We start from the raw sequence: 72,089 nt of genomic DNA, 5'->3' as shown, positions 1-72,089 counted from the left end.
TAATTAAGTCATCTAAACTGGAAAATAAACTTTATTAATTGAATATTAATAGACCAAAGGCTTGGACAATTTTTGGTATGGTCAGCTTTTTCTAAGCAGGACAAGTCAAAGTTAAATAATCAGATCAATCACAAATGTTAACTTTCTTTAATGCATTTGTATTTGAAACACTTTAACTTTGACCTCAGTTGTTTGCTGCTTTCAAATCAGCAGTCAGGAGTGGCAGAAAATTACTGACTTTTGACGTGAAGCTTTGCATTGCTGCACGAGGACCTTAACTTAAATCTGCTTTTAAAAGATGAATTGCATTTAAAACTGCTTAAAAACGCATCTTAAATTGGCTGCCTTATCTGTCTTAGCCAGAAGTATATTTTACATTTCTCCACAGACGAAGGGTAGTACCCAGGTCTGCTGCAGCTCGGCACACGTCAGAGTGTCTGTGATTCAACGCTCATGGTGACTGTCACAGTAGCCTGCGAGGACTAAAATATATTTCCTGTACCGTGAGTCAGACCTAGGTATTAATAATGAACCGCATTTAAGTGGGAAGAAATAATTTTTTTTTATTCCATTTATCAGTTCTGATTTACCAGCTGCTTTAAAAAAAACTAACCCTGAAAATCACCTGCAACAAAAGAGAGGTTCAGCCTTATGTTCTGTCAAGGAAATGGGCCGAGACAATATGCTGCTACATTTAAATTTTCTTAAGCGTATTTCTCCCTGACCAGGTGTTGCTCCAGGCACTCAGTTAATGTCACTTCTCTTTGTGTCACCCTCTTTCTCTCCTTAGACTGTTAACACTCTTTTTCTCTTTTATAGCATTTGATAGGGAACCTACCCCAAACTTCAAAGCTTTTTGAAGGGGCGTTGGCTGTCCCCAGGCCAAATCACACAGAAAAATATCTGCTGCCCTATGGCAGCACAACCAAATGTGCAAAAAAAAGAGCCCTTCCTCCTCAAGTGTACCTGAGGGTCTACAGGTATATTTCTGCTTTAAAATGTAGTTAAGGTACCTCAGATTGATGTTTCTCATTTCTTCACCAGCTGGATAGCTATTATCCAAGCGAGGCTGGCTTACAGGCAATGCATTTACCCAGCCCGCTGCCTTCCCTCTTCATCATCACGTGGTTGCTGACAAAGCAAGCATTTTTTTATCTGGAAAACGTGTATTTCTTTTTTACCTCTTTTAATGTTACTTAGACGTAAGAAGGGTCAATCGTGTGATTTTGCCAGCCACACAGGTTTGTACCTGTGCTGGGTTGACCCTGACTGGACACCAGGTGCCCACCAAAGCCGCTCTATCACTCCGCCTCCTTGGCTGGACGGGGGAGAGAAAATATAGCGAAAGGCTCGTGGATCGAGATAAGAACAGGGAGATCACTCGGCAATTAGTGTCATGGGCAAAACAGACTCGACTTGGGGAAAATTAATTCAATTTATTACCAATCTAATCAGAGTAGGATAATGAGAAATAAAACCTAAATCTTAAAACACCTTCCCCTCACCCCTCCCTTCTTCCCAGACTCAACTTCACTCCCAATTTTTCTACCTCCTCCCCAGCCAGCAGCACAGGGGGACGGGGAATGGGGACTGTGGTCAGTTCATCACACATTGTCTCTGCCGCTCCTTCATCCTCGGGGTAGGACCCCTCACACTCTTCCCCTGCTCCAGCGTGGGGTTCCTCCCATGGGAGACCGTCCTCCACGAACTTCCCCAATGTGAGTCCTTCTGTGGAGTGTGGCCCTTCAGGAACAGACTGCTCCATCATGGGTCCCTCATGGGGTCACAGGTCCTGCCAGCAAACCTGCTCCAGTGTGGGCTCCTCTCTCCACAGATCCACAGGTCTTGCCATGAGGCTGCTCCTGTGCGGGCTCTCCATGGGGTCACAGCCTCCTTCGGGCATCCACCTGCTCCAACGTGGGGTCCTCCACGGGCTGCGGATAGATATCTGCTGCACTGTTGACCTCCATGGGCTGCAGGGGGACAGCCTGCCTCACCATGGTCTTCACCATCAGCTGCAGGGGAATCTGCTCCGGCGCCTGGGGCACCTCTTTGCCCTCCTTCTTCACTGACCTTGGTGTCTGCAGAGTTGTTGCTCTCACTCCTTTCTCCTGGTTGCCGCTGCAGTTTTTCCCCCGGCTTTTTAAATATGTTATCTCAGAGCCACTACCATCATCGCTGATGGGCTCAGCCTTGGCCACCTGCAGGTCTGTCTTGGAGCTGGCTGGCATTGGCTCTATTGGACACGGGGGAAGCTTCTGGCAGCTTCTCACGGAATCCACCCCTGTAGCCCCCACCCCTACCAAAATCTTGCCATGTAATAAGTTATTCTAAAGCCATGTTCTTTAAACTTGAAGTACCTTCTCTACATACAATGCAATAGGGTGGGTTTTTCCCTGGTACTATGACCCCCTAACTGTGCCTCTCCTTTGAGAGCTCAGCTCAAACATCTGCCTGTCAAACTTGCCGTGTACTGACTATTCCCATTGACTGATCTACGCAAGGCAAAGCTAAAACAGATAGAAAAATTGTCATTTGGAAATATAAGAAATGAATGAATCGATGGATTTTTTTTAAAAAAAGTGGTCGTAGAGGATTTTACCATAGATCTTGGGTGAATGGGGATTTGTCTGCTATATCAAGCAGTAATTAGGGACCTGTGTTTGTCCCTTTTCACTCTGGTGGGAAGTGGCTTATAAGGTGAACACTGAGTTGTGATGGTTGCCAGAGGCAGCAAAGAATCAGCTCCTTGTTGTACTGGATCAAGATAAGGTGGCTGCCTTACTGTCTTAGCAAGATTTTGGTTTAGTGTCCCTGTGGGAATTACAAATTTCAGGCAGTCGGCATTGGACAGGTACACAGATAACTTTGATTAACACAGATTTCTAGCAGCTCTTTGTAATTCAGTGTGAAGACTGTGGTGGGGGCTGGCAAAGGTCCTCTGAGCTTTAATACAACACAGAGCCCGTCTCTTACGAAGAGCTGTGCTGGCCATGGAAACCTTGTGAGCAAAACCCCACTGGAGCTCACAGAGAGGTATAAAAATTATTCTAAGAAACCATTATGTCTTGTGATTTTCAGAAAGCACACGGGGTTTTTTTTTCTTGTTTAAACTCAAAGGGGGGATATTTCATTGAAAGATAGCCAGCAAATATCGAAGATGAAATGAGACTAAACGTGAACCGGGGTTTTATCCTCAAGTGGCCACTGAGCCACTGGCAGGTCTGAGGGACAGCAACAGGTATCAGCCCTTTACCTGCCCTTTTCTACCATCTTAGTCCTCCTCCCGTGCACTTCGGTTGGGCCACCGGAGCTCAGGTAGCACCAGCGTCTACATTCATGTGGATTTATGAAAATCATGAGAATAGAAGAACATCACCAGTCAATTATTCGTTTCGTCTTCCTTCCTCAGCAAGGATATTTCTAGCTGCATGTGAAGGAAACTATGAAATATGCACCTAGATGCTCAGGTAGGAGATACTTGTAAGAAGACCTGGCCTCCTGCTTGCTACAATACCTTCATTTTTAATTCTACATAGTCAATGGGGAAAGAGGGAAAAGAGAGCTGATTCATGATTTTTGGGTGTTCAGCTAGAAGACAAATGTTTCTATTCTGCCTTCTTCCCCTCCCCTGTGTAGGCTTTTGGTAAGTTGTAAAGAAAGGGCCACAGAAATTTTTCTGTATCAAATCTGTGCTAGCACACGAGAGGAAGCTGTACACAGCTCTCACGTCACCAAAACAGCTCAGCTGGCCAAGATCAGACTTTCGGTGTCCAAACTGGGACCACTGCTGAATCCCTATGGTTTGTCAGTAGTGGTAATACCAACTCCTGTTCTCACAGCTTGGGTTCCTGGATTTTTTGGATGATGCTTGCCTGCAGCGTGGAATTAAATGTCACCAGAAAAACGGTACTGAAAAGCAAAAAAGCAGAAGCCACAGCACCCCAGGCAATCAGCACCTGTGCTCTGAAAAAAGCGTTTCTTTCTGCTGCGGATCTCACGTGGCTGGTTTTTATGCTAAGAGAATAGTATGTGAAATAATGTGGGGTTTGCTTTTTTTGTGGTGTTACTGTTTGCTTAGTAAAATAGTTTTGTACAATAAAACAAAGAATAAAACCCCAGTGAGATCATTCAGTGAATCAGCTAGGGGAAAACATATTGGCACACCTCAGGGTTTTTATGCCTCTTTCTTAGTGCGTCTAGCATAGCCTGCTATTACAGACATAGCACTAAATTCAGCTGACCATTTGTAAGTCTTTTTGTGGCAATTCCTATCTCTGTCTAGGTAAGCAGTTTCATTAATACTGTGTATGCTCTGTGTACAAGGCCCTGCTTTCTTCCCATCTCTGCTCTAATAAGTGCTGGTTTGAAAAGCACAGCTCAGGAGAAGAATATAAAGCATAAATCTGACCTCTCACCGGGCTGTAACATAAATGGCATTGGGAACATTTCCATGATGAAGAGACGCTTCCAGAAAAACAGGTGTAATGGTGTATGAAAGCCACTTTATGATAATTTTACATGCCCTCAAATATTCAGCATTCTGCTAGACCCTAATGGATATGAAAATGCACCACATGCAGTGGAGATCTCCTTTGCAACCTAAAGGTTTCAACAACAGGATACCTGAGACTTGTATTTAAAAAAATACAACCTCCCCTGACATGTAGTGGATTTAGGTTTTCTTGGGAAGAACCTCTTATGACTCCCAGTCTTAGGAATTATGGACTTGAGTTTCACTTACACATCAATGCGTTCTCCTTTAACATTTTTACCAGGGATGGTCCAACGCCTACTCCTTTTCTGCTTTGACCAGAGGCTAGACCTACTCTGCTCAGTGCCCTAAAACTGCTCCGTGCTCAGAGGATGCAACAGCTCCGCTGCCCTGCGGGGCCATGAGTGTTAAGGGCACAAGTGGGCAGAGAAGGGTGTGTGTGGAGAGGGGTGGAAATTCTGGTTTCACCCCTCAGTCCCAGTTGGCTTGTCCCCTCAGGCACTGCAGAGGAGGGGGATTTTGGAGGAGCAGGGTGAAACATGGAGGTGATGGGGCATTTTCTGGGGTGGGAATTGTTTGAAGAGAGACAACAAACCTGTGGCTCATTTGCTTGTCAAAGCCGATACGGCTCCCACTCCATCAGTGAAGTGGTGAAAGGCAGCCTAGAAGGGAGCCAAAAGTAAACTTTACACAACTTCAGGATGGGTATAATAGATGCAACCCATCACTGCCAGTTCAGCTGGCATAGCACCACCAGTCTGTGCTGTACTGGGCAGCATCAGGTGATCCTCAGGCAGAACACCCTTCCTTTTTGGGTATAGTATGGTGTGTCTACTGTCACCGAGATCATAAAATCATAGAATTGTCTCAGTTGGAAGGGACCTTTAAGATCATCGAGTCTAACCATTAACCTAACACTGGCAAAACCACCACTAAATCACGTCCCTAAGCACCATGTCTACCTGTCTTTTAAATACCTCTAGGGATGGATCACCTTAGCATCTAGGGATGGAATCATCCACCACTTCCCTGGGCAGCTTATTCTGGTGCTTGATAACCCTTTCGGTGAAGAAATTTTTCCTAATATCCATCTTAAATGTCCCTTGGCACAACTTAAGGCCATTTCCTCTTGTCCTGTCACTTATTACTTGGGTATAGACTAACACCTCACTACAACCTCCTTTCAGGTAGTTGTAAAGAATGATAAGGTCTCCCCTCAGCCTCCTCTTCTCCAGGCTAATCAACCCCAGTTCCCTCAGATGCTCCTCATAAGACTGGTGCTCCAGACCCCTCACCAGCTTCATTGGCCTTCTCTGCACATGCTCCAGAACCTCAATGTCTTCCTTGTAGTGAGGGGCCCAAAACTAAGCACAGTATTTGAGGTGGCGCCTCACAAGTGCCAAGTACAGGGGGACAATCACTTCCCTAGTCCCACTGGTCACAGTATTCCTAAAACAAGCCAGGATGCTTCTTGGCCACCTGAGCACACTGCTGGCTTATATTCAGCCGGCTGTCAACCAAGACCCCCAGGTTCTTTTCTGCCAGGCAGCTCTCCAGCCACTCTTCCCCAAACCTGTTGCACTGCATGGGGGTGTTGTGAACCAAGTGCAGGACCTGATAATTGGCCCTGTTGAATCTCAATTGGCCTCGGCCTGTCAATCCAGCCTGTCCAGATCCCTCTGGGAAGATCAACTCCCCCACCCAACTTGTTGTGGTCTGCAAACTTACTGAGGAGGAGCTCAATCCCCTCATCCAGACCATTGATAAAGACGTTAAAGAAAACCGGCCACAATACTGAGCCTGGGGAACACCACTTGTGACTGGCCACCAACTAGATTTAACTCCTTTCACCACAATATAATTAGATAAATAAAATTAGATATATAGAGATAGAAATTTTTTATATCTATATATGACATATATAGATAATTAGGTCTACTTGTCTTTATGGTTGCAGTAAGTAGGACTTTTGCAAATTCCCCATTGTCAGCTGCCTGACTGGAAAAAAAAATACAGCCAGTTCACAAACCTGAACATTTTTGGCGGTGACTTTACTCTAAGTGATGTTAAAAGGATCTGGATGTTACACCTCACTGGTCAGTGGATGGCATAGTTTGGCAGATTTACTCACTTGGTTTACATCCCTAAATGAAGGGAATGTGATCAGACGTTTCTTCTGTATTGTTTAGAGAAAAGCTAGAAGGGAAATACTTGAGGAGTGCAATGACCTATTAAGTTGCCTGATTTGTGGCCGTAGCTGTTTCCTTTGTGCGAGCCCAGGCAGGAGTGGTGATTCATACACGGGAAAAGATCATTTCTGCTTTTGATTTGCTGTGAGCGGCTCTTTTGTACCCTCCCGCACTCACCGTGGCACCAGCAGGTTTGGGGCACTCAGCCAGAGCATCTCAGTGCTGCAGGAGGAACCACGGCCACACTCAGGCCTTGGAAGAGCTCTTTTGAGGCTGCAAAGGACTCATCAGTGCTGCCAAAAAAAGCAGCGAGATGCAGGTTTCTACTAATCAAGCTAAGCCAGGAGGCCAGAAACATGCCTGTTTAAGGAGTATTAAGCACATTCCTGTATTTTTAAATACGGATCTGGAAATTTACTTCCAGAAAGGCATGGTGGGTCCCAGCCCGTGCAGTCTGAACATCACTGCCTATGCACAGCTCCCACGGCAATGAAAGCAGGGTGGGGGTGGGAGGCGTTGATGAACCTGGGTCAGAATTTGTCTCTGAGGTTTGCAGGGTACCAAACTGGTATTTACCCGCCTCTGATACACTTTTTGTGCAAAACAAGGAACATCATGTACTAAGGCACTGCCATTGCTGGAAATGCTGTGTAAATCATGGGGCTGTACGCTCCCGTACTGAATGGCAGAGGATGTAGGTGACTTACAAGGACATCGCTAGAATGGCAATCTTTAGATAATTTCTGGAACAAAACCGAAAACCTGCTAAAGTACTTCAGGCAAATTATAACACCCACCTTACATTTTAATGCCACCTTAAACTATTCTGCATCAGTCAGCTGTGGGAGGAGATGACATAAACAGACAATTAATGTTTCTTTTCACTTGCCAGTTAAGATTGAAAAATGTGGTCACTGAGCTGTCTTTTTCTGACATTTTCTTTACAGCTTTACACTTTGCAGAGAAGTTGCCATCAGTCCCCGTGCTATCGCTGTGCCGCAAGCGATGGAGGGAGCCTCTCTGCATTACTGGGTGGACCATCAGCATTCATGAGGACCACCTGTGTTTCCACTGACCATGAAACTCCCTGCTTGATGTCGGGGGCCATGTGTTTTGCCAGGTGTGGTGGGATCGGGATTTCTGAGGGCTGGAGAAGGGTTTGCTCTCCCCTGGTTGGCCCCAAGCAGGGCTCTTTCGGGACAGTCCTGCACCCAGGGCCACGCAGAGCTGGACCAGGTCAGGAGAACGCCCCTTTAGCACCAGGAAGCTGTGATGGCTACCAGTTGCATCATTTTGACATACCCTTTGGGTCTATTTAAGCTATGTTTGTACTTGAAGTATTCTGTAAGTACAAATGACAGTCTGTGATTGAATATTTGAGTGCGCAATGTTCTCTGGAGCACACCCCACCTTTCCTCTGGTGCCCATCACAGCACATGCTCAGCTGTCTGGAAATGTTGGGCTGTCTCCCGTTCACCACTGTGTGTCAGGCACCTGGCAGTGAGTTACACCAGCGATTTCAGTTTTTTGAGAACTCTTTGAAACAGTTTTGGGTTCCCCAGCTGTAATATGCACTGTCAGCAGTGACTCTGTGGGTACTGACAAGGTGAGCTCAAGATATGTCGCCTTACAGGAGGTGGGTGGTGGGGAAAAAAGATCTGTCTTTTATAAATATATTTGGATAATTGCATTTACCCAAATCACCTTTGTGTCCTTTCCCACTGCCTTCTGAAGACGAGAGTGTTAACAAAAGGAAGTCTGATATTTTATTGCTACTGGGATAACCATATTCCTGACTTTTCAATCATAATTTAGATTTTTTTTAAAAAAATGTCACACATTGAGTGTGATTGAGTTTCTGCCAGAATTTTCTCAGATAATTGGCACAGTACTTCTCCCATCAGTGAGACACTGAGGAGAGAATTCAGCAAAGAAACAAAAAAATAAGAAGATGGAAGAAACAAATACGAAGAAAAGAAAACTGAAGTAGCAATCTAAAAGGCAAATATTTTTTTAATAAAAGAAGTGTGAATCACAGCCCAGCATCAGCTTTACTGCTCAGTTTCACTCAGTTAAGCTACGGTCCAGATTGAAAAAACAAGCCTCCAAGTGTCATTGGGACCTGATTTAGTTACCCTGCTGCAGTGTCCTCTATAGACAGTCTTCTTTTTATTTAAAGTATTCTTATTCCTGATCACGAACGTCTGACCTGAGCTTAAATCAGCATGCTTTCAATCAAATCTGTCCACAAATCCCTGATCACATCTACTGAAATCTGGGTGTGCGCTGGTAGCACAGTCAAGCAACCCTGTCCCTCTGTAAAATGGGTTCTCCAGTTTCCTTGATAGAACTGGGGCAAGCTGCTTCCCACAGTTTATGCTATTTAAGCTAATCTAGTGTAATGGAGGGAGGGACGAACACGCTGCAGTGAGGTAAAGCAGGGTGTGGACTTGCAGGTTGTCAGCCCTCCTGCGGCAATAGCACGGGGTGCACGTTTCTGTCCGTAGCACACGGAAAATGCTCGGCATATCTTTAACATTGCTGTAAACAGGTATGAAAACCCAATGGTGAAGAAGGGATTATATGCATGTATGCATGTATCCTTCCACTAGAGCAAACAAACACAAGAGGAAACCAGGCCAGAGGGCTGCAAACACAGATGACCACATATTGACCAATTTAAATGCAACCTGGACAGGAACTGGTTTTAGAGCACAATAAAAAGAAAAAAAAGACTTATTTGTGCTGATGAAGCCATTAGTCATGTGACCAGAAAGGTATATCAGAAAGAGTGTTAGCAAAACCAGACATCTTCTTTTGGAGGAAACTGTATTTCTTAAAGAGTAGTAAGGAAAACCAGGAACCTTCTTATTGTGATCACCTAATTTGACCGCATATAGAGCTGTGTAGCTACCTATGACATCAGAACTGTGCATGCTGTACTGACCATTTAGCTGTGCTCTGTGTGTGTATACATACAGGTGTGCAAGTGTATTTTTATGTATACATATATCTGTATACACACATACACTTTCATGCATGTATGCAGGTAAGTATTATTTTATTGGCATTTAAGGGACATATAGTTTTGCTTCTGTTTGGTCTTGTAATCTCTTGCTGCTTCTCTTGCTTATTTTTGGGTTAGCAGTCAACAGCTCCCCTTCCCCTACTCCAGGCACAAGAGAGGAGGTTTTGTTTGGCAGCAGAAACCAATGGGAGGAGTGCTCAGCAGTTCTGGAGAAAAGCTAGAAAAGGTGGCCTGCGTTCACCATTTCCCAAACTTCTTTCCTTCCTTCCTTCCTTTCTTCCTTCCTCCCTTCCTTCCTCCCTTCCTTCGCCCTTAGGTGTGCTGCCTTCTATTTTTATTCTTTAGCTTTAAAAATTTGAGTGTCTGTTTTTGGGGGTGCAGGGCAGAGAAGATATTCATAATCAGTAGGAAAAAGTATTAATCACATCATTCTAGGAAGTCAGACCATAGATCTTAATATTTTCAAAGGTCACTTAATCATTTTGTTCCCTTCCCCCTGAAGGGAATCAGATTAGTAACCACTTTGCTGCAACCTAGGTCTGTACAGCTTTTTGTCAGTCTCTTTATGGTTAACCTCTTTGTCATAATATTGATTTTTAACAAAAATATCCTTTCTGCCTTACTTAACTTTGACATGCCACAGAGCCCTGTAACTATAGCTATCTTTAGATCATTGTCTAATCTTAGTATTTGAAATTGAGTTACTACCTCTAATCCATTCTTCCCAGAAGTGCCTTACTAAAGCCACACAATGGTTCATTAAGAAATCCTTCTGACTTCAGTTTTGCCTCCCGAGGGCTCCCCTTAAACCCCAAAATTACCAACGGCATTTTTGAAAGAGACTAACCATGACAGCCTCCCTTCCTGCTGTTCTCCTCCCTGTCCTTCTCTGAAGGCCCAGGCAGCGCCTGAGGTGTTGCACAGCCTGTGCAACCAGGGGGTGGCTGTGTGCAGTGTCTACTGGGAGCAACGAGGGCTGATGAGCTCCAGGACCCCAGAAGAGGAAGAGGTGGCCTACGCTGTTGGTGTGGTGGCCGTCAGGGACAGTCATCTCCACCCTACAGACTACTACACCCTACAGGCACCAAATTGCTGTGATCCTGCTTGGATGCAAACATACCAACAGGGTCTGGTCTTAGGGACGTGTGTCTGTGGTAGCCATGCTCCCCGAGATGTGGCTGAACCCATACACCCTCTGAGCAGTTCAGCACAGGCCATAGGAGCATGTCCCGTGGGCCGGGTGCCTGCTCTGATCTCAGCTGCCACCAACTGCTGTGGCTTGTCCCCTCTGCTCTCTTCTGCCCCTCTGAGAAGATCACACCCACCGGTTGTGATCCTGGCCCCTCATCCTCTGAGTGCCTGCACAACGGTGATGCACCATCAGGTCTGCTCTGTAACTGCCTAGCAAAGGCTCACATGCTCCAAAGAGCATAATTGCCATCTTTGGAGCATACCACATCCTCTGCAAGGGGCAGTTTGCCTCTTCCATGGCCTGAAGGATGAGGAGAAGGTGTCCTGTTGAGGGAAAGACTTGGAGGAGGGTCAGGAGCCCTTGGGAGATGGAGAGGATTTTGGAACAGAGGGAAACTCCCCCAGACCTGGTTCACAGGGCTCTCCAGGCGCTGAGTAATGTAGTTGCCTGATGCTCTGTACCTCTGTGGAGGCCTGGCAAAGGGAGATGATCACGATGCCCAGGTCCTGCCCTGAAACCAGCTCAGGCACGAAAGCGAGATCTTGGTTGAGGTCAATATGCTGACCGGGGCACCAGAAGCACTTCAGGACAGCCCTCTCCAACCGCTGTGACGTGGCTTTTCACTGAGCTGCGACATCTTCTCCCTCCTTTTCTCACCCTCGCGTGCACGCGCACACTTTGCTGTCAGGGACTGCTGACCTGGGTCATCATGAGGGTCACTTTTCTTCATCTGATGGTGGGCCATAAGTGCACAGGCTTGCAAAGAGTTTTGCTGGATGAGATCCATGCCCTTCACAGGCTGGAGCCCTTCAGGTGGCGTGTGCCCAGGGACGGTCATGAGTCCCTGGCCCAGTGGGAGGTATTTCCATGACACCTTGACCTGGCTGGCCCTGGTCATTCATGTCCTCTCAGTGATCACTGCTTCACCAATGGCAATCACTTCTGGCTCAGGTCCAGCCTTGGGTTTTTTTCCCCTGGGGACCTCCTAGGATAATGCTGCACCCATGACCTGCAGCTTCTGCAGCCCCGTGAGGTTTTTTGGTGCAGAAGTGATGTTCTGCAGTACATGTGGTCTGCACACACACACACACACACACACGTGTGTGTGCGCACACATTTCTCTCCCACTTAGCCCTCTGATGGAGCATTTGCCTCATGCATGCTGGTTGCAAAAGAGCAGAAAGTGGCACCATGCTCTGTCATTCTGGTTTTATAGAGGCAATTATGTCGATCCTTGTGAGTGCCTACTGTGTCATTACCATCCTAAGCTTTGTTTTGGTGTTCTTTTTCAAGGGGCATCTAATTAGGAGTAACAAACTTGCACACCAGACAAAGGTATTGCATCAGTTCATCAATTTGTAAACATTTCTGATCGGAGTATGTAGTGCTTTATGAAATGCTGGTAATTAAGTCCAGATAATAATCCCTCCAGCCCTTCAGAACAATCAAGCAAAATGTTAATTAAACAATCAGTGTCCTCCGTGTAGAAAAAAATAGTTCAGGACACGGCAATTAATTATATTATTTTCCATTCCCCAAGCAGTTTTTATGGCTGTGGTCTGTGAATATTAAAAATAATCTGGTGGTGAGAGACCAGATGGCTAAAGAGGTTGAAAATGGCATGTGTTGCTTTTCACTTGAGGATTATGCATTTCATTCAGATGTTGTTGCTTTTGATGGCTGTTGAATTGCCTAAATGAAATGAGTTGGTGAACCACAAAATTACCCCAAAAGAGGCCATAATTTGCACCAGTGAGGAAAAATTCCTGACAGGATTGGGAAGGATTTAAAGAGGTTTATAGTTGGTTATGTTTGGCTATAATTAATTGCTCTAGGTACCATCTTATTTAGGGATTATTAGATTTATTATATGTTTTAGGTATAGATTATCTTTGTAGTAATTATATTATTCCTAACTTTTCTAATCATCTCCAAATTATTCATAATTATTTTAGATTACTCATTTTAGTTATTCCAAATTCTTCCTAATTATTTTAGGAATAATAACACTTAGTCTTGACTTCCAAGTTCGACTAATTTGGTGGAAAGATTTCATTGACTTCTGAGACTTTTGGATTAAGCCTTTAAAAAGCAGTATGATTTACACAGCTTATTGCAATTACGGGTGTCTGTGTATTTCTTAATGCATAAAACTTATTAAATCCCTTGCGTTTTACAAGAGTTAGGTATATTTGTGGAGGTATTACACTGTTTGTGATCCCCCTGTCTTCTGGGAGCTTCAGTTTCTAATGCAGAGGTCTCAGTACTTCATAGAGAAAATGTATTTTAAAAAGATAGAATACAAAGCAGAAGAAACTACGCTCGTGCTGGGTTTTATAAAAGGGAGAAAGGGGCAGTGCAGCAACTTTATATGCAGACTTAACCCCTTCATCACTGAAGAGAATAAGGTGATCCTCATCTTACCTCCTTGTTGCACTCCTAGCTTTGTAAGCAACCCTGTGACTGAGACATTTTTTTGGTTTACTGCAAGTTCCTGGAAGGCTCTTTTGTGCTGCAAATTGACTTTAATGCTCCTTCCATCATTTTTTTTTGTTGTTGTTAGGCTTAAAGCCTATGCCCTGAATGGGGGTTTCGGAGGAACCTGGAGTTCCTGCTTCTGTACTCCCACTATAATTTTTCCTAATAAAAGAAAGGGGACTAAATTGCTCCAAGGCAATTCCTTGCCAACAGTGAAAAGCACTCTTCCAGAGGTCCTTTGCCACACAGTTTTCTGCACTAGTGAGTAGTCCATATCTTATCTAAAGGGATACTGAATTAGGCCCTTCCTCTGCTATTATAAGATCCCTTTTCAAAGACCTCTGTAAGGAAAAGCCTTTGAGAAGTATCACTCTTCCTTGTCCCTGCCAACCTGAATTGTTCTATGATTGTATGATATGCGTTTAAAATACTGATGATGGCATGTGCATGTTTCAGAGATGTTTGAAAAAAGGCTCGTTGGTCGTTCTAGGGGGTCCTGCTGTACTTGAAGAGATGCTCTCCCCGCCTCCGTTACAGAAGTAACAGTACCTAGTCTTAGCATATGTGGCTTCTTTGTATTAGAAGAAGCAGAAATGCATTGATTTTCTCTGCAGTTCTGAGAAGAGCAGATCTGAAGGCACTGGAGGCTGGTCCTAGTTCATTACTGCTTCCAAGCTAGCCCTCTGAAGAAGTTTAATTTAAAGCTGGCACCTAAAAACAAAACACCATTTCTGGACCCACATGTTTTCTCTGAGAAGTCGGTGGCAAACCCTTCATAGCAAATACTTTGTGAAAAAGTCAGAGACTAGTAACAGCAAATGTTTAAATCATTCTTCTACTCTTATGCGAGTAATTCCAACAGGTAGTCAGCACTGTAGTGACAGAGGAGAACCAAATGTCAAACATGTTTGTCAGATTTGTATTTGGCTGAGAAACATGACTGAAAAAATAATTGATGAAAACTAAAGAAAGCTGCTTTTTGTAGAAAGAAATAATCACAAATGAAGTATTAGAGATTGGGACTACTGAGTTCTCCTGTTTGTAGCACCACCATGTCCTATCATTTTAGGAAGCCTTTTATGTTGAGATTCACTAGGTGTAATTAAGAACAGAAAGAAGATGCTTAAATGAAGACCATCATCCCTGAAAACACTTTTTACTTAAAAGACCAGCTTGTGCTTTGGAGCTGCCTCTCTCTGTGCTGGTCATAGGATGCTCAAAAGCCTGATGGTCAGGAGGGTGATTCCTGGCCTCTGCCTCCAGGGACTTCAAGTGGCCCTGCTATAAAATGGAGATGAGGGTGTTTCTCTATATCACTGAGCTATTGTGAGAGTTGACATCTGTGAGGCATATCTGAGCGCCTCAGGTTATTCTGTATTGATCATATGATTCTGTACTTAAGCCATGACATTTATATATAAATTTATGGATGTAGTACTACTATTTTTCTCCCAGGGCTGATATTTAGTACGTTTAAAATAGCAATCCTTCGTACAAAATTAGTACATTTATAAATCCTATAATTTTGCTTTGACTGTTTTGTTTCTTTTTCCTTTACAGGCACAGGGCCAGCAATGCACAGTACTTTTGTGATTTTACTATGAGATTTTTTTACCTGCTGTTAGGTCACAGTAAGGTCGCACTTTCTTCTGTAAAAATGTCCGGTCAACACCAATGCTAATTTTCTTAACAGGACTGACAATGCACACGTCATTTTGCAACTTCACATACTATGTAAAGCCTGCCATTTCTCAAGCTGTGCTACTGCTGATGTTTGATTAACAGTGAGGACTTGTTCCCTCTTATGTGGAGCTCTGGCTAGTCAGCAATGACAGCTAATCAAACGGCTGTTATAAAAGACTCACCTCCGCTTGGGTAGACCAGCCTTCAGGATGAAAGAAATTTTGGGTGCCAATCTGCCAGAGACATTTCTGTCATCTGGCAGGTGTCCATTGCTCAAAGACCAGTCTTCTTTACTCCTTAAAAGTCAGGTGGTTCTGGTCACCCCAAAGAAGAGGGACAGTCCCTTGAGACCTACACACACAGTTACGGACTGAAGAGGGAGACTGATAGTTCAGTCCAAAGGCTGAAATCTGGCTACAGGAATCAATCCTGACAGCAAAGAGTTTGCAACTAATTCAAGGTCTGAAGTGTGTCTACATAAACTAACATTCACATATTTTTAACCAGGAAGAAATTTGGAGGCATCCAGTCTGTTCACTGACGATTTCCATGCAGAAAATTATCTCAGAAGAAAGGTATTTGCAGTATCATCTTATCCAGTTCCATTTGCAAGAGAGAAACCAGAGCTATATTCCTGTTGTGAAGGTGTATACACCTTCAATAACTATCACTGAAGACCAGATGATTTTTTTTTTATTCTCTCAGTATCCATAAATCTGGGTTCATACTTACTTCTCATACTCAGTTTGTGAGTACATAAAGCAGAATATGCCTGACACTGTCTGACATCAGGGGAGGTATGGGCCTCTCTAAAAGACTTCCATAGAAGAAGGTGAGTTTTTTTCTTTTTTCTTTTGCTCCACTTCTGAGTCTTTTGTAGGTAGGATGCTCTCAGAATTCTTGTGCTTTCAAGGACACATTTTCTTTTGCAATGTCCTTCCTGAAAGTAACTTCACAGCTCAGTCAGTTGTAGGAGTTAAATTCTTTCCAACCACTGGTGACAAGAAAACTTTTCAAGATCTCTTAAAATAGCCAAATCTCTCCAAAGAATTCATCATGGGACTACAGAAGTCAGGGGCTGTTAGATGTTTTCTAGCACATGCTATGGAAATGTTCATCTCTGAAGAAAGCCAGAGCTAGCTTCAATGCCAGGACAGAAACCGAGAGCTAGCCATGATCCTATAGTGCAGCCTGTTTTCTTCCCACAGCTATGAGAAACAATAGCAGATATGAAGTCTCTATGGAAGAGACCGTGTGTACGTTTAGTCACCTGTGGTCTGTGTTCTTAGCAGCTATAGCCATTAATCCTAGTATGACACCAGACATTTGGATGCTTCTGGGAAACGGATTTAAATCTTTGCCTTGATACAGCGCCACCTAATGAATTACCAGATTTGTGCTAGTGTGTCTGATCAACCATCAGGCCACTCGGATCAGTCTTGTTCCCACTGACACTAGCAAGGACACAGCAATGTGGAAGGTTGTGACTTACGGTAGGAGGTTCCCTTCCCTAAACTTCTGCCAGATTTCCCTGTAGGCTGTGTTTCTTTTCTTAGGACCTAGAGCACATTCATTGCTCTGCAGGGTCCTCTGTGGCTGGTTTCATGGCTGGCATTGGTGGGACATCCCTACTCAGGCTTAGAAGGATGGAAATTCACAAAACACCTGGGTCTGGGGGCATTGCTGGGCGTCTTTACATCTTCTTCCCAAACTCCAAGAGAAGTTCAGAATCATACGTGTGTGTAGCCAGCTCCTTGGTTTCACTATATCGTTAGTTCTGGCAAGAAGAACAGCACAAAACCCAGGAAAGATACCACCTAAGGAAGACTTCTATCTAATCATCCTCGTTTGCTGGCACCCTGAACAGACAAGCAGAAGCTATCAACTTTCTTCTTAATCCTCCTCTCCCTCTACATGCATCCCTCCTGAGAGAGGGTTGTTCACTTCCATTCAGAAAGACGCTCCATCATTTTAGAGAGCAAGATCTTAGACACAATCACCAGAGGCCAGTTGAGTTCCTCTGTCTTTCCTGCCCTGAAATCTATCTATCATCTGCTCTATTTATTCTCAGAAATTTCTCTCAGATGAACCTGGTTTGGCAGAAAGTGAACTCTGTGCAGACCTTGACTGCAATAAAACACAGTTTCTTGCGCCTCAGAGACAAAGAGTATAGTTTTATGGGGGTGATTCTATTTAATGCCAGACCAGAATGAAGGGTGACAATACCTAGTGGACTTAGAAACCTGTATCTTTTCGCTGGCTTAGATTCAGAATTGACTTTAACCTCAGATTCCCTGACCATTCAGGGAAATTTGTATCTCTTGGCCTCCAAAATGCCAACTACCATATACCTATCTAGGCATCTTGTTAGAAATGTCTTTATTTAAAAGTGGTCTAGCAATTTTCCCTCTTTTGGACTCTGCCCTGACTCTTCTCAGAAGAGCAGAGTGACAGAACAAGAGGACAGGGACACGTTGCAGGAAGAAACACTTCCACCAGATAACACGAAAAAAGTCTTTTATCATGGGGATAGTCAAACTCTGGAACAAGCTACCCAAAGAGGCTGTGAAATCTCTGCTCCTGGAGATATTCACAGTGGGACTGGACAAGGCTCTGAGCAGCCTGATCTGAATTGTTCTTGCTTCGAGTGCAGGATTGGACCAGATGACCTATGGAAGGCCCTTTCAACCTAAATTATTCTAGGTTTTTATGATTCATTTAGTTCTTATCCATCCCTGAGTTCTCTAGGAGAAGGTTGGTGCCTACCTTCCCTGAGCCAGGTATGCAGATCTTTGTTGCATAGTGGCCTCTTAGCCAGCTGCTAAACCAAAGTGCTTTCTGGGGCTGTGAAACACAGAACTGAGCACCCTGTATGAGACTCACTCCAGATGAAACCTTAAGCGTTGTCAACCCTCAGTTGTCTGGAAGACACTACCTTTACTTAACAGCCACCGTTGCTTTGACAGCAAACTATTTCCTCTGTTGATTGCAGTTGACTCTCAGTGTGGCCATTAGGTAGTAAGCAGCAAGCGTAAATGTGTGAGGTCTCTGCAGAGAAGCAGCAAGCAGTCATCTACTAAATCAACATCATCTTATCTACTAGCTCATTAATTGGTGTAAAAATTAAACAGCAATTTCCTAAATAAATAAAAATAAAATAATTTAAAAGTAAAAATAAATTAAAAAAAAATCCTGGAAATCATGTACATCTAAGGAGATGTACATTCACATTTTTGTCCACAAACATCTATACTGTCGACAGTCTGAAAAATGCCACCAGAAAGGCTATGAAGGCTTTACTGCTTAGGAATAACATTAGTAGCTGCAGTTACAAAAGGTTAGTGATACTTCCTCATCCACCTGAGGTGTTTCAAAGTGATAAATCTTTTCCCTCTTTGTCATTTCATCCCATATTTCAAGGAGCAATCACAAACCAATTGTGCTCTGTTATATTACTGTTTTCTTAAGCAAGTGGAGTATATCACTCCATTAACTGTAAGGTGAAAGTATTAATCTTTTCCAGTTACCCACCACCAAAACTACATGTACTGTAATTGTTCAATTTCTTTCCAAAAACTAGAATCACCACAGCCTTGAAAGCATATTAGGATTTTTCTTCATAACAGAAATATGCTCTGCACTGTACTTTCTTGTAAGTTCTTATTGGTACTTTCTTGGGAGATGGGATTTGTAACAAAATTAGATTGTGAGATATTGCAAGATTGTACAAAACCACTTTTGTGGAAAAAGAAGGATGATTTTTTAGTTTTCTCTGTGGACAGCTAGGAAACATAACAGCCTGCTTTTGCAGTTTTTATTGTGGTACTCTAATTTTTTCCTGGTGGATACATTGGAAGAAAAAAGCCACCATTTCTGAATCATTATTTCCAGGGTTGCATACTGCTAGCAATGAAGCAGTCAGAGCTACCCCTGCCAGTATCTTCTCACCAATAAATGCCAGTTTGAAATGATTGTGTGAGCTGGAGAGAACAGAATAGGTGCTTTGCTTCAGTTACCTTTCTCCCTGAATGTTGCTTTATGCATATAGATAAAATGCACTTGGCCTTTGCCTGATACGGTTCTTTCTCTACAGGGTGAAGCATGATCTTTCATCCCTTCCCAGGGTGCTAGATGGCACCAAGCAAAGTAAAATAAGAGCCCTACTTTATACTGTATCTTTTGGGGATCAGGGGGTATTGCCAAAAGAAGTTGTTGGCTTCAAAATTAATTAATGAGTTGTTATTTCAGCTCAACACCCAGGAAGCCCCAGTGCCCCAGTACTGTTGAAATGTTGCAGATTCTTAGTCTGGAATTTGGATAGTGACAAGGCAACAGGTAACAAAAGAAATAAGTTTCTGCTGAGTGAATATAAACTACATTTTAATGCCCTGAATCAAATTTTAAAGTATTTTGCTAAATCAGTCACATGTTATGAGGCAATACTGCATTGAGAAGAAGAGGAAAATCCATTGAGAAAGCACATAATGAGGTTAGCTTTCTGGTGATGTACATTGCTGAGGAACAGAAAATTGTTGAGATATAAAACATTCATGAGAAACACAAATGATAAGGTTCTTGTTGAAAACTGTAAAATCAGTGTTTCTATTCTGAACTCTATTTTTGGAAGTTGTTCCTTGTTCCTGAAAAAATTGCTTTGTGCTGGAATATAGCAATAAAGATGGTAGTCCTGGAGGAGGGTCATCTTATTCTTCTGGTTTTGGTTCCTGTTAGAGAAATGTAAGAATTTACTATTTGGAGATCCATACTAATGCTTTTGGCCAGATAATAAGTGTTCAATTTCTGATTATACTAGTACATTACCCAACCTTCTACCACCAGGAAATTGTGTTTAGGAAGAAATATGTATGGGAGCATCACCCAGCATTATATGAACGATCCTGTCAGTCTCCTCTGTGGCTCTAGCCTTAGAAGCCAGAGGCTGTTTGAGTCTCAGCAGCACCTGGGCTCCTATATGGCTCGATCCGCCCTGCAGATGGGGCTTGGACATCAACAGCACTTCATGGCCATCGGTAATTTGGAGGGTGTTGGTGGCACTCCGTGGCTGACCTCGGGGAAACCCAGGTGGAAGGAGATGCCTCTCTGCAGGTTGGTGGACAGTCTGCAGAGCCTCCATCTCTTCTGAAAATGAGGCAAAGCCACTCACGGTCATTTAGGACCAGATTTCTTTTTCTTAAAGCATTTAGGTGTCTTAATGTGGGAAATAAAGCTCCAAGACCCTCATGATAAGCTTGCCAGATGCCCGTCTGCAACATTAGTTTGTGAAGCACCTGTAAAATCAGACTCCTCGGCAGAACGGAACAAAGCCTAAGCAAGTTTCTGATTTGGGACATTTATGCTGTGACAGGAACCAGGTGTGTTTGGAGTGCGTGCTCCTCTTTGGGACAACACCTCCATTAGCATCAGAGAACATTTGGCCTTACTGAGAAGCATGTGGACTGACCCCTGAAATTTCCTTCTACTTTTTGAATCACAACAGAAATGTGTTGCTACCAAAAGGAAGCTTTGGACTGTGTGTGTCAGTGCCATCCTGATGGCAGGGAGTTGGCAGAGCAGCGGTGAGGGGTAAAGGTGTCTAACAGAGCCACTGCAGCTGAAAGTCTGAGGGTAAGTCTGCTGTAGATGCCATCTCTGAGCCTGTCCCAGTGGTGGCACCGAAGAAATCCGTGTACATTCTTTACCTTGGCAGGTCACATACATTTATTCTCATAAAAGTCTATTGTGCAGATATTAATATCTGCAGCTCCCTTTAATTTCTGTTGTAATGATGCACTTTTATTACATTAGAGTGACCTGAAACTGTGTCCTAGTCTCATAGATCCCATTTGCACAGCTTGCACCGTAGGTTTAATTTCACAGTTTTTAGTTTCCCGGCTTAAAAATATGGAGCAAAATTAACAGTTTATTAGAAATATCACTCACTGCAAAAGTCTTAAGGGTAATTCACAGCTCTATAAAAGGTCGTGATATAAATAATTGCTTGATGAATATGGACCATGTCTGTTTGTCATTAAACACCAGCAGAGAGCTAATGCACTTTAATAGTCCTGCTAACTGCTATCTGACAGGCATAGAAATCACAACCAAATACAACAATTAGGCTGAACAATTGCTTCTTACTTTTTTTTTCTTTACACAAAAGGTAAAATAATGACATATGTTGTTTTCTTCACACTTCAGTAGTGGTCACGACTTATACCCCTATAAAACATTGTAACCAATAGCTTAAATATTGCAATGATATTCCACTGTTTATCAAACAAAATGTCTCATTAATTCCACTCTTTTACACGTTGAAAGGCTGCACTCACAGTGTGCAAACTCACAGCGTGCAACAGTGAAAAATGTTATTCCCCTTCCTATATGTAGGGAACATATTCAAGGTCCCTGTGTTCATTGTCTGTGCATAGTGGTGCCCTGATCCAACTCTACACCACCAGGTTCTTGTGATCCACGCACATCTGTGTAGTTCTCCACACAGGATTAGAATATGTAGATTTAAATCTTATTCAAAGCAAAGAAGACTTCTAGTGAGGTTTCTCGAATAAATGCAATGATTTTTGTTTTCATTAAGGGTTTATTTTATTCAGTTGTGCCTGAACCTAATTACTGCACATGTAGCCCTGCCAGTGAGGATGAGGCCACAGTCTGTTGTGTTTGGGAATGGATGCAGAAGTGATAGAGGACACTGAGAGGGATGGATTCCCCCTTCCAAATTGTGTGGGTTTCTTCCAGATTAATTCCTGTTGTTTTTTTTTACTGCACTCCTTCACTCCCACTGACCTCATATCATCCATCCCAAACTCTAGGGATAATTAATCTGCCTCCTCCCAGCTGCCCTTGGAGAGGCTTTTCTACAAACCACACCCCGCTTTAGGTCTGCTCCAGGCACCCCTGAATCCCATCATCTCCTTCCCTAACCATCGTGAAAAGTGCTTGTAAAGTCCCTTTCAGTTGTCTCTGTGAGTACGTCCCTGGTAAAGCTGGGCCTATCATACGTCATTGAGTTGCGTTACGTGAAGAACTTCCCACAGATGAGCTGGATAATTCAGCTGACCTGTGTAACAAAATTAATTAGAAATTAATCTATTTGTGTAAGAAATTATTTAGGCCAAGAGAAAACATGTGGTGCTGCAGCTCAGCTGACAGGAAATAAGGGTTTAAGATATGGTAATTTCATCAGTCACAGTGAGTACCTCAGACTGCTTTTGTCACCTAAATCTGATGGTGAATTCAGCCCTAAGGTATGAAGAGGACAGCACTCATAGAAAACCTGTGAGAAAATTTACAATTCTTTATTCAGGTCGGGATTTGACACACGTGTGGGGCCACATACTGATTGAGACATAATAAAATTGCTTATTAATTGATGATTGTCCATGCAGGGTAGTAAGTCATCCAGGAGTACCATGGAAGAAATGGTATGTGACTTTGTAATTAAACACTGTATCATGTTGAGCATGCACAAGAGCATGTGAAAATGAAGTAACATGGGTATGTCCTTGCTTTTGGAGTTTATTGGACTTCATAACTTTGGCAGAGTTTGCCCAATGCAGTTGCTTGGTTACTGTGTGGCAGATGTCTTAAGTGAATGTTTTAAAGTAAATCAGTTTAATAAACCACTGATGGGAAATAAGACCAGTGATGGCAGGGAGTTAACCTTTGTTCTGATGAGATGGGATTACATTAGCAATCTGAAGTAACATAGGTAGAATCTGTTCTTGTTTTGAGGGCAAGACAGGACCTATGGTGTCATGATAAATAATTATGCATGAGAAATTATGACTTGGTTGCAGAATCTGGTTGCTCCACCATCCTTTGTTCAAACAGGATGAGCAGTTTAGGGGAAAGGGAGGCTTATGCTTTTCATGAAAGGATTTGTTTGACTTTTCTTTTCCCCTGACATACCCTGGGAAGTGACACTTGCACAGTGAGGAATGAGCAGCTTCCCAAGAAGAGAGGCAGGTTAAGCTTTTCCTGCCCTTCCAGTTACCTCCCTACTTCTCCTTGACTGTGACAGCTCACCAAGTTGGTAGGATATTTTCAAAAACTCTCTGACTCCAAGCCGTAATGGATTATGTGTGCACAGCACATCTACACCTGCCTGAAGCTTACCCCTATGTAGTGGTCAGCAGGGACTTGCAAAAGGGCTGTTGATGAACCCCATGCAAAGAGATTGCTTCCTGTGAACGTTTTTCAGAGTATATGATGTTAGTGACCAGGAGAAACTTATTTATTTTTTCTTCCTATAAGCTCTCTGGAGCCTTGCATAGCTCAGAAACGCCAAACTGGCATTTCTACCCTTGACTAATCAGTCTTAACTGAATTGTTTACAAAAATCTAGTTGCATACATATACAAGGAGTGGAGTTACACAACTGCCAGGGATGGCATATGGGCACTGTGATCACCCAAGTATATTCCCTGGCACGAGAGGCTTGAAACAGCAAAGGAAAATCTCTGCATGCTGCTGCCTTCAGTTGAATGTAACAGAGAAAAGAAGAAACCTCAGGTTGCATCAGAATCAGTCAGATATCTTAGACCAGGTTATGCCAGGTTTGCTGATATAAACACAAGACAAATACTTTGATAGACATATCTGGCACAACAGCAAGTGTCTTTGCCCATGTTTGCTTCCTCAGAGGGTATAGAGAAGCAGGGTAATGGGGAGGCATGTAAGGATCCCACCATTGCCCAGGCTGGAGGAGTGAAATATTAGCTGCTCTCAAATTCCAGATCCCAATTTTTGGCATAACGGGGCTTTCTTTTTTTTTTTTTTTTTTAAATGTACTTCATGTGGTGATGTAAGGAGAACAAGCTGTCTTCCCTTAAAAGGTTTTAAACCAGTTCTAGTTGTGTCAAACATTCTTCATTGAAAACTTTCATACTGCCAGTCAAAAGTCTTAGAGAGCTGAGCTTACGAAGTTTCCTGAAGAGCAAGAAAGCATTCTCTTCCCCCAAGCAGTGTGACCTAGACTTGTTTCGTTCTTGATAGGTGAGTGTCTAAATTATCTTTCAAAACCTCTAAGGACAGAGTCTACATCCTCATTAAGTAATCTGTTCAAGGCTTTTCTTGCCTTACTGTTTTTGCTGGTATCCACTCTAAATTCCTTTTATTTCAACTCATTATTGCTTGTCTCTCTCAGGATGGACATGGAAAAGAGTTTACTTATACTCTATGTTGCATATCTCAGAACTGGTATCATTTCCCTTCAGCCTTCTCTTCTCTGGACTGAACAGCCTAATTTTCTTCCATCTCTTCTAATAGCATAAGGTCATGCTTTCGAGACTTCTCATCCTCACCATTCTCCTCCAGTCCCTCTCCAGCTGGCCAGTATTTTTCATGGCCAGTGCTGTCCAAAACTGGATCCCTATTACTACCAAGTACAGACAGAAGTTTCTTCGTCTGGCTCAGAGACAGAAGTCTAGTTCAGGTACACCAGGATGCTGTTTGCCTATTCTGCAACTGTGTGATACTTTTGACTCATGATCAGTTTGTGATTCACCGTAAAGCTCGGTGCTTTTCTGCAGTACTGCTGCCTAGCCAGGCATTTTCCATCCTGCATTCGGAGAAATAAATGTAGAACTTTGCATGTCCTTATTGAATTTTTGCCTATTACTTTCAGGCCATTTTCCTAATTTATCAAGAATGTTTTGAATTCTAGTTCTGTCCTCCTACGTGCTTGTAGCCTTGCCAGCACTGGTGTTGCTTGAAAATTTAATAAAGTACACATGTTAATTCATCATCTAAGTCATTAATGAAAATATTGAATAATACTGTGTGGAGGGTAGATCCTTGGGGAATCTTGCTTGATACATCCTTCTGTGTTGATTGTGAACTATGGGTAGTTATTACCTAAGTATGGATTCCCCAGATGGTTATATACTGCTGATAACACCTTTAGCTAGTATACATTTCACTCACTTGTTTATGTGTCTGTTGTACAGGCCAGTTAAGAGAGGGTAGTGACAGTGAAGGTACTAAAGCGATGACAGTGAGTGCCTCTCTCCATTTCACACAGCTTGTTACCTTGTCATAGGAGGCAATAAACTTCCCATGATTTATTCTTGACAAACCCATGTTGGCTGTCGTATATCTCCTTTAGATGGTTACACAATGCTTGATTATTTTTTCCAGATTTGGGAGAAGACTCTAGGTAAGCTGACTAGTCAATGATTTCTTTCTCCCTCTTTTTCTCCCTCTCTCAGAGATAGGAACAGCATTAACCCTCCTCTGCTGTGAAATCTCTTGTATTATCTAAGCTCTCTGAAGCTCTCTAACAGCTCTGAGGCTGCCCCTGCTGCGTCCCAAAGGGTTGCTTTGCAGAGTGACTTCCCAGCAGAGGTTGTGGCCGCAGCCATCGCTCCCTGCCCCATTACCCCCTCTCCATTGGGCATGGCTGAGCTGGGAGCTGGACCGGGGACTGTGATCGGGCTGAAATAACAGCCTTTTCTTTCATGGGGACAGAGCAGCAGGAGTGCCTGGCTCCAAGCTGGCAGGAGACTGTGAACACCTAACTTGGCTCGAGCAATGTCTCCTCAGCTAAAACGTGTGACCGGAGCCAAATACTGCCCTGGGTATTTCTGAACTACTGGGTCTCAAAGCCTCTAACTTCACTGGCAATCTACCCATTCCCTGCTGTAGCCTGATTGCTTCTTTTCAGCTGCTGGCGTTAACTACATTAACTACCTGATCCCAAGTGGCCCTTTTAGTGACAACTGATGATACTTTTCACAATGTAATCAGTAGATAATTTTCCTGCCCCATTAAAAGTCTGAATGACTCTTGCCTTAGTCATTTCAATATTATTAAACTATTAATATATCCTGTTTACCTGTGTCCCTGGGCAGTTGTATCTTGTTTTGTTCCTGAGCTTTTAGTGTGTCCCCCTGCACAATCATCCTTTATATCTGCCCATAAGAACGTGAGGTTTCTGGGAGCTTCCTTCCTTCCCCTGAGATGACAGAAGAGCTTGTGACCGGCAGTGCTGGTCTGTGGCTGTACCTCACAGCCTCCTCTGCCAGGAGGTAGTTTGCACTTCTGTCCTTCACATAGCTTCTTCAAGGAGATACTGAGTCCTGTGAGCTCATTTCCCTCCAAGACTTCCAGTAGGATTTTACTTACCTGCAGTAGGTTTTTACTCCCGTGAAACCCATTCTCTTTACATTGGTTTCTCTCTTTTTGCAGGAGGTGTGAACCCCCACATTGCCTTTTGCCTTCCCTTTTTCATCCGCCTCCTCCCGCCTTGAACCAATGCCTGAACACTTAACTGTGCACTACTGATGGAGTTGGACAAAGTGCTAACACACAAGGAAGTGTTTTCAAGAAATAAAAGAGACTAGCAGAGACATAGCCAGGAAGAGACATCTTTGTGTCTCTGAAATGGAGTCAGAGATGCTTTTAGCCCACCACTAAGTAAGCAGATAATCTTCCAGGAGAGCCAAATGAAGGCAGATGCACCAGAGAACTTCAAGTGGAATTCTCCCAGGTCTCATCCGGATGCATTGAAACTCAGCCATTGCTGATGAATAAAAAGTGAAGGTAAGGCTGCTACTCCTTTTATTCATTCCACCATTTCTCACATCTTTTTATAAATATATATATAATTCTGAACAAGTTTTCACAACTGTCTGCAAAAACAGGGTTGGTTTTAGTTGGCTTCTTACAGTTGAAGCCAGGACTACCACGTGCCAATAGCAGAATGCTTTGCTCATGGGGCTACATGACAGATTTGTAGCTTACAATAAAACTGCCTGCAGGTTTATTACTGTGCTGTCATGCATTTCAAAAGCTACAGTAGAGTGAACCTGAACAATGCCCCAGCCACTACTTGCCATATTTACCTGATGATAAATGTCAGGTCTCTGTTGAGTTTCAGCAACAGAGCGGATAATGGCAAGTAAAAGAGCTTGGGTGAAACAGCATCACCAACAACCCGACTCTGTGTACCCATCATATTTTTTCATAACATGAGAAGATTGTACATGACATCTGCAACCACTCCTATAACAAGAGCTAAAGAGGAACATTTTCCTTCAATTCTTATGTATCCAGGATCTTCAGGAGAGTTATCAGAATGGGCCTGGTTGTATTTGCCTTCTAAGTCTGAAGACTCAGGAGTCACAGTTTAAGCCTGTCTGCCAGTGATGGCTCCACAGATGTTCACAAGGATTTTCTTGATGGTGTCGGAGGGGCTATATTTTCATTATCTTTTGTGCCAAGGAACATTAATGCTTCTAAGCAAACAGCATGCTGTAAGGACTCTCCTTTAAAAACAGTAACAAAATAAAAACCTCTTAGTACCAGGACACTCGCAGTGAAACCACAAAAGTTAACAACCCTGCAAATCCTGTCAACAGCAACTCAAATGATCTGAGTATAGAGTGGCTCTTATGTCTAGTTGAGGAGAGCTGACCCAAGATACCAGATACCAGCAAACTGAGAAAAAAGAAAATGATCACTTTGCAGGACAGCTGCTATTGAAAGAGTTTCTTGGCTTTCAAGAAATGACCCCTAACAATTTTTTGTATTTATTTTTGTTGTTTGCGTGCTTACCACACACGCACAAATGCAGCATCCTGGATCCATTTTTTACAAAGTTTTTCAGAGGGTCTCAAAGAATTGGCAGTCTCCAATATGCAAAGTAGCTCTCTAACATGAGGGCTGTTATAAAGCATTAAATCAAGTATTTAAGATTTATATTGCTAAAGCACCCTCTAGTGGGCCAATAACAGAAGAGTTGGTTTTTGCATATACATGGTAACTACTCTGCATATTAGAAAATAGCCAAGTAAAAGGCTAGATACTGGTGGAGGCAGACAAATACATTGATTCTTTAGTTTAGTCAATGTTTTTGCTGTCCATGCAACATGCAGCATTCACCATAATATGTGAAAGGTGGGACTGTGATTTTATTGTGCGGAATCACAGAATAATAGCATCATTTTGGTCAGAGACCTTTGGAGGTCATCTCGTCTAACCTCCTGCTCAAAGAAAGTTCAGATAGATCAGGGGGCTTGTGGCCATTTCCAGCTGAGTTTGGAATACCTCTACAACAGACATTGCACAACTGCTCTGTGCAACAAATTCCAGTATTTGACCATCATCATGGTGAAAAAAAATCCTTATATCTAAACAGAGTTTCCCGTGTTGCAACTTCTCTCTGATGCCTCTCGGCCTACTGCCCTGCACCTCCAAGCATACCCCATAGTTCCTCAGGGTCTTTGCAATGTCATCATCTTGAAATACTGGAAAAAATATTCACAGTGACCTCAGGATATTGTTTGTTCATAAATGCCTTCCTAAATGATGGAGAATCGCTGGAGATAAAGCATGAGACTGTTAGATGCTGTACTCCTGGCACAGTGAGAGAGATTACTTTCTGGTCTCCTGCTGGGGCCCTCATTCTGCAAGAAGTTTATTCTGCCAAGTTATTTCCAAGTTAAATGTATGCATTAAAAAGTCTAAGACATAAGCTTGCACAGCTGCTTGTGGGACCTGGACCAAATATCATAACTGCAAAATTTTGATGTAATACTTTACAACTCCCTGACTAGTTTTGCCACTTACCAAGTGAAAGAGAATAAAATCTTAAATTCAATTTTAAAGCAACACAAGTATTGCTAAGAATTGGTTAAGCTGTGTTGAAGCTGGGGAATACAGCAGCCACTTTTCCACGGAGATTGCATGTAAAGAAGCCAGTGAGTGCCATCCCCAAATCACGTAGTTGAAACATAAGTAGATATTACCCTCCAAAACACAGGCACATGGCAAAACACCCGTGTATAAGCACGCACATATAGCTGGAGAGGGCATCTAGGTTGATGGTGTCAGGCAGCGAGGGTAGAAGAGCATTTGCGGAAAACACATGTGACCAGATGTCTGTGACAAACAGCGGCAGGAAGACTTGAAAGGGCACACACTGAGGTGGCACTGGATGCTGCTTGAATAACCAATGGGAGCATATCCCCGAGTCAAATAAAAAAGCACTGAAAGAGAGAGAAAGCTTTTGGGCCAAGTGCTGGTTGGAAGTGAGTTGGAGTTGTAGTAAAGAAACCCCTCCTTGTTCCCCTGTTCAGGGAAAGGGCATTTTGTCGATGATTTGTAAAGAAACACAACAGCTTCAAAGAAGCTCTCTCCTTTTATTTCTCTTTTTAAAGGAAGCAGCTGTGAGGTCCTGACTGAGGCTAACCACTTGGCTGAAGGCGGGCAGGAGTGGGTACTCCGTGGTGCTCACACAGCTTTGCGGGCAAGCTCCCAGTACTGAGCACTGACTTCCCGTCAGCAGTACTATACCCAATGCCTTTAAATAATTAATCTTGTTTTGAGGGGAAGGAGATAGTTATGATCAAAAGCAGAGAACAGCTGAGACACGCGAGCTAGGTCTGGAGAACCAGGAGGTCACCAAAGACAGTGGGGGTGGACTCCCAGCTGGTGGCGATCCCTGCTTGCTGTCTGGCCCTATGCGTTACCTGGCTGCAGCAAACAGGTGAAGAGGAGACAGGATGATCTGGCCCTACAGATGCTCATCTGAACAAGCCAAATTGTAGCAATGTTTTCCAGGCTTTCAAAAGATTTCCTAGCAGTCCAGCTTTGGCTGGTCTCTCGCCATGAAAAAGGAAAGGACAAATGGTTGCACCCACCTTTCTCTTAAATGGCTGGTGGCACTCCCCATGGTGTGTGAAGGGTAAGATTTTCGGTAAGAACGTTGGCCAGCCACACCATGGCACAATTTTCAGGGCACAGAATATACTTTTAGGAAAATTAGTACATTTTTAGGAAATCAACAGGATTGAGGTCTGCTGTTTTCTTTTACTTCCCTAAGACCAGGCATCAAAGCTGCTGAGATCTGGATAGATGTAGATCCCAGGTGAGTATCGATACACCTCCTGAACCTCCTCCAGACCTACCTGGGGCCACAGTCCATCCCTGAGGACGTGGCATCCATCCTCGCCCCTCTGCAGCTTTGTTGTCGCAGCATGCATGCCTGCTGCCTCCCCTGCGCTGCCCACGGCCACGGCTCGCCAGTCCGGCACAGGATGTTTAGAGGGAGGATTAGGCAAGAAGTAATGATAGCTCTTTCAAACTGGGTGGATAAAATTAGACGCATATAATCAGTGGTCAGGTGGCTTGAGGAAAGGAGCTTTGTTTGTGAGGGGTCAGCAGCTGCTGACACCCAAACTCGTGGCGTCAGTATTCATGTTCTTGCCTTTAGGCACCTCAGCATGAAAACACTCGCCAGGGCCAGACACGGGGACTGAGCCCCCCCCGGAGATGGGATCCCTCTTCTGCTTTCCATTTCCACCTGCCACTGCTCACCCTACTGAGCTGTGCATTTCTGCGACCTTGCTTGGCAGGAAGGCCAGAGTCTCTGCACGCGGCCAGCTGCCAGGGACATTCATTTTTTCCAATTAGTGGAAAACAGAGGGTGTTACCTCTACCCATGATTTAAAAACAGCCTCAGAGAAGAAACCCATAGAGGACATCCGATATCCTGGTCAATACGTCACTGTTGGAAGCCAGCAGTGCTCTCCTGTGTGCAACAGAAGACACTCCTTCCCCCAGACTTTTTGGAAAAACCCTAGCAATGATGTTTCAGAAAAGCTGGGTAGGGGAGCAAGTGGCCCCCAATGTGTGACTGCCTTTGGCTGCCCTTGAGCAGAAGCAGCAATGCACTGAGTGCCTTATACAGCTGAAGGGTTCAACCCGGTGGGCTTGCTGCCCTGAGAAACTGCCCTGGGTGCTCCAAGAGCTGTGAGACCTGTGTTCCAAATGCTCACAACTTACCATAAAAGAAGATCTGGGAAAGCCCATGAAACCATGACAGATCCCAAGGCACTGAGGAGACTGCATTTTTCTTTTGTGCTGAATTTCAATAGTCCTTCCCTGGATTTTCCTCTAATTCTAGCTCTCCCCTTTGGCGCATTTCTGTTGCACAATTTGGCTTTTCAGATGTTCCCTTTCAAAGCGGCAGTTTGGAACTGGAATTAAAGAGAGTGGCAAAAAGCCTTAATCAGAGACCTGGCTTTATAAATAAGACAAGTACTTATTTTATTTCACTGTTTAATAATATATTTCTTTTCTATGGCTGCAGTGCTGAGGAGGCAGACCAGCAGCATGTAGGACTGTTGTTAATTCTACATACTACTATAACTTATTAACCTTGAAATGTGGAGAAATGAAATTGAACCTTACTTTAGCATTTATAGCAACATTTGATCAAACGTGGCTTATGCCCGTGTACATTTTCTGACACTAGAGGGAGTACATAATTTATTTTATGAAAATAAAAAGCAAGCCTTGCTTTTTAAATAGGAAATATATCAAAGGGGGAAAAGCAAAAATATTCAAGGAGAACTTTATTCTCTCACTTCAAGTTACACTTAAAAAGGAAGCTGAGAAGCTGCCTTATGTGTTACCCTTATCTAGGTAGGTTATGCAACTGGTGTCTGTAAAAGCCACTGTGGGGCAGATAACCAAACAGCTTGTGTTCAATTCCTGTGTGTCTATCGAGTCTGAACACATGGGGTGAGTAACCAGCCCACGGGATAACATACACAGACATCTGTGCCCACAGGTTTCTATCTCTGGTGCTGCTATATTCCCACTGTCCCCCACAACCACCACAGTGTCTGAATAGCTATGATCTCTCTAGTGTGTTTATCCTCTCAGCATGCCTGGGAGGTAGGGAAGAAGCACTATCCTATTTTATGGCTGGAAAATCGAGGTGTGGAGAGGATGAAAGATGCACCCACAGTGCGGCAGGAGCCTGTGGCAGAAGAATAAGACCATGCCCCATCTGTGCATCTTTGCCCAGGCTCACAATTCATCTTTGGGTACAGCACATTGTTAAGTTACAAGGTGTCCTTGTACGGCTGTTTTTCCAAATCGCAGGTACAAAGGTTGCCCAGTGCCTTCCGTGCTGTGTTTTTTGTGTAACTGGATAGACGTGTCACCGTGATTTTGTGACCCTTTCTCCAGTCCCAATATGCAGGAGGTGAGTCAGGATCAGGCTGACATGAAGACCGTGACCTTTGCAGAGTGGTGTGGGGAGAAAGCAGCTCCCTCACCCCTGTGAGAGCAAGAGGCTGTGTAGCACGGCCCCCACTGCCTCAGTGACAGAGGCTCTCACACAGGCTGAAGCAGATCATCTTGTCCTCCTATTAAAATATTCATAAAGTTGCAAGGAAAACACAAATGCAGTTGTCCAGGACAACCTGAAAGGTTTTGCAGCCCAAGCATCTTGATTTTCATGTGAGATCCGTCTGACTCACAGCATGTGACAGCATTTGTTGCATGCTTATGTCCATTACAATGTAATTATCTGATACAGAGATCTCCTAAAAGTCTCTTTATCACAGGGAGGATTTCTTTTAAATGATGGAAACAAGGTAAATTCTGAAAATGCTATCACCTTGTCATCACTGTACATGCAAACAGCTTCCGAGAGTCCCTTCTTCCACTGAGGCCTGCTTCAGCCCATCTGTGGCTGCAGTTATTAAAGCAACAAGTAACTTAAGCAACTCATCCAATTAGGGAACATTATGCAGTGAAATTGCACTGCTTTTAAAATAAGTTCTAATATCTTTAGCAAAGGATTTGGTTTGCTATGCAGTGGTTTTGGGGACAGATATTCAAGCCAAGTGTAAAAATACTGTAATGTTTGTGGATGGATCTTGTCTCCTGCCAACCACAGATAGCAAATAATAGAATCATCGATTAGAATCACAGAATGGTTTGGGTTGGAAAGGACCTTGAAGACCATCTAGCTCCAACCCCGCTGCCATGGGCAGGGACACCTCCCAGAAGACCAGGTTGCTCAAAGGCCCATCCAGCCTGGCCTTGAACACCTCCAGGGATGGGGCAGCCACAACTTCCCTGGGCAACTGTTCCAGTGTCTCAACACCCTCAGAGTAAAGAATTTTTTCCTAATATCTAATCTAAATTTACACTCTTCCAATTTAAAGCCATTCCCCCTTGTCCTGTCACTAAATGCCCTTGTAAAAAGACCTTCCCCAGCTCTCCTGTAGGCCCCCTTTAGGTACTGGAAGGCTGTTATAAGGTCTCCCCAGAGCCTTCTCTTCTCCAGGCTGAACAACCCCAACCCATCCAGCCTGGCCTTGAACACCTCCAGGGATGGGGTCTCCACTACTTCTCTGGGCAACCTGTTCCAGTCTCTCACCACCCTCAGAGTACAGAATTTCCTCCTAATATCTAATCTAAATCTACCCTTTTCCAGTTTAAAACTGTTACCCCTCGTCCTATCACTACAATCCCTCGTAAAGAGTCCCTCTCCAGCTTTCCTGTAGGCCCCCTTTAGGTACTGGAAGACTGCTATAAGGTCTCCAGAGCCTTTTCTTCTCTGGGCTGAACAACCCCAGCTCTCTCAACCTGTCTTCACAGCAGAGCTGCTCCAGCCCTCTGGTAATTTCTGTGGCCCTCCTCTGGACCCGCTCCAACAGGTCCACATCTTTATTGTGCTGGACATTGTACTCCAGGTGGGGTTTCACCAGAGGGGAGTAGAGGGGCAGAATCACCTCCCTTGACCTGCTGGCCATGCTTCTTTTGATGCAGCCCAGGGTACGGTTGGCCTTCTGGGCTGTGAACACACATTGCTGGCTCATGTTGAGCGTCTCATCAGCCACCACCCCCAAGTCCTTCTCCTCAGGGCTGCTCTCAATCCATTCTCCACCCAGCCTTTATTTGTGCTTGCGATTGCCACCACCCAGGTGCAGGACCTTACACTTGGCCTTGAACTTCATGAGGTTTGCACAGGCCCACTTCTCAAGCCTGTCTGGGTCCTTCTGGATGGCATCCCTTCCCTCCAGCATGTCGACTGCACCACACAGCTTGGTGTCATTGGCAGCCTTGCCAAGGGTGCACTCAACCCCACTGTCCATGTTGCCCACAAAGATGTTACTTAATACTAAAGCTATGCCAATGAAAGCCTATCACACTTTAGTCCACCCACAAACATGCAGGTCTAGGCTAAGAGAGCTCAATGAATAAAAAAACAAAATTAAACCTTCTTCCCCCCTCCCCATTGCTCCTTCAGACTAACCAGCAATTTCCTCCTCACTAATGGGTGGTCCCTCAGCCTCCAGGGCTTCCTGAGAGACAAGCCTCAGCAACTCTCTACTCCTGGGAAGGATCTTATTTATGCTTGAGATTTAAGGAGCTGGGTCTCATTCCCACAAATGTTTTCTAGCACCTGGGCAATGATTTGTTACTGAGAAGACAAGGCTGCCCCTTGGGACACTGAAGAATCCATGTAATGCAGTGCAGCTGCATTCGGAGGTTTCTTTTCTTTGCATGCACAAAACTTACAGTGAGCTTTGTATGTGTAAGATCTAAACAATGTAAGGAGCACCTATTGTCAAGCATCAAGACCTTCCTGTCTCTTTTGCTCAGATATGAAATATTTCTCTTCCTTTCAACTGCTACCCATTGAAAATGTATTTTTTCTCCCTCCCGTGTACAGATTCAGAAAGGACACAACAAAAAAAATATCATAAACAGGTGATCAAACACAGTATTCAGTGTCTACTCGAACACCAGAGCGTATCAAGTCTATCTCCTCTCTTATGTCAAAATTTCATGTGGAATAGAAACTGAACAGACTACCCTCGAAAGATCATACTCCAAGGCTTGATATCTCTTTGCTTCCCTTGTGCCTCCATCCCCTTCTGCAACATGACAGGAGGTTTGACGTAAATGAGGAGGTAGGCTCGGCATCTAATTCTTTGATGTTCTTATTTCACCCAGGCAGCGAGCGCCTTTTTGTAGCACCTTTAGAGATATGACTACCTTCCGTCCCATGAGGCTTGCTTATCTCTCCCCAGGAGAAAAGGCTGTGTGCAGGGCAATGGTCTACTTTGTTAAAATTTTGTTTTGCAAATATTTGACCATGTTGAGGGACATAAAATATATATCCCTTTGGAGCAGTCAATCCTATCCCAGGATGCTTTGTTGTGGTCCCAGGGAAATCACTGAGACCCAGGACCATTAAAGAATTGAGGCAGTTACCCTCCACTGGATTCATCTTTCTCTGCAGCTGAACACCCAAGCCTTGAAACGCCTCAGCCTCTCACCAGTCAAATAGGGGAAATATCTCTACATGTTGTGAGAACAGACTTATTAAAAGATTGTGAAGCACTTGCGTCAAACAGTGTAGGATGGGTCATAGAAACAAACCCCAAATCTTATTAAAAAGAGGGGCAGTGGAGGGAGGGAGGAATAAAAAAATGAGCAGAGGAAGGGGAATGGAAGGCCATGGCTAGGTTTAGAAAGAGAAAAAAGATGGAGCAAATAAAAGCCTGGGAAGAGCAAAAGCCTCAGGGACAAAGTAATATGTTTTTATGTAAAACTGCATGTGCAGAATATCATAATGAAAAATACAGCAGCGTTGTCAGGGGACCTGGCTGCTTGGGAAACAGAGGCTGAGCAGCCTGGCAGTGAGGAAATAGCCCTAGTGTCCTGCTTTAATTAGCCAGAGGAAGAGATGTTTTGTTTTTACCTGGGTTTAGTACTACATAAGTAGACTTTCACATGGCTTGATTCATTTAAATATGTGATGAGGAACACATACAGGTTTGGTGCTCGGTAAGTGTGGTCCACCTTTGCTGCATCCATGATGGTATGTTCATAGCCTCTGGCTGGGAATCCCATATAAAAGCACTGCACATTCCAGCTTCACCTTGTGGCAGCAGCTCCTCCCAACGAAGGAATGACATAGCTCACCTCCCCCTTGCCCAGATTGCGCTGACATTTTCCCCTTAATTGTGTTTAGCTATATGCAAATTAATCTGCCTATAGATATGGATGCATCTATGTATCTATAACAACCTCTCGTGGTTCCTGGTTACACTCATTTCTTCTAGATTCTTATGTTCTGTGTTTTATTCTGCTGTCGAAATTGGTCTTTTGATTGGCTGTATATTGTATTACATGTGTGCACTGACTTTTGAAAATAATCAATAACAATTAACTCAAATGGGGAGATGTAAGTGTGCTCCAGTCTGTACCAGCTAGCCGAAACAAATCTGCCAGCCTTGCCAGCAGCCTGCAGCGTTAGAACTTGGGTAAATGAGATATTTAACTTTTACATTTTTCCTAAGGTATTTGACCGGGAAAGGATATCAAATATCCAAAGATATTCAACAGGGGCCGAATCCAGCCAGCTGTGGTTCTTCTTCTCACGATGGAAAATGCAAACATTGAGTGCTTTTTGGATTTGCAGCTGAATTTAGTATTCATGCAGGGGTTGAACAGGCAGAGCAGCATTCCCTGCGAGGAACATGTAATGCTTGCTCCTTTCCTGGGTCCCTGCTAAGGCACTGCTTCTTGGCTAAGTTGCAACGTGCCTGCTATCCTTGTTGGCACCCCTTTGCTAGAAGAGTACGCATAAATTTTTAGTGCTTGGGGCACTTATCATTTAGATTGAAATAGGAGAAAGCAACTTACCTTTGCCTACTATTGTCACATGGTAAAATTACACTGACCTTGACTGCATCTTTTGTTTGCCTGGAGCACTCTGAATTCAGGGGAACTTTGCCTGCATGATGAACACAGGATAATCACCACCACGGTTAAAATGAAACACCTGAATGAAAGCAAAGGGGACACCTTTACCTGTAACTGGATTCCACAAATCAAGGTCTCAAATCAAGCTCGGTATCTTTTCTCCCTGGCTTTCAGATAAGATCATCTCAGATGAAAAAAAATCCTCTTCCTGGTCATGGGCCACTTTTCATACAGCACCCAGAAGGACTTTTTCACTTCAGATGCAAAACTTAATGCAGATCTTTTCCCGATATAAATGCAAAATAAGCAAACATATCCAGTGATGTATGGAAATCTGTTTCGTAGAAACCAATTTACAGATAAGAATTTCATTTCCTGTAGTCAGGAACTATTCAATAGGAAGTGGGGGTGAAAGAAATTGAAAGAATTAAAATAATTGCATTTAGCTATTCTCTTCCTCTCCAGATACTCCATTATCTAATCCCTTGCATTTCTAATAAGCAGTGATCATGCACCTAGTTTGCCCATGGCTGACATTCTATGGAAGAATTTCAACTAACAGACAATATAGTAAATCTTCTATAATAAAGTCTGTTAAAATGTGATTCGGTATGTGTGGTCATAAAACACAATCTGTTTTTACAGTAAGAGGTGATGAAAATGTGTGTTTCACATCAGAATTAACCCACGGCAGGTGGACTTTTGCAGGCAAAAATCAACCCACCCAAGTTTTCAGCTGAAGGCTTTTGCCTGAAAGCTAACATTTCTGAGTTGCCCTTCTGGTGGAAGGAACATAAAAGCCTGAGGTACCCAGGAGCTTCACCAAGGAAGAAAAGCAAGGGCAAAACCTGGCAGACATTGCAGCAAGTAGAACCACGAATGGCAGGATCCCTCCTGGTGCCTGTCTTGGTTTGGCAGAAGGGGTGTAAAATCCTGAAGTACGTGGAAGTTTCACCAAGGGCAAGAGCAACATTTGGAAGGTACTGCTGCGCATTCAATTTTCAGGTAAAGAGAAAGATGAGTGTACTTTGCCCTCTGAAGGAGCAATTTTCTTCCCAACCTTTTTGAACTGTAAAAGCCCTCTTAAGTAAGGGGAATGAGAGAAACATTAAACCTAAAGACTGATGTAAGAAAGGCATAACTTTCAGAAGGATGATTTCGGCATTACAATGTTTATAACATGCTTTTAAATGTGGAGATGATTTATGAGAAGTTCTTACTTCCCACTTTATGAAGAGAAGTAAATGAGGCGTATTGTGAAAAAACCCTCAGGAAGTTATACATGTAGTTAGAGCAACCTACAACATGTTAAACTTGCATGAGCTAAATATCATAGCTTTTCCCCATCCTTTGAAGGAAAGGAGCAGTTTGTTTCTGAAAGACTGACTGGAGAATGCACCTGGTATATGCCTTAATTTTATTTTCTATGTGAAATCTGAATTTTCAGCCAAATAAAAAGATAAAGAGAAAACAATATTTTGTGGGTTTGGGATGCTCGGAGTGTAATGACATATTTAACATTTCCATTAAGACCATATCTTCTTTCACAGAAAGAATATATTTATTTCAGTTAAAAAACCCAACAACCCGTTGCTATTAAAATACAGTCCCCTTGACATCACCACCACTGCTAGCAGCGTCCATAGTCTGGGCAAAGGAGACAGCAAAAGAAATCCCTATCCAGAAGACTATCTTCAACCCTAAGAGCAAGAAGAACTCTTCTCCTCCCTCTGCCAGGGGTCTAGGAAGTAGTAAGGTAAAATGCCACCCCTGATGCATTGGGCATGGAGGGGTAGGAAGCTGCTATGGGCTCACAGAAGTTAATTCTGTTGTCGCAAAGCCTCTTACTCAGCCCACTTGATTACTAATGTGAGAAGAGAAGGCTGTAACAGAAGAGAGCTCAAGGATACTTAGCTCAGGAGCTGGCTGCCATAGTGGTTATTATTTAGCCTTTTGCAGGATGATTGCAGTTGATCACCTGCCCACAAATGTGAGGGAACGTAAATCTGGAATTTGTGAATTCATCTGGTGTGTTTTGACAGGAGGGAGGCTTTTGGCAGCCAGTTAGTGGAAATAAACTCTCTCTCTCCAGGGCTCAGAGCCACGTTTCAACTGCTGGAGCGTATTTATGCCCTCTCATCCACTCTTTTCGGAGAGGCTGTAGTTCAACCAGCTGCAGGGCTCTAAATCGGAAGTATTGTTTTAGCACGAGGGAAAAGTCCTTCAGCCTGAGAGACAGAGCTGCCAAATAACTGTTTCTGAGAAGTTTGCTGTCTGGTTTTGGACATAGGCTCTTTTCAGGTACTTTAGGAGGATGTAGACACAAAACCTCAGTAACTGATTTTAGATCAGGCCTAATCCTTGACGTCATCAGTTCTGTTTCATGCATGAGAAGACTTCATCCTTCTGGAGAAAAAAAAAAAATTAAAAACAAAGTACTTCTCGGTTTAATTAAATCTATGATTACTGAGCTGCACCCTTAGTACTGCAGAGTGGTATCACTGATGAGGGAACATCAAAAGCTTGCCAAGCTTAGGTCAATTAGATGAGTACCCCAAGCATGGCTGCTAATCTGAACCACTTCATAACTAGTTTTAACCACTTGAGACTGAAAATGAAGCTCAGGATTTCATACGAACAGGCGCTCCCATGTGAGTTCCCATACTTTTTGCTTCCAGGAAGAATGGAAGTCCCAGAGAAACTAGTCTTCTGCATTTCAGTATCTGTTTCCATTGAAAAATGAATAATAACCCTTTATTTTTTTTTTTTTTTATGAAGGAGTTTGGCTCAATTTAAGTTTAAGTCTTAAATAAGTCTTTGTAGGGTGTGGAGCTCTGATGTCCTCAGGACTTCTTACAATAAGATATAAGATAAAGAACTTCAAGTATTCAAACTACAGTCTCTATAAGCCCAAAGAGAAACAAAGCACAAAGGTGGAGTGGATTCAAAAAGCTTAGCCTGGGACTGGTCTGAGCTGGCCTTAAAAAAGCAATGATGCGTTGATCTAAAGATTAAATTTCCAACTGTAGACTTTGAGTAGTTGGTTTGGGCCCCAATAAAGGGGCTTAATCCTGTATGCAAACATCTTCTGTTGCTGTTTTACATCTTCTGATGGGACGAGCACCCTGTGGATTGGGCTGTGACTAGTGGGCTGGCTTTCAAGGCTTAATGCTTGCCAGCAGCCTCTGGGTGAGGCCAGTATAGCTTGCTGCACAGTAAGGAATGGGTTTTTATAATTGACAACAGTATGTTATTTCTGGGTTTTATTACATGTTTATCCTCCAGGCTCAGCAACCTTTGGGTGGACTCGTTGTGTCCCTGAGTAAGAAGGACCTCTTGTGCTTCCAGGCAGGTTGCTGGTAGGAGAGGGACCCCCAAGCCACCACCTACCTGGGGGAGGACGCCGGCAGATTGCAGCATGGGGCAGGGGACTGTGGAAGGGAAAGGCTGAGGAAGCTCATAGGCAGCGTTCTCCAGGCAGGCTTTAATATTTCAGCAGCTCTGCCTAGCAGCTGCCCCTTTCTTTTTGTGCTATTTGCCCAGCACGTCCCCACCTCTTCCTCCCTCTGGCTCCAGACCAAGAGCTGTCATTGCTGCATGACGTTAGGAGAGATGGGCAGGGATGGGCGTGCGGTTGTATGAGCATGTGTGTGCGGTGCAGGGAATGCTCCTCCTGGTGTGGGATATCTCACAGGAAAGCCCAACCTCGGATGGGACTGAACACTCTGTGTGTGTAGCTGATGACATAAAAGCATACAAATGACTGTACCCACTCAACCCAAAGGCTGAGCTTGCCTGGTACCCTCTCTCTAACAGCAGCTGTGATTCCTAGTGAAGAATAAGGGCAGGATGAACACATACAACATTTCCCTGAGATGTACCCAAAATGGTACTCTCCCAGTTTCAAGGTATTTTCTGTCAGGAAATTTCAAGGTATTTTCTGTCAGGAACTTCCAAGATAGACATGGTTTCTCTATATTCACTAACTACCAAAGGTTTTCCCATCTGTGAGCTTCTTCAATGTCCCCTGAACTTATTGTGGCTCCTTATAACGTTACATCCCCCTTCCCAAGCCCTTGTGTTAGAGAAGACAGCAAGTGACTGATTTCTGAGCATCCTCACTGTCTCACTCTTTGTGCTGTAGACCTCTTTCATTAAATTGTCTCAATTCAGACTGTCCTGGTAAAGTCATTGCCTGTACTGAAGCTTTCTGTTGCTGATCAGATATTGAAGCTGATCATACTTGTTTCTTTCTCTGGTTTTACTGTACGCTTTTCGGCATGAAAAGTCCTGAACTGCACAGACTATTCACAATATGGGTCAGTCATGAGTTTACACACTAGCATAATGTTCATCCCTCTTTCGTTTTTTTTGCCTAGCCTACTAAGTCCTAATATTTTGTTTTTTTTTTTTTTTTCCTAGCCTACTAAGCTTTAATATTTCATTTGGGTTTTTTGAGCACTAACTACTGAGTGCTGAGCTGGCATGTTCATGGAGCTCTCAAACAGGTCCCACGATCTTGCTCCCGAGTGCTAATGGTCAACTTACACCATGTCATTTTATCTGTGAAAGGATAACTGTTTTTCTCCCCTATGTATCACTTTATATTTATTTACACTGCACCTCATTTACCATTTTACTGTCTAGTCACTAAGTCTCATAAAGTACTACTAAAGTACTACTCATAAAGTCAGGCATTGTCCTTAACAGCATAAATATTTTGCTGTTGCCAACAAACTTTCTCTGCTCTCTGTTCATTCCCTTTTCCAGGTTGCTTATGAATACCCTGACAGCAAGGGTTGCATTATGCAGCCCTGCAGAATTTCTCTAGTCCCCTCCTCTTTCCTATCTTTTAGATATCTTTTTATCATGCAATGACTTTCCTTCTCATGACGTAGCTGCTTCATTCCCTTAAAAGCCTGTAGTGGGGAATCAAGGGACAAATTTGCTGAAGGCCTTTGGAGATCCAGGTAGTTTATATCAGCTGAATTGCTCTTATCTATATGTTTGTAGATGTCATCGAACAACTCCAATATGTAAAAATGGCAAAGGTCATGGTGACTCTTCCCGAGTAAATCAAATTTATTGAACTGTTAATGAATTTTGTTCTTCATTACATTTTCTACTAATTTGCCTAGTGCAGATTTCAGACTCTCAGTCTGCTGTTTCTCACATCTCCCCTGGAACTTTTCTAAAAAAGTTGGCCTGGCATTCCATATTTGATATTCGATAACCACTCTTTGGATATCAAGGGAGTTTTAAGCACAGAGTTACAATCTGCTATTAGTCATTTAGTGATTTCATCCTTGAGGTCTATTGAAACTTGTGGGCGATATCATCTGGTTTTTGGCAACCTGTTGTTCATTTTTTTAGAGTGTTCCCAGTATTCCCAGACCTGGTTCCTGGGCACAGCTATTTCAGACAGACTTGTTGATGAGGGTCACCTCATCCCGGAAAGGTTTCCGACATGGGAATCTACTCATCTACAGTGAACAGAGTGATGCAAAGGATTCATTTAGTTAATCTAATAGCTTTATTTTCTCTGAGTGCTTCCTTAGAACTCTGGTAATCAATGTACTTGACAGATTATTCTGGCAGGCTTCCTGCTCCTGATGTGCAGGAAAAAAGATTTATCGCTAGTTTTGATTCCTTTCGCTAGAAACTCATCAAACTCCTTTTTGGCTGTCTAATTGTTTTTGTTCATGTGATCTTTCAGAGTGTCTGTTACTTTCTAACTTGTTCATTTGGATCCAACTTCAGCCGTTTGAAGGATTTGCAGTTATTCTTCTAATAACCTCCCTTATCTTGCTGTCTTGCAAAGCTACCATGTACGGCCCATTTTCAAGCCTACTTGATGAATAATGTGCACTGGGTTTGTGCTTTCAGCACAGTGTCCTTTAGCAGACTCCTTGCCTGCAGGAAAGAATTAATTTTCTTTGTTGTCCTATTTTGCTTCTTTTAAACAAAATTCCTCATTTATATGTTTCTCCTCCAAGCCAGTTTCAGAATTGCCTGTTTGCTGATCAATATCCCTAACCAGTTCCTCCATGAAATAGTTATCGACTGTTTCACATTACATCCTTGCGCAATATCTGGCCAATCTGCATGGAAACAATTGAAGTCTGACGTCGATATTGCCTTTCCTGCCTCTCTGGCATCTCGGAATTCCCCCATATGGCGCCGCTGGTGTCAACATCCTGGCCACAGAGGCAGTATCATACACAATGTCCTTCTCGTCCTGTAGTGATAACACTATATTCTTCCTATCTAGGCCTGGAGTTTCAAGCCACACAGATTTTATGTTTCATACTGACGTGGTCAGTTTGTTAATTTTATTGATTCTAACATGGCCTACTCTGAATTTGCTGAATATTTGGTATTACAGTGTCCCACTTGGTCTCCTCTTTTCAGTGTATTTCTGATGTCTGTTATGTTGATGCCTTCACTTAGACTACACCTGCCTGTTCCCTTATCTTGCTGCTTAGTCAGGCATTACATGTTCTGCCTTCCTGCCTCTCTTTCCTTGGTAGCGCATGGGTAGTGCATGGGTACCAGGAGCATTTCAGAGGCAGCTTCTGTAGAAATCCTGGCTGTCAGCAGCTCAGAGCTTCAGCTTTGCCCCTAGCACCTTGCATCACCTCTCTCCCACTCTCCCCTCTCCTTGTCTTGCCTTTCCTACAGTATTGCTATCTACATGGACCACAACCACCTGGTCCTCTCCAGCAATCCTAGCAGCTGATCAAGGCTCCTCATGAAAGTCCTCCCCCTTTCTCCTGGGTGCTGTCTCCACGTGGAGACTGTGGCTCCCTAAATAGGCTTTCTTGTCTCAATGATCCCACTGACCTTAATTCCCTTCCCTGGCTTTGTTCAAGCATCGTGCGTACCTCCCATGACCGCAGGCTGCAGGTGCTGTGGGAGGTCATCTGTTTGCGTCAGGATCACAAAAGCCGCAGAAATACGAGCGGAGCCAAGTCCACACCGACTTGGGAACTTACATGCACCTGAGGGGCTTTCAGGAACCTGCAGGCACTTCAGTGTGAATCTCTGTCAGTGGAGCACCCCTCTGTGATGACACAACTGGGTAGTTCTGGCCCCTGAGGGGCTATTCAGGTGTATAAAATTAAGTGGGTGCACAGGAATTTACAGCATTTGCATCTGGGCTTGTAAATTTAAGGCAAGCCCTTGCCTCCCTCTTTTCTGTTAATTAAGCAGAATGATTCCAGCAGATCAAATAAACATGTGGGATTTTAATAAAATGCACAGTTACAGAGCTGGTTATTGGGATGCTAGCAAATGCCATGTAAAGCTTTTAAAACATTTCTCTGGTTCAGTATTTTTCCCTCATTCAATTTTCCTTGGCAGAGGGACGGGATGTCTGAGCAGGCTGATCATTACAGAAACATTAGCGAGGCCGACTGAATGCTTTATGCAAATTTTCACATGCAAACTCTGTGTAGACTGGGGGAGGAGAGATGTAAGGAAACAGTAGGCAGTTCTGTAAACAACTTGTGCTTTATCTTGCATGGAGCTGCTAATTCTGGTAACATCTAAAATCAGTTTTAAACACGCGCTACAAGGAGAGTTGTTGATCCTGAAAGCTGTTGTAATTTGTGTTCATTTAATTAGCTCAGTGTTGATGTTGTTGTCCTGTGTACGCTGCTGACCAAGCCGCATAATCTCCTCCGCACTTGTGCCGTAGCACTACTAAGTCCTGTGATGAGATTCTGCAGAAAGCATTAACCTTCCTTGTCTGACCCTGACCCTTTTATTTGCGCTCCCCCCGGGCTTTCATTCATCTCCTCTGCCAGTTCAATTAAGAAAGGAGAAAAAAAAGTGCATTTTCATTGGCTAGTCCGCTAGCGTGTATGTGTCTGACGTGAGATATCTTATAAAGAAATGCTTGTAAGTGCAGCGAAAGCTCAAATACTATGGGGTGCATTTTAAAGACAGTGTTCAGAGGTTTAGCAGCCTGATTCCCACTGACATTAATGGCAGGCATGAGGCTAAATCATAGTGCATTGCTTTCAAAACTGACCCCAGAAGACATTTCCTGATGGGAAGGGGCACAGCCTAAGAAATAAGTTTACAAAGCCAGAGAGCTGAAATAATTGGATAAAAACTAGGAGGCATAGGTGCAAAACTGAACGAGTTATGATTCTGCTAAGCTTGCATGTAAGCAATAAATCTGTAAGACAAGCAGAGAAAAGAGAGAGTTTAATCACAGCGGCAACATTTATGTATTTTCACTCAGTGGAAAACATTATAGGCTTGACCTCATTTTTATTTACCAGATCTCAAGATGTTGATGTCCTGTGACAGCGAACACTGATTGACAGGCTGCAAAGCCAACAAGCTGCAGGGCACCCAGCTTCCCAGCAGGTGGCTTGGGCCAAGCAAACCAGGCTTGGGCTTTTGGGGAAAAAAAGAAAAAAGGACTCAAAATAACTACAAAAAGTATCAGAGAGTTCATTCATGGCTTATTGATGCAACAGATCTCGGTTACATTCTAGGGACTGAGGCGTAAGGCGAAAGATCCTTCCCAACCCTGAGCACCCCATCAATATTGCATGACCGCTCAGTCTAAAGTATTGCGCTTTTTTCTGTCTTTTACAATTTTGAGTCAGCAGTGCGATGCCAGTTTACGTAGCTGAGCGTCTAGTCTGCAAAATGTGGAAGACGAGTTTGGCCTCCGCTTGGGGATTGGTGAGAGGGGATGGATCCCACAGAGGGAGCGGGCAGAGGAGGGCGGATTTTGCGGCACGCAGCTCAGAGAAACGAAAGGCATTAGCACGCACCCGCTGCGGGAGATTGCAGGAGTTGACACCGGGACAGCAGCTAAAGTAGTGGGTTCTTTGAGGCTGACAGTAACATTTTCAAACATTGTTGTAAATTAGCAGCTCAAGTTCCTTAAGTTTTGCTCCTGTGTCACTTGGAAGGTTTTTTAAATAGCACGCCTCGGGTTTAGGGAGGCAGAGCCTGATGGAAGAGGGAGACACTAAAAGCAGGCAGGAGACTGGGTTTTTAAAACAAAGCAGCACAAAATCTTTCCCCCTCTCTGTTCACCCCACACTCTTCTCTGAAATATTAGATTGTTTTTATAATTTGTAATTTACAGCAAGCCACAAGAAGGGATTGCCAGCATAAAGTAAGCAAAATCCTAGGATTCAGAATATGAGCAAGTCACTATTAAAGTGATAAAGAGCCAAGGAGAGAAAATCGTTTTTTTGGAAAAGGGACAAAAGAATAATGAAGAGCAGACTTAGACTGCTAACATTTGTGACACTGGCTTACAAAGAAAAAGCATCATCAACCGTATAAAATAGGAAGCCAACGAGAAGTATGCAGTGAAGGGTGTTCAGAAGATTACTCAAAATGGTAGAGTTTCTCTCTTCCAGCCAGAATAACAAGTGCGACAGTTGAGCAATTCTGGGTAAGAGCGACACCTCCTATCAGCTCTGCGCCGAAAGGAAGGCTGCATGTCACAAAGTGGGGGAAATGCCTGCTAGACCATAAAACAAACAGTTGTCACAGCCTGGAATAGTATGAGCAGAAAAATGAAGTTGTTTGATGTGCTTCCTCTTCAGCAAGAGCCCGTGCTGTTCCTTCCTTCTCTAGTTATGTGCTTAGGTGGGAACGAGCGCAGGATTTATCCATGGTTTCACCTGATGCAGTAACTGAGCTTCAGGGGCAATGTTGCTCACACTTAAAGAAGAATGCCTCTCATTGATGGCGGGAATTTTTAGTAGAATATAAAAATATCCTTTTAAGCTGTGACCACACAGGCATGATCTTTATAATTATGGGTAATGCAATGACTGTGGATCCTGCTCTATGTTTAGCAGTCAGAATTGGGGCATTAATGTTTTAGACAAAGATAGGATCTGACTTCTCTTCCCACAGTGGCTCCTCATTCCTCTCAACTGAGCAACCATGACATCCATATTCATATCCTATTTTTTTTTCTCCAAAACATTGCCCTTAGTCTTGCTTATTTCCATGTGAGAGCAGCCCCGCAAAATTTCCTACCCTAATTGCAAGCATGCTCTGGAAAGAAGCTCTGCCACAGCCAATATAAACAGGGTCAAGGCAGAGCTGAGAAGCAAAAGCGACATACCTAAGCAAAAGGGAGACCTTTCTGGTCATAAACTGTTTTTGGAGGCTCTGCTGAATCCAAAAGCAGTGTCTGATTTGACCTCTTATGTTAATAGCCGTACCGTTTCCAGCCTTTTTCTGACACTCCTCTCTGGTACATCTGCTGTAAGTAGTTATCTATTTAAATAAGCATTTTTTTACTTGGAGTGGATTTGGTTTAGTTCTTATGTAAAAAAAGGAGCTCTTTCAAAACAACAAGAAAAAACTCAGGAAAAAAACCTCTGTGTGGCAGAAGTCCCAAAATTCATCTCTGAAAACACACAGAGCTGCACTCTTTTGAAAGTGCCAGTTCTGTGAAATCCTTGGCAGTCCCTGCAGGGCACTGAGTGCCCTCAGTTCTCAGGATAGCGCTTGCAATTTAAAGCTGCTCAGGAGGCTGCAGGATCAAGCTACTAGCTGCTAAAAAATATTCCCCCACTTCTTGCCCATGCACATACCCGACATGCCAATGCTGCAGTCATTAAAGAATTACAGGCTCTCACAGAAGGCATGATCTTGTGTCCTTGGGATTAAATCTAGTGCCCAGCCTTATTTTCCAAGCAGAGAGCTAAAACACCTCCATAATACAACAGATTAACGGAGAAAATACGGAGTCACTAAAATAAGTGACAATGTAAAGCAAAAATAAACCAACGCAAAGCTCACTGGTGATTTTTCTGCTTCTAGATTCTACAGTGACACGAACTGAGAAATTGCATCTGGTGATGACATCTGTGTATGTTCAGTGGTTATTTATTCCACTGAAGAAAGATTAGCCATATAGTCATTCTGAAAACGCTTCCTCATAGAGCATGAAGAAGTTGCTTTGCTTTCCAGGGATGAAGAATTCAGTTTTGCAGGGGTTGAGCAACCTCCTTCCTCGATGAGCTTACCTGATGCCAGCTGAGGATGCTTAGCACATCACAGAAACACGTTTCACTTCTGTGGAGTGAAATCCTGACTCTTTTGAAGTTAATGGGAGTTTTGCTATCACTCTGGCTAGGATTTCATCTTAGGTCCATAAAACAGCTCTGTCTGCTGTCTGCATACAGATTCTTTGACGTTCTTCTGGCCGTGGCCACTGTTATAGTGCATGTAAAACCACAGGTCACCTTTTGGAGCTTACCTGATTTTATGACGATAACAAAGAACTTCCCTTTTTCTTTTCCTAGTAGCTTCTGGAAAATATAAACCTCTAAAAAGCCTAAGCCCATCTTCCATTCACAACCCTCTTTGAAGTGGGGAAAAATGAGGAGGAGAGTGTTTGCCATGATTTAGACATCTGCCAGCCTGCTCTGATGTGCCTTGCAGAGGGATTGGCCTGGTAGTAGAGGGGAACGTATTAATCTGGATATGTATGAACATAAACAATGCTCAGAAGCTACTGCCCAGTTTCATATCCTGCCCTCCCTCCCCCACATATTGAATTAGTGCATTTCTAATGGCATCTCTGTTTATTTAATAAATCTAAATTTCAATTAGAGACCACTAACAATTAGTCATACAGACTAGATATGACAGATGGGCCTCATCCATGGCTGATTACACTAAAAAATGTTATGTGAGTCTATTTTTAAAATACTATCATTCTAATACCCTCGCTGCATGCAAATAGCTGAGAAGTCCATAATGTATTAGTGAGAAATTCGGCTTCCTGATAATACTGCAATTTGCACAGAATATGGGGTTTGTATTTTAGAAGAGTTCATTATTGCTTCCTTTTATGTTGGGTTCATTACTGAAAATTATGGCAGTGTTTGTGTAAAGAAATCTAATACAGTGTGATAATTTGGTTAGTCTTATTTCTCTACGTGGTCTTGATTTAAAACATCTAACCAGCAAAATTATCCGAGATAGACAAATACTTACATGGATCAAGGCAAGGACATGCCTGCGTCATGTAAGGGATTTTATATCTGTCTTTGACTTCCTTGGATTTCCGATATTTTAAAATTCAGCCATAGACAGACAGCTATTTAAAAATATTTCTGGTGATGAAAATGAAGGATTCCCCCTCCCTCCGGCATGAAATTAGTATGTTATGTGTGTTGTTCTTTTTTGTATGCTCATGTAAACTCATGGAAACTAAATAAATGGGGGATTATTTGTTCCATCAAAAGGACTTTAACTAAGATTTATCTATTAAATATATAAATGTTAATATATTTAATATATATTTTATAGTCTATTTTATAGACTGGCATCTAGTCCAACAGAGTAGAGGAAAATGATTACAAAAAGGTTGCACAGAGTAGTGCATTTGAATGGCATTAGACTTCTGGTTTCTATTCTCCTCTCCTTTCAACTCTATTCACGAATGCTGCTTCTTGTAGCTGGCTAGCAAAACTGAATTATAATGCCATGCTACATGGAATGATTCTGACAGAAAGCAATCTTTCTCCAAAAAAAGCACTGCTTTTTATAAGAGATTTATCTCCTTTTCTTGACACAATTTCACGAAAAAAATTCCTGTATTAAAGAAGAAGAAAAGGTTAGGAGAATATCCTTTTGAGGAACACCATTGAGAAAATCAGGAAAGGGCAGACCAGTTAACACAAAACTACCCTAGAGAAGCAGTGACCTTGCAGGATTTAAGCTAAAATCAGAAAAATTAAGGGGAAAGGGCCATTTTAGTCTAAGATGTAAAAATAACCTAATTCAATTTCACTCCATGCTTCATATTTATAGCACAAACCTTTGTCCTTTTCATTTGTTTGTATCACTGGCACTAAACCTTTAATATCTGGAGAGCCAGTTTGTCATCCGATAGAGTCTCCGATGGCTATGAAAGATGAAATATATACGGAATACAAATATCAGACCAGAACGTTAGTCTCACTATATATATAGCACTTCTGCAACTCTGGCGTAAAAGAAAGGGCCATAAAGCACCTTAACTGGTCTCCTGAGGAGCCCTTCCATCCCGGCAGGACCCCGAGTGACAGCTCTCGCCACTGAGCAGCCGGGTGAGGAGGAGGCAGCACGATGTAAATGCTACTACAGGCCAGTGACCCCTTGCTGTTGCAACAGCCCCTTAGGTTTGACCATAACCGAGGTCATTCCTGAGGCCAATATCTTTATGGTATCCCTTGAGAACACCGGAAGAAAGGAATAAAGAGATGATGGAAAGTCCCTCTCTCTTTTCTCTCTCCTGCATCTGGTACTGTGCCGAGCACAGCTTAGTTACAGTGCCGGTAACAGGCTACTATGTGTAACCCTATTCAGAAAAAAATCATGGTTGGTAATTCTGTTAAATCACTTTATCCCTGAGTAAAGCAAACATGAGAGCAGATTTTTGCATTCTTATTTTTGCAGTTTGCTTACTTGGCTGACAAAGTAAATAAAGTTTATATGCCTGTCTGTCCATCTGAGTCAGTGTGGGCTTTCGTGTTTAAGCTGGCTGCATTCCCTGGAGTAAATGCCATGTTGCCATTAATCACTATGTGATGATGTACACTAAAAACAGTGTCTGTGTATGCGGCAAGAGAAGAGCTGCATACTGCTCTGGAATCACATGCTGAATTCACTAGTTTGCACGGCTTGCAAAAACCTCTTTTTCAGGAGGGAAAATAATGCAGCGCATGAAGGGAGCTCCAGGGGTGTTTCCAGGGCAATGTCTAACCCATGATTTGCTCAACATCCCTCAGAAGTTCTTCCTTCTGCGTCAGCGGAAGAATTTGTGCTGTTACGTTACTGATTGCAAATTTTAACAGGTTTGAACCAGTGCTCCATGGGCGAAGGTTAACCCCTTGTAACTGCTGAGGCAGCTCTGGGCTGGTCTGGGGTTGACACGCTCTGATTAGCTGGAGGTGCAGTACTGGACTGAATTCCTGGTAAACAGCTGTCGGCTTGTCCACAGGGCAGAAAACATCCATCTCTCTGCAAAGGGGAGAAAACACCCGGCTAAGGGGTCTGCTCCCTGTGGTTCCTCGATACCTCTTGGCCTGCCTGGGTTCTGGGAAGGGCTCCTTTTTCTGGTCTGAAATGCTATATTCCTCATCCAACCTCGAGAAATGCCTGTCTGTCTGCACTCTCCTCGATGACAGACACTGTAGGACCAGCTGCTCTTGCTTGGGAGGAGGCCCTCGTGCCTGGGAAGCCAGTGAGGTTGGGTTGCCAGGGGGGACCGAGGGTTAGGTGATGCTGCAGGGGTGATCCAAGGAAATCCCTGGGGCTCCACAGCACAGGTGTCTCACGTCTTGGTGCAGAGTTTGGAGCAATTTTGCATTATTCTAGATGTAAAAGTTCCTGTTACTGTTCTCCGCTGATGATACATGTGCATGTTAAATTAGCAAGTCTACGAAACAATGAATTGCACCTAAAAACTAAGATGATAAAATGATCGAGGAGGAAATCATTGTTATGCTCTTGAGTGGTGCTAAATTGGTTATAGCAGATAAAACACTTTCTTCTGCTTGCAATTACAAGAGAGAGAAAGCCGTGCTATATATATGTTTGAAGTCTGAAAAGGTGATGAAACTCAAAGTTTATTTTCTAGTTCCTATCCAAATACACCAGCAAGTAAGACTATACAGAACTCCTGCTGCTTTTTGCTGCAGACCATTGTTATTCCTGTAGGCAAGATATGGGAGATATATGATATTTATACTAGTTTAAACTATGGACTTTCCCTCAGACTGTACCCTATGGGGCTGCAAGATGGATCTTTTAAGGGATTCCTCTTTCACGCTTCTCTTCCGTCTTTCTAGTCTTCCTCACAGCACGACCCTGTGGGGAGCACACAATCCAACTCAGATATTTTTTCCATGGCAGCTCTGCAGAAGCAAAGAGGCGGCCCTGGGAGAGTTAATTTTGTGTCAAGCAGCATTAGCTGTAGCTCTGATTTCCAGCTGGAAATCCCTGGGGTCGGCTGAGGACAGTGCTATAGACAGGAGTCAGTCTCCTGGTCTGTCTCTCCCGCCTCACTGATTACCCCAGGCCCACTGAAATACCTCGAGGCATCTTATTTTGTATCCAGCTGATGGAGGGACAGTGCTATGGAGGAATTATGGTCCCTGCCATTGTCTGTCAGGTTTTCATCCCTCCTGCTGCAAGTCGGAGGGAACAGTTTGATACTGAGGCTTGTAGTACAGTACTTCAGCAAAAGAAAACCAAGGGTTTTTTTCCTCAACATATTTTTTCTAATATTTCTTTGTTTTTTTCACCATTATTAATATATTGACATGTAAGCCAATCACAGGAAAAGATTCTCGGTATGAAGCTTTGTATCCAGTACAGTATGAGCAATGATATCATCCCTTCCCCGTGAAGCTGCATGGCTGCATTAAAGTTTCTCCTAAGAAGGCAGCAGCTTCCTACCACGACTTCTGTTAACAGAGGCACTTCTGAAGAACTATGCCAGGTGAAAAAAAAAACAACCCAGAACAATGTTTGTTGCAGAAGCAGCCAGAAATATAGACATTTCTCTTCAGTCGGCGCTGGGGAAGCTGCAGGGCTTTCCGAGCCCTTCCTCTGACCTACCCTCCAAGAGTTTTGCCACTTCAAGAGCCTGTAGCTCTTGAAGCTCTCACTAGCTGATGACACAAGACATTTCATGGTCACCTGATAACCTTGTTTATATATGTACATTACTTTTAGAAGTGATTTGCAGTTCAAGTTCAATCCAGCATTTCCAACAGCAGCCTCCTATGATTACTCTAACGACCCTGCTAAACCTCAGGCTTTTCTTAAATCCTGGGAACTGACAACAATCTAAATACGTTAATATTAACCTCAGGTCACTGAGGCTTAAGCTTTTGCAATGCACAGGTCTTGGATGACCACTAATTTTACTGGTAAATAACAGCAAAACATAATCTGATTCTGTTTAATTGTAGTTATTATTCTTCTGGTTGGATATGGAACTGAAATGACAAAAAGTGAACATCCACAGTACCAAGAATACTATTTCTAACACTGATTTCACTCATGCAAAGTGAGGTATACCTGTCTCCTAAAAACATTGTGTCTTCTTTGTAGTAGGAATATTTCTATGGGAATGTATTATTTTTCCAAAGAAAGATGGCCATGTTCTCTGCTGGCTTAACTCCGGTGGAGTCACATCGTCAGGGAACTACTAACATTTTTCCTCTGTAAGTCTTTATCTCCCCATCCCACGGAAATGCAATTTCAATCACTTGTCCCTTCTGCTGTGCCAAGAACGGGCAATGGTTTCAAAACTGTGGTGGCAATGAGGTAAAATTCACGAGGTCTCCAAAACAGGATTTAAATGCTATCTCATTCTCCTCCTACCTGTTTACCCAGAAACATTTTCTACCTTTCAGGACAGGAATACAAAAGGATTGAAGTAATCATTGCAGTTCTGATTTAAAAATCAAATGAATTGGGAAATTGCTATTTTTCATTTCCTCTCAGGGATCTTGTTGTGTAGGCCTGGAAGCTTTTAACCTGATATTTCAAAGAGATCTTATTTCCTCCTATACTAAAGTCTGTTTCTGAATAATCTCAGCAATGCCCAATTCTACAGAAAAGATTTATGATCTGCATTGGTGACACAACCAGAGCTTTGTAGTGTTCGTTTCTTGTTATCTGTTGGAAACGGACAATTAAGTTGCCCTGACAATACCGAAGCGCTTCTTTTCAGGAGCAGAAAATTGTAATCTTCTCAGGAATTACTCAGTTTACCTTTCATCAGATGAGAAGGATTTTCACTTTCATTCTCTATTTTAAAATTTGCACCTGCAAGCGTCAGGTACCTGATAACAAAAGCACATATTTACTCTGAAGCCAGAAGCAGCTGATATGTTACATGAGACTTCGAATCGCGAGAAAACTGCGATTCCTCTTTGACTGAGCTGTAAGTAAACTGGTTACTAGTGTTTATGTTTGTAAACAGTTTGATATTTTGATCCTCGTGGTGTGTACATGAGAAGTACCTCTGGCGATGTTCAGAGATAATGTGCCGTGTTTTTCAGATTTCTTTCTTCTGGGTGATGAGAAGAGCGTGGCTGAATGTGCCGCTTTTGAATAGCACTTTTGGCTGCATACCTTACTCCATTGACATCATATCCTACTATCAGATGATCGGGGCACTAGCTAATGCACTCATTTAATTTGGAAAATGTAAAAAAGTCCTGAACAAACAGTTAGAGCAAACATTGTCAAAAGCAGCCTCTGACCCTGGGGTACGGTGCAGATGAGTGCAAGTTGGGTAATGTGGGTGTCTGTCTGGAGACACTGCTCCTTAGCCATTGGAGCACAGGCAGCTGCCATCCGCACACCAACTTCCTACCACCTCTGTAGGTGCAGCTTGAATTAAATGATCCCTCTGTGTGCTGTGACTCTTAAAAAGTAAATATTAGTGAGCCCTGAATCGAGACCGCAACCACATCCAGACTTGTTTGGCTGTGGATGCAGGTTCCAGACTCTCAGTCTCAAGCTGAAAATACACATATGCATGCACACACGTGCACTCACACACACACGCTTTCTCCTTAATGGAAGCTAGGACAAAATATTCTGTAAGATTATATATTCAATCGCATATAAGCTGCCATCCAGCAACTGGCTGGCTCATTGCCTTTGTTTCAAAGTCCTTGCTTGCACTCTGCTGCTGCTATTAGAGTATTGTCAACAAACTCAATTAAAATTTCAGATATGACATACTTACACTTTCATTTCCTTATTAAAATGCTTTCCTTGATAGGAATCTAAAGTTAAAGGGAATTTCAAAGACATTTATAGAGTTCTTAAGGGTTTTTTTTAACAGCTCAAACTAATAACTTGTATATGAATCTCCATTTCTCTTTAGGTAATTGCAATTGCTTGAATAAAAAATAATAAATAGAGCATAAATCCACTGCCACTAGAATGAATTTCATTAGCATGCCTAATGTTTACTGGAAATTTGTTTTTCATTAACATTACATGATCAAAATTCTCTTGCTTGCTAGAGTTAGGTCCATGTTCTTTAAGGGGATGATCACCTTTTTTTGAAGCGCTGAGGGCTCTGACGTTCCGAAGTTATTCAGCAGTAGAAGCACACCGCCCACAATACAGTAAGTCTCTTAGTTAAAAAAAAGTGCTTTTAAATTAAATGAAGAGCCACCCTCAACTTTCTATTTAGAATTTGACTTGGAGCTTTTAATGGGTTTGCACATCGCTGGGAATGTATCCAAATGACTCTATTAATGAATTTCATTCTATTTATGATTCTTGTACATATAAACTGGTTGGACTAGATGATCTCCAGAGGTCCCTTCCAACCCTAACAATTCTGTGAATTCTGTGAAACTATAAATTAGATTATTTATATCTTTGTACACTTTCCAGTATAGGGTTATTTCTTTAAACTCCCTAAACTATCACACCAGGGAATTAGACCAGTTCTACCAGCTACACAGCATGCAATACCAGCCTGATTCAGCTGAGAAGCAGCCCAGATCAGAGACCGATGTTTAGCAGGAGGCTGCATGGTTCCTTCCTCCAGCAAGCACTGAATCGACATGTTTCTAGGCACCCATTGAAAGAGGCATCTTCTAAACATTGTAATCTGGTGGTGAGAGTACTAAGGAGTGTGATTGTATTTAAATATTTCTGTGATTAGGGAAAAATGAGCATCTGAAATTTTGATGGAGAGCTCCCGGGTACCTTTCGCTCTGCAAACTTAAATCATTGCATAAGAGTCCAGACCTGTGAGCTGTTCTGTTTCACTCAAACCCTGCACAGTGGTTTTAACAGCCTTCATACAGATCATCAAATCTCTCCACAAAGACTCATCTGCTCAAGAATCAAATGTTGTTGTAGATATTTGCGTGTTGTGCCCTGACTAGCAGAATCATTTTAAATTTAGTGTTTGCAATGGTTAAATGGTTAAACTTATTGCTTGCATTGGGGTTGTCCGGCAAAAGCCAGTGATGCCCACAGATGGAAAATACATCTAAATACTCATGTTCGGTATACATGAGAAATGGGGGAATGCTGCAGCAGTCAAATCACAAGTAGATAAACCCCAGCTATATCACTGGTGAATGACGACTCCACTGAAGTCAGTAGCAAAACTCCCGTTGATCTCAGCAGAGATAGCACTTTACTGACCCTGCAAATTCATAGAGCACAGGGATCAAGCATTTGAAAATAGCACAGAGCTTCGGGGCCATCTCCTGAAACAGGCTGATTAAAATCAGGCAGATCGAAATATCCTCTGCCTCTTAAATCAGCCTGATTTTAATCAGCTGCTTTCGGGAGTTGCTCTGAGGATTTTTTTGTTCGTGCGTAAGTGCTTTGCAGACTTAGGCCCCCTTTACCAAAGACCGTAAAACACACTGAGTTTTACAAAGAGGTGGAAGAAACAAACACATAACACTACTCCTCCATTGACTTTGGGAGAAGGAGAAATCACAATTTATCAAAAAAAGCCAAAGCACTCTTAATATCCCCTTAGCAGTTCAGCTGAAAAATGTGACCCTGGCAGCACTGGATGTTTTTCAGCTTTATTTTACTGCTTATTCCAGTGTAAGAATTAAAGCTAATGTAAGCCTGTGAACTCAAGCAGCATAAATATGTAATTTAAATAGGACAGTCTATACTAATAAGACTCCTTTGAACTAACAAAAGAAGTACGCAAGGTAGCACATTTTTAGAAGTTAAGCCAGCCGTATCCCCCTTACTATAGAGCAGGCATGAATCTCTCAAAGGGCAGTGGTACAGCCAAAATAAACAAACAAACAAACAAATAAAGAAATACTTGGAAAGGAAACAGCCTAAGCATCCAAACTAAAAAGAGTGCTGGTGTTCTCTACAGGAGCATTTTCACCCTTATCCTTGCTACATAACCAACCTAAAAGTCTTCATCTAGCAAACAGTCAGAGCTTTAGAGGGACTTGGATGGCTTAGAGGATTGCTTTTGGGATACAGAAGCTTTCATCTCTACGTCATTGCTTCTGGCTTTCGTCCAACATGGGTAGTGATCAAAAGCTGCTCTGTGATGAGCCCTTCAATACTCCACATGAAACAGGCGGAGGATCTCTCACCTGCCTACCTGCACCTGCAGCCCTCAGCTCAAATCTCTGTTAGCCTCTGCTTGTGACACATGTTCAGGGTCCCCAAAGGGGCCTGATGTGCCTGTCCCCAACACCCCTCCACTTAGGATTTGTGCATCACCACAGAAGAGAGCTGAATCCCACAGGGTTGGCAGCAACAGGGGTACCAGAAGAGTGTGGACCTCCGCACTGCATTGCTCCCAACCCTGGAGACAGATATGATGCCCTTAACCATTTTTTTTCTTGTGTCATAAAAGCAACTTGAAAGAGCAGGGTTCTGCTAGATTCTTCAGGCTACGTAGAAACAAAGCTTATCTTGGGAAAGAGAAAGCAAAAGTGGGAAGGACCAGACTGGGCTGGAGAAATAAGCCGAGTTTCTCTGATCAAGAGAGGGGTGAAACTCTTGGTGTGGTTATGCAGAAAACTTATTGCTGGAAACCGTGAAATTGCTGCTGTATCGACAGACATCAGAGACACAAATACGTTGTTTCAAAAGGAGCTACTATTTTAAGTATGAGAAAGTCTTTGAGGAAAAACAAATGAATGTGCGTTGCCTTTGCTTTACAGACCAGATTTTGAAAAAACTTCATTTTATAACAAACAGAGCCTTCTGCATGAAAGCAAGGAGCTGGTTTCAGTCACATACCTGCAGAACTGTAAATCATCTTTGTTTGCATTGGTTAAAAAAATGGTTCTCAGAATTATGATCTTATGAAATGATAGAAATGTTTGGTATTAATTACCTCATGAAAGAGCTGGAATTTATGCTAATGAATACTATCTGCCAGGTACGAGTGCATTTGTTACAGGCTGTCACCCACTAATGTGGATGAACAAGAAGTGGAAGAGAAAAATCACCTGAATTACTGCCACTAAATAGGTACAAGAATCCCAAGCCAACAATTTTTAAGTCTCGTACGGAATTCATATGACTGATGAAACTGATGTATAGGGAGAAGACAGTTCCTTCTCAACCAGAAAAGTATGTGAGGACACACCACCTCTGAGGATTAAGAGACACAGGAAAACAGAGCAGGAGTTAACCGTAAGTGCTGGAAGGGAGGGAAGCTTAGCTAGCAGGCTGTCATGTGCAAAATAGCAACTTTAAGGTGGCAGCTGATTTTCTCTCCTAGTCAGAAAACACGGTGTTGTGGGATGGGTTTGCATCAAACACAGAGCCAAAATCAGAGCATCCCCAGGGGGCTGGGCAGCTGCACAAACCCAGTTGCTTAGTTTATATCCTTGCTCCTGGTGGATGTAGCTCAGACCCTCAGCGGGGAGCTTGGGGTGTGCACCTGGCTTGCACGACTGTATCATCTACTACATATTACCTGTCAAATGGGGCATTTTTCTTCTCTTCCCATGACATTTTAGCTCTGCTGGAAAGGGCAGAGTGGTGGCAAGAACTTGGCTCTTCACCTTTGCAAGCTGGTGTGCGCACGTAATCACTTGACTCGAGGAGCTGAGACTTTGGGAAAAGCACCAAATGTTTATATGCCCTGAGATAAAATTGTGAGATCTGGCAGCATTTCTGCTTGGAGTGCCAGGAGTTGGTGGGGAGGGCACACCTAGGTTTCTATTGACGCAGATTAGTGTACTTAAGATGACAAGTCTGATACAACCCCAAATTTGAACTTCTTACCCGGAACACCCTCAAATCCCTTGTCACGCTATGCCAAAGAAAGGGTGGCATGGAGCTGCTGCGCTGGCTCCCAGCGAAGCTCCCCTGGGAGACAGATTTGTGGCAGAGCCAACACACACAGGGCAAGGTACAGGGGTGAAATTGGCCTTCTGGACTTTTTTATTCGATCTGATATCCTCCTTACAGGATGAAAAATTCATTGCTTTTCAGACAGCAGTGGCTTTTAGTGCTCAAGTTAAAAATTGTCTTACAAAAAGAGCAGATGGAAGTGGCTGATTGTCAGCAAATGGCACAGTCATGGGTGGGAACTAGTCGCGGGGTTGCAGAGTGGCTTTGGGAAGTGGCATTGCTCAGGATAAGGCTTTCGGCTGCAGGATCTGACCAGGGGGGCTCAGGACGTGGAACAGCTTAGCATCAAAGAGCTCGGATCTGAGTAGAGCTGGATAACTCTTGAATTAGAAATGCATTAAAAATACCAAGCATTTTTTGGAGTCGTATTTCAGAATTTTTTAATCTATCAACAGAGTAAAAGAGGTGAAGAAAGATTTTGCAAGGTGCAGGGTAAAACAGAGCAGAGAGTAATAAAATACTACTTGTAAACGAGCCCAGTTGGAATGAGAGGCTCTTTATGACAGCTTGCCAAGGCTGTAGTGTTTTGCAAAACTGTGTGATAAACTCCAAATAGCTTCTCTGCAAATCTCTGGAGGCAGAACTGAGCTAAGGCTGGCTGCTGTTGCTGCCACAGCTTTCAATGAATGAGCTCAAAATGGACCCTCTAGTGACAGCTCTGTCAAAGAATAACAATCAGATGCTCTCAAAGACAACAACTTCAACATATATATTTTTGTAAGTATAAATGAACCTTAATGTGCAGGCTTCAAACGAAACGAAAAGCTCAAAGTTTTTAAGATGCGTGATTGGATTCTGAACAAAATAAAAGCAAACACAGATAGTACTGCATTTTTCCCCCTATTTAGTTTGCAAAGCACGATTCTCACTAGAAATGAGATGAGAACAGCATACAAAAATAGGTGGTGTTGGTGGGGCGAACGACCGGTAAAAGGTAGCTCTGCCATCGCCTTGAGAAGGGAAATGCCAGGGGAGTCACCATCACCCAGCAGTTCAGGTGACCCAACTGCAAGAAGAAGGGCCCAAACCATTTTGCAAACTCACGGCTTTGACAAGCAGCACAAAAATCATGTTTTAGGGGAGACACATCAGACTGCAAAAATCAATTGCCTAGAGCTGGGCTTAATCAGAACCAAATCATTACCTCATGATAGTATAGGTTTCTCCACAAACACCTGATTTCATACCACCAATAAATTTTGCGTTTGGAGACTGCGTTGTGCATTCTCTCTTAAGCAGGACAAACCAGGCCTGTCTGCCTCTGAAAAGCACTAGAAGCTTTTCATCAGTGGCGGGCGGTGCAGGTTAGGTGAATCTTCACACTCACAGTTACGTTGGCTAAAATAAAGGTTGTATTGCGAGTTATAGTCAGCTGTAGCTGTGTGACTGCCAGGAGGACTCCCCTGGCGCTGAAGTACTGAGAGCTCTTTCACAGCCACTGTGGAAGAGTTAACATTTCTGCAGTGGAAGGAAGGTGTCCTTTTTGGATTCTGCTCAGGTGTAGCTGCTTGTGCAGTCTGATGGAGCTACTGCTATTGCCAAAGGAAAATTAAAACAAATCTAGCTTGGCTAATAAAAGGCTATGAGTATTAATGGCTTTTTCTCCAATTGCCAGGAAGTTTCACTCTCTGATGTGATGAAGACAGAGTATGTGCAGGCTGGTGTTGTCATGCTATTTTTAAATGTTGGTATGATAGAGATTGTAGTCGTTTGCCCTGGTCTTTTGGCAAACAAATCTGCAGGGAGTGTGAGAGTCACAATTAGAATGAGAGGAAAGGACAATTCTTAGGCATTAAGGTTATTAGTTTGCACAGTTATAAAAACATCAGTTTATGGACCCGGGTCTCAGAAGTGCTGAACATTCACAGCTCAGTAAAATCAATAGCCTCTACTCAGGATTACTTAAATCTAAAACGTACCAACATTCAGTGCAATTTAATACCAGTTACCTATTAGCTTTTAATGATAGTATATATTTTGACAAAACTGCAAAGATATATTGTTACAAATGGGAAATTCTTAACTATGCCACACAGTGGAAAATAATCCACCCATACAAGGAAAATTATATTAACACATGGCACTAAAAGCAAACATATTTACAAACTAAAGATGAGCAACAAACACATATACCAGATGTTATTGAGATATAGATAGGCTGCATTGCTTAGCTGAAGTAGCTGATGTTCTGCAGAGGGACTTTTTCAGAGCATCTATTTCATGATGGATATCCTTGTTCTTGAGCAAGTTGTCACAGAAGTCAGAACACAGCAGTTTTGAAGATGTCTTAAAGATTCAGTGGTAAGCAAAAGTTTAACAACATCAGATATTTTTCCCCTTTTTCTTCCACATTTGTTGGTAAGAAAGGATCTTCAGCTGTACTGATGGTAACTTGTTATGAATGGAAATTTTGGAAGGGACTTCACACTGTCAAATAACCACTTTCATCAAGAGGCAGGATTATCTGTGAAGTGACAGAGGAAGGCTCTCCTTACCCGTTGTTCAGTCCAGAGCCAAATAGCTGTTTCCCTTGCCTAAACCTCCTTATCTTTTCAGCAAGTCCCATTTTTCACAGTGATTGAGGTAGTCAGAAGTGCACCCACACCGTCGTGTTCATCTGGGGCTGTGGCTGCACTCCCCCCACCATTCCCTGCTTTTCTATAGCTGTCCACAATTTTGTCTCATTCTCTGCCTCCAGCTTGGAGGAAGCATCCTGGTTGCCTGGCAGAAAAATCCGAGCGCAGCAGCAAGATCAGACTTTGCCCTCACAGTCTTCATGGATCCCTCAAGTTCAACCCGTTTGGCTCTGGAGACTAAACTCTGACACAGCACAGCCATTTGCAGGGGTATTTGCATTGTCTTTATCAGACAACTTCTACCAAAAATCCTCCTTGCTCAGCTTTCCTTCTTGTGGGCTTTCTGAGACTACCTCAATATTTCTTGTTGATGTTTGTTTTAACTCCTTGATAACTAAAATGAAAAATACCAGTTTTTATATAAAAAAAACCAGTCCAACCTCAGAAAGTGAGTCCCCAGGCAATTCCTGTGGCATGTAAGATGGTTTTCCTGAGACGTGAAGTGTTACTTTCGGCCAGCGTAAATGCCTTTCATGTGCTCAGCAGCTGGGAGCTGCACTGATCTGTCCCTTGACATTGTACACCACACCTCAGTGGACGTGTAAAACTCCTCTGGTTTTTGTACTTAATCAGGAAACAGCTAAAATGGTAAATTTTTATGATTGTGTTCCACATGAGCTGGCTATGAGTCAGCAGCGGTTTGTCTAGATCAGCAATACATCCAGAGCCATTTTTTTTGCCGTTCTTTAATAGTTTTCACCTTGCATCAAATGTTGTCTGGTTGTATCTAAAGGTCCCATCAAAAAGCATAATGGTATTGCTCACAGAAAAGACCTGGTATTTTACTTATGAGGGAAAAATTTCTTGTTAGGATGATGGAAGCCACAACTTTTTCTGCTGTGTCCTTTTCAGATCAATGAAATTCAGTAAATTTGCAGAATGCTCCCGGCACACACCATACCAGCAGGACAGGCATCTTGGCGTTCCTGTGCTTACACTGGCAGCCCTGGTGATGCCCCTTCCTTGCTAAGCAGAGATTGCCAGCAAAAAGCCACTGCCCTCTGATCACTGGGACACAGAGCACGGAGACAGGGAAGGCAGAAGATGCAGAAGGTGCTGTGGAGCTGATATCTGTTAACCGATGGAGTCACAATAACCCCCGAGTGTGGCTACAAGGCTGACACTGGGGAACACTGGGACATGGTAACTTAGAACAAGGAAGTCAGTTGGCAGCTTTCATTTCTGACCCTCCTGCACAAATCCAGAGGTGTTTTGGGAAGGCTTGCCAGCCAGGTATAAAAAAGCTGTCATTACTAAAAATACACTATTATTTCTGCTGTAGCTTATCAAACGGTGTGTCTTTAGGGATTCAGCAGATTCCAGAACAGAAATGCACAAGAAGAGCAGAGGTTTATCTCTGAGGTGGATCTCAGTGCTGGTAATTTGCCATCCTTGATCTGCAGAGGTGTTAGGACAGAGAACTGGGGCAGTACTGATATGATTAGGAAGCTCTGACAAAGTTGCGTTGTTTCTTACCCAAACCATTCCCCAGTGTCAACCATTCCCCTGCCCCTGTATCCCATGAAGTCTCCTTAAGCATTTGTCCTCCCTTCCACGCTCCCCTGCCCACTACCATATATACTGGGCTTTAAAATCCTCCATATATCCTGTCCTAAACCTTAAAATAACATTTTCCTGCCATGAAAAGCTACTGCAGTCTGGCTTTTTCCTTCTGCCTGTGCCCCACACCCTGTCAGGCTTTTCTTCCCACTCTGAAATACCCCCATAACGTGTGTGCATCATCCCTGGTGCAGACCCTGTATCCAGACATCCTCAGGATGCTTCCAATGGAAGCAGATCACACTACACCCCAGCTGGTGGCTGGGCTAAATGATAAGAAAACCTTCAAGAAGCCAGAGAACATTCAGCTTCAACAGACTGAATATATTTATTCTCTCAGGAACATTGTAAAATATGACGAGTCTTGGCTTGCAGTAAGAACACAAGTAATTAGGAAATGTAGAGCCCCTAGGTACATTACATGCCAGCACAGAAAGTGGCAGCAGCAAGATGTGACCAATGCAGGCTAACTTATCTCCCTCGAGACTCCAGAGAATACAATGCATCACCGTGTGTTTGGAACCCATATAGATCAGCCCCTTTAACCCAGGCATCCAGGAAATGCATTTAATATTTTGGCCTAATTTAGCACAATATATATTCTGTTTTATAGCAGAACAACTTAATTAATATAATGTAAGTAAGATCTCTTCCTTCTCCTCCCGCAACGCACCCATGCAAACAGCACTCCAAAATATATTCCTCGAGGTTTCTTATCTTTAAACAGATGTCATTCTGGAGTGAATGTCAGGTGTCCTCATTCTTCTGAGCAAAGCAAGAGATGGCTGGCTGTCATATTTATATCTCCAGGAGTTCACTGGACTCCAGTAAACTCCAGTTTACTGAACAAACAAACAAACACCCAAACAAAAACCCTCACTACATTATGGCAATATTGTCAGTAAGACTAGGAGAATGTATCACCCTTTCACAGGGCTTATACCCACCCAAGAATTGCTTCCCATATCCTGCTGTGTGCTTCTCCATGCACCGCCTGACTGAAGGAAAGCTGGGCAAAGGCAGATGGGGGTTGCTCTTGTGCATCTGCACTTGCTGCTTCTACTCCTCTGGTAGGCAGCTGAGGCAGGAGAGCATCCAGCAGGTAAGTGCAGGAGTGAGACATGGGAATACGGTTGTCAGACTGTGGCTACAGGTGCTCCTGGAAGGTTTCCCACCCGAGTGCTAAACTGCCGTCTGCATTCCTCTGAGGTATGATGAGCTCAAAACTCACAGCCTGTATTCTTATCGCCAGTTTCTGCCTGAGGAAAGTAAGTTGTAATTCTCTGGAAGTATCAGTGATAAATCTGCCCCATTACTTCCATTTACTCTTTTGCCCTGGTGCTTCTCAGCCGGTATGGCTCAGAAACGCTGCCTCCCCAGAGCACTGCAGCCAGAAGTGGAGAGATGGACCGCGAGCACGAGCACCGAGTCTGGCAAAGAGCACACTTTTGTAACAGATGACTCTGGGTTCTTTTACTTTGATGATCATAATAATACGTTTTATTTATACAGCTACCTCTTTGCATGGCAATAAGAGCAATATGTGTGTGCTTCGGTGAAATGAGAGATGACAGCAAACAGATTAAAAACTACGATTCATCTTGAAATGAGGGAAAACAATCAAATGAATCACAGAGCCAGGCAATGGCAAATCATTACTCTTAAAACAGCATAATAGCAAAACAAATGAAAAATACACTGTGTAACACTTTTTCCTTGTCTGATGGCAAACACTGAGTGACATTGCCAAGCTTATGCAGAAACAGAGTCCAGTTCACTGTTTAAGTTTCACGGAAACCCTCAAAAAAGAAATTAGGTAAGTGGGACTTCAGTTGTGCATTAGCTATGTGCTAAGCCCCAATATACACATGGGTTTGGACCCTTGCAAAAAGTACTGTCTCCCAATCCTTGCGTTATTCATCATATCACAAGACTGAGAAAATGTGTTTTCCCAAACTTTAAGCCTCTTCAAATTTAATGGATTTAAAATTGGACAATAATGGAGCAGAGCCTATTAATATTCAAACTTCATTTTCTCATATGGAATTCATCGGCTTCCTCAGCCCTAATTAGTTTTCCTGAGGCTGTCAGTCGCAGGCAATATCAATACTCTAGTCATCTCTTCTGCCTTCTCCTCCCATCTCCTCACCCATATTCATTATTTTTATTATTCCTATCCTCCCCATCCCAGAGTGTCAAACCTTCTCCATGTTCAAGTTTCTCCTAATGACTCATCTTCCTGGAAGGCACCAAAAAAGTGATATGACAGTCTATATAAAAATGAAAGAATCTTAACTTCAGGACATGGAATAATCTGTTGTTTTGGGTTGTTTTTCAAGGGGAAGAATGCCCCATCAGCTGCTGGCTGGCTTGCAGGACTAGAGTAGTATCTAGTTTAGTGAAAGAAACTCTTCATTCATTCAAATTTCTAATAATTTGGCTTCAGCTGCTCTGTGAAGTGCTCTTCATAGGAAAGCTATGTGTCCTAACATTCCCTAGTGTTCTGGTTTTGGCTGAGACAGAGTTAATTTTCTTTCTAGCAGTTGCTGTGTTTTCAGATTTGGCATGAAAGGAGTGTCAATAATGCTTATTGTTTTAGTTGTTGCTAAGAGATGTTTATACCAGTCAAGGACTTTTTTCAGCCTCCTATAGAAGCTGAGAAGGAGCATGGACAGAACAATAGTATGGCCAGTGGAATATTGCATTATTGTTCTATTAAACTGTCTTTATCTCAAACCATGAGTTGTTTTTCCCTTTCCCCTCCTTTTCTCCCTCTTCTCCCTACCCTTTTGTGGAGAGGAAGGAGGGGGCGAGCGAGAGATTGCGTGGTCCTAGTTGCTGGCTGAGGTTAAACCACGACACCTGGTATGTGCATCTTTAGACTTGTATGTTTCTGCTTCTTATGTTTTTCTACTGACAAAGCTCTTCCCTACTTATTATGCTACATAAATATTTCAAATAAGAAGTGGAATATAGGGAATAGATGCCCTCCTGGCAGGTAACAGTATCTGCCCCATTTTAAAGAGTAGCAGCAAGAGTAGTACTTCTGTCAACTTAGAAAAGACAAACTGTAATTCAGATTAGCAAGGCTGCCCTTTCTTGGGCTTGTAAATGTACACATCTGGACTTCATGAAAATGTATGAACACATGGACATGTTTTTAGCTTGTTAGCAGCTGGCCAGCTAGAGTTTAATCATGCTGCACAAAAGCTGATGGCAAAACTATCCTTGACTTCATGTGTCAAAATGTTTAGTTCTGATTTTAATGTACATTCTCCCATTCCTTAGAAAGAAAAAAAAAACAAAAACCACTGGCATGAATCAGGATATTTTAGGAAACCAATATAAGTGCCTTAAGCCCCTGGCTGCCCTCTGTTAACTGTCACTCCGCTACTGTTAAATTACATTCTGACATACAATCAATGGAAAGATGTGGGAGCCAATAAATAACGTGGGTAATTAAATTGAGGCATTGAAATGCCTCTTTCCAGAACTTGGCCCAGAGAGTGAGAGGCTGTACCCTGTGGCAAGTACTTGAGCTCCTAAACTTGGTGCAGGGGCAGAGGTCTTGCTCGGAAAGGATTTGCAGAGAGAACAGAGAGCGTGCAGGCACCTGGGACTGGCGGATAGGAAATGCTCTGGGCATGCACAAGTCTTTCACACCACTTACATCCCTTGCCCAGGTGTCTCTAGCTGCTTTACAGGGACATGAGCAAGTGCTCAGTATCTTCCATTAAAATAATAGAGAGGCACCAGGAAAAAAAATGAGCTTGTTGAAAGAGCCCAGCTAGAACAGCTCACTGAAAACTGTTGTTGATCTAAGTTCTCAGACAGGTCATAGGAAGACTTATATGGTCACTTTCAGCCAAGCAGAATTTAAGCCCAAGCTTGGCTGACCTTGGGGGTGCAGTCCTCGAGCTGTCAGCTCATACCCAGTCCCTCAAGGGCACAGAATGAGAGCTGCTATACATGTCATCTGCAGATGTTTATATGGACCCGGGACCTGCAAACTGTTGAATGCAAATAAAAGACGTTTGCGGTGCTGCTGCATAAACATGATTGCAGTGCTTCTCCCTGTCCAGCCCAACAAACACTGAGCTGCTGCCGTCTCATCTGAGAAGAACACTGATTTGGTGCAATCATGTTTTTTCCAGTATTTTGCAAAGTCAGTAGAGCCATTTCCTGACAAGGTTCATCAGACCCCCAGTTTGGGAAATATTGTCAAAGAATCCTTTAAGAAATATGATGTGACTAAGCTGGAATCTTAGTTTAAACATTTTGTTGTGTGATTTTCCAAGCATTTTCCAGCACAAAAGCAGTCACCATCTGCCTGCAAGCCCCTGCTGAGCCACAGAGGATTGTGCTTTGAGATGTCCTTCAATAATGAGCCGCCATGGTAAGCAAGGGTTAACTGTTTAAAAGATCAATTTAAGCAAGACACAATTTAAGCTAACCTAATGATCATGGCCAGGTCAAACCCATCATATGTAGTAGGGCTGAAGCAGCAAAAGGAAGAGTGTGGTGTATGAGGATACTTATAACTCTTCTAGTTGATTGACATTAATTAACTTGCCAACTGGACTAACTCACAATGAACCAACATCCTATAGGATTGTGATGTTCCGCCCAAACTGGGAATATACTTTGCTACTGACCTGTCAAACACATATTTATAAGACACCACGATGCTGGAAAGTGGTTTTGCAGTGTGAAGCAGTGCAGATACGAGCGATACATCTTGGCGTGCAGTGTAGGTTTTTTACTCATTTGGGTTTTTTTATGTAGGCCGCTTTTTGTCTTTCTTTTTGTCTTTCAAAAAGTAGTAAGATACAGTAAAAAATACCTAGTAGAAAAAAAGTAAGGGACATCTTGGTATATATGTTAGTCATAGCAACACTATTTGGTGCTACTGAAATGTATAGAGGATAAATACTGTTAATACTCAGATGTGCTAGTTTAGGATACCACACTAGGGAATTAAAAGTTAATGTTTTGACCACAAGAGGCATTCTGTATTTTCCTATTAAATCAACAAAAACATTTTGAAAAACTTTAACAGACTAATTTGAAAATTAAATATAGACATTGTTCATCCTGCACTTTGCCCGTTCTCTATTACCTGCCAAAATCTACAAGCGTACTTGCTTTACTGGAACATCTTTCTTAATAGCCTGTGTTTTGATTCCTGAAAGAAAAGAGTCAATTGTATGTTACTAAAATTCAGATTATTTTGGAATGAGCAAGATTATTACAGGCCAATCCTGCCTTCAGCTTCCTATCATAACTTAAAAGTGCTGATTCTGATTTCCATTGATACAAAGAAGTTCAAACAAAAAAATCTGGAGTAAAATACTTTTTAAATGGGATATTTTTTTTTTTTTTTCACGGGAGTAGATGTATTTTGCATAGAACATTTCTGCTGGAAATTAATTTCCTGATCCTGAGAGAGGAATGGAGTTTGAATCTCCTACTGAAATTGATAAAAGCTGGCATGGTTAGGCCACTAGCAGAACTACAAAGGGGACACAAGATGTAGAAGCTTTTGGGTGTTGTCCATTCCATAACCCACCTTGGACATTACCTGCTTTCAATACTTAGAAAGAGTTATTAAAAAACTCAGAAGGATTAGATCCTTGTTTTGGCTGCCAAAGTTATTGGTGAAATTTGAAACACAGTAAAAACTGTTTCAGGTTATTAATAAAAAAAGGTAAGAAACAGACAATGTTCTTTATGTGCCACGTTCTTCATGTCTCAAAAGCTCCTAAGTGCTCTTCTCTCCTTCTGGGGTGGCTTTCAGCTCTCCAGAGTATAAATGAAGCATTCTCTTGTTGAGAACAGTGTACTATTTTCTCAATTAATAACATCTGTAAACACCCACATTTAATGACAACTGCAATTCATTTTCAGCTTCAAAACAGAATTTGTGATTTTCACTGTGAGAACAATGACAGGAATGTGAAGAGGATGAAAAATACCATCTATTTTGCCCATACATTTTTAATAAACAAAGCACATATTACAATGCACTATTTTCAAGGCTTTTTCATCTGTAATGTTAAAGTGTGTAGGTACAAAATCCATCAAGATAATATGTTAATGTCTAACAGTTAGCACATCAAACTCTGCTCTGAATAAACAGAGAAGCTCTGATTCCATTCTCTCCAACATTTCTTTATACTGTCATAGCTTATTTACTTCACTCTGTTTTTGAAGCACTAATGTAATCTATTTTAATGCACTAGAACACTCAAAAGCATTGCCATATTTATAAGTTATCACTGCATACCAGTTTGGGATCATTTATTATTATGTGTTTATTAAGATCTGATAAAGTACTAGGCACAAATATAGACAACTCTCTGCTGTAAAAGTTTATACACGACAAGAAGAAAAAACGTACTGAGACCACTAGAGTACCAGGTAAATTTAGAACATTTCTAAATTAATCTGTTCTGGTTTAAGGGCTGTTTTCCCCCCTCGTTTCCAGTGTTTGCAGCAGTAGTGGCAACTCATTCTGAGCTCTGATAACACTGGCTGAATCGTGACAAGAAGAAGAAATCTCAGCGCATTGGGTTGAAACTCCTGTCCTTGTTAGCAATCCACAGAGAGGACACAGATAGTTGAGAAGCTTCATGTGGTGTTAGTTGGCAGTTTTCCTTAGCTCTTCCTCTCCTGAGGAAGAGCCAAAGAGCTCATTGAGAAGGCCTTGCAGGAACTAATCTTTGAGGGAGTAAAAGCTCTTGGTGAGAAATGCATCAGCTGTCTCAGCTGAGACAACCACACTGAAAGCAGCTCTGTTACATGTTTCCTATCGCCTTGGAAGAACCAGAATGCCTCAACAGCTAAGCTCCATGGAAAGTCTGGAAAAATGTGCTGCAGAGACCTTACCTATCCACCTGTCTATCCATATGTCTGTCTATCCATAGCTTATGGTTGAAGTATTTCAGTACTGGTCTAGCAGGCTTAGTATGGGAGGTAGAGATTGCAATGGTAGTCATTCAGGTGCCAACAAGTAGGCATTTGAAGTCCTTCAGATGACAGAAAGTATGTAAGACATCTGCATAGAAATGACAGTGAAGATGAAGAGAGATCTAGAAGAGGCTGGCACCTTCTGGAGAGACAGCTGGACACCATGCAGGCTGCCTGCAGTGTCAAAAATGTCTCATGGCAACAGATTCCTAGCTAGTATGACTCACATCTTTCCATAAAGTTGTGTGTTATTGGGGAGCAATGCCACAATTTTCTGGTTCTCCCAACATGTATGGAACACAGTGTTCTCATCCATTTTTCAAGCTAAAAGCAGTCAATATGTTCTCAGTGAAATGCAACTTGTTTTGCTCCATAATATATTGCAGTAAGACACAACGTACCACGTTTTAATGGCCCATTAAAATGCATCTTGTGCTTCAAGAAGCTCAAGGTTGCATGACTTCAGCTACCCAAGAACTATACTAATTATCAATTAATACATGCCTTATTGTGTGTTATTCCTATAATAATATGGTTCTCTAATATTTATCAATAAACATCAATTTTAGTGAAATATATTTCAATGACTTCATATTCCTATTTAGGGAAAAATAGATTGTAATAAAAGGAGAGGTCTTCTAATGCTCTCTGTAATGACTTTTTAAAGCTGTCATTTTAATCTAGTACACTGGAAACGTAAGCGATAATCACAATTCATACCTGTTGGGCTAGGATTTCTGTTAAATAAAAATCAAGCTCAAGTGTTTAGTTTACATGATTGCAAATTTGCACTCGGTGATTAATACACTACTAAAAAGGTGGGATTTTTTTAACACTCTTTTTTCCTTATGCAGAGGAAAAAAGGTCATGCCACAGAAGATAAATGTACAAAACCATATGTTCCCTTCTGTTTCTGTGAGTGGAAGAGCACAGACAGCTGCACTTCCCAGCAGCAGGATGGATCCCCAGTAGGGATTGCCAACTCTACGTTGGCTTTTGGTTCAACACGGAAAGACTTCTCTAACCCTGGAAGGACTAATTTAAGCCAGATGCCCTATGATGATCTGACGTCCATTTCTTTCTAAGGCAGGCCTTAATCCTGAGACTGTTGCTGTGAAGGACATGGCTCCCCTGCGAAGGGCTGTGTTTGGTGTAAGTGGCAGAGGTAAGCCTTCACCACTGGGCAAAGAATGGGAACCTCAGGCACAAACTTCTAAGCACTTATTTCAAGTTTTTTAACAGCTGATATCTGCATTCGGTGTTTGGCATTTTAAGCCTGATTTTGACATCGACTGCTTTGCTGTTGGAGGATCCCAATTAATTTCCAGCTTGAGGAACGAGCCTATTAGCTATAACACAACCTCAACTGCTGGAGTTACCAACAGTGGCGTGAGGTACAGCTGGAAACATGAGCTCTCGTGAGCAACGGTACGGGTGATTTGAGAGTGGATGAATCTTCCCCAGAAGCAGCAATGAACAGAAAGTCTAGTCCTGGACCCTGCACCCAGTGCTTAGTGGACAGTATTCTGTCCTGTATTGGGACAAGAGCAGTCATGCCTAGCTCAAAACAGACACAAAATCAGTGTAGATAAGCAGAAACAGCGCAGCTGTGGCCTCTGCAATAGTACCAGTGCATACAGCGTGGTTTTGAGATCGCATGATACGGAAGCAGCATATGGCTATGTATGCCTTTGCATCTATAGAGTGGCTGCACCTGGCCTTGCTATAAGTCACTTTTGCCCTGCCTTTGAGCTGTGTCTTTCATTCTTCAGACACAGATAGGAATCTAGATAAGATATAAATTCAGAAACCTGATCCCTGGTTGTGATTAAAAGAAATCACATGGCGTTGTGACGTGACCAAATTTTGTGCACCACTTTCATAAATCCAACCTACAGCTGAATACTTTCTTTACTCTTTTTTTTTTTTTTTTTTTTTTTTTTCTGAAACACCTGTGTGCTGTTAAATATCAATGGCATGGCCTTTCCTTCTCCCTTCCCCCCTGCAGATTCCAGTATTTGACCGGAGGACTAAATAGTATCTCCGCATAATATGCATGTGAGTTTATAAAGTAATTTGGTCTCGGTCAGGCTGAAGTCCAATATATTACTAGGTTGTAGGCAGTTACCACTATTATCTAGCTTTGCTTTGAGTAGTCTTATGCCTGGGAAACTACTGCTGCCAACTTTTAATTTTGATTGAAGATGTATTTAATTTTTTTTTTCTTTAATGAGAAACGAAAAGCCAGGTAGGAAGGAAGTGTTATTAAAAGTCACTGGCAGTCTGTTAAAAAAAAGAAAAAGGATTTTTACCCTTGTCTGGCAGAACAAACAGCTGTGGGTTTCAGACATTGCTGCTTCTAAATATTGCTTTTAAAAATGTCCTCAACTTCATACCATTTGAATTTTAGTAAAAT

The sequence above is a fragment of the Charadrius vociferus genome, unplaced genomic scaffold, assembly GCF_000708025.1.
Source record: "Charadrius vociferus isolate BGI_N301 unplaced genomic scaffold, ASM70802v2 scaffold262, whole genome shotgun sequence".
Taxonomy (NCBI): domain Eukaryota; kingdom Metazoa; phylum Chordata; class Aves; order Charadriiformes; family Charadriidae; genus Charadrius; species Charadrius vociferus.
This window is presented reverse-complemented; position numbering follows the sequence as displayed.